This window comes from Phoenix dactylifera, chromosome 16, assembly GCF_051530095.1.
Source record: "Phoenix dactylifera cultivar Ajwa chromosome 16, Ajwa_hap1_PhDact_Kaust_v1.1, whole genome shotgun sequence".
NCBI lineage: Eukaryota > Viridiplantae > Streptophyta > Magnoliopsida > Arecales > Arecaceae > Phoenix > Phoenix dactylifera.
In genome coordinates this window covers 14,471,702-14,543,790 of record NC_143205.1, presented here as the reverse complement: position 1 = coordinate 14,543,790, position 72,089 = coordinate 14,471,702, and the positions used below count along the sequence as shown (strand labels likewise).

General features: G+C 38.3%; 2 protein-coding genes, 1 long non-coding RNA gene and 2 pseudogenes across 5 annotated transcripts; 3 read left to right on the top strand and 2 right to left on the bottom strand.

The window, feature by feature from the left end:
* Window positions 1-682, top strand: part of LOC103720686 (14 kDa proline-rich protein DC2.15 pseudogene) — an 898-nt pseudogene extending 216 nt beyond the window's left edge.
* Window positions 683-9,021: 8,339 nt separating this feature from the next.
* Window positions 9,022-9,717, bottom strand: LOC103720687 (14 kDa proline-rich protein DC2.15 pseudogene; annotated as a pseudogene).
* Window positions 9,718-26,863: 17,146 nt separating this feature from the next.
* LOC103720689 (vesicle-associated protein 1-3-like) lies at window positions 26,864-57,068 on the bottom strand. 3 transcript variants are annotated; one of them, XR_015974085.2, is made up of 9 exons: window positions 56,693-57,068; window positions 56,182-56,252; window positions 55,943-56,024; window positions 55,714-55,829; window positions 55,451-55,612; window positions 55,269-55,313; window positions 43,136-43,213; window positions 39,714-39,881; window positions 26,864-26,999 (listed from the first exon to the last, which is right to left on the bottom strand). XR_015974085.2 is itself a non-coding variant. In XM_008810520.5 (8 exons), the coding sequence occupies exons 1-8, from the start codon at window positions 56,742-56,744 to the stop codon at window positions 39,771-39,773; spliced, it is 717 nt and encodes a 238-aa protein (XP_008808742.3). In that variant the 5' UTR covers window positions 56,745-57,068; the 3' UTR covers window positions 39,526-39,770. The 3 variants fall into 3 exon arrangements, 1 of the variants encoding a protein (XP_008808742.3); XR_015974084.2 differs by lacking the exon at window positions 26,864-26,999 and adding an exon at window positions 32,985-33,294; XM_008810520.5 differs by lacking the exon at window positions 26,864-26,999 and having other exon boundaries at window positions 39,526-39,881.
* Window positions 27,797-35,715, top strand: LOC103720688 (protein NRT1/ PTR FAMILY 6.3-like). Its single transcript, XM_008810519.5, has 4 exons — window positions 27,797-28,041; window positions 28,129-28,346; window positions 28,435-29,027; window positions 34,696-35,715. Exons 1-4 carry the CDS (start codon window positions 27,921-27,923, stop codon window positions 35,576-35,578), a joined length of 1,815 nt encoding a protein of 604 aa, XP_008808741.4. The 5' UTR covers window positions 27,797-27,920; the 3' UTR covers window positions 35,579-35,715.
* LOC148699764 (uncharacterized) lies at window positions 45,840-51,801 on the top strand. Its single transcript, XR_016398763.1, has 2 exons — window positions 45,840-49,067; window positions 50,469-51,801. It is a non-coding gene; the product is annotated as an uncharacterized LOC148699764 (long non-coding RNA).
* Window positions 57,069-72,089: the final 15,021 nt, after the last annotated feature.

Here is a 72,089-nt window from a genome sequence, read left to right as displayed (position 1 = left end):
CCATGAACGCACTCAAGCTCGGCGTGTGTGCCAACGTTCTTAACGGCCTGATCAACGTATCTCTCGGCAAGCCACCAAAGAAGCCTTGCTGCACCCTTCTTGAGGGCCTTGTTGACCTCGAGGCTGCCGTATGCCTTTGCACTGCCCTCAAGGCCAACATTTTGGGCATCAAGCTCAACCTCCCTGTCGACCTTAGCTTGCTTCTGAACTACTGTGGCAAGAAGGTCCCAGCAGGATGGAAATGCGCTTAATTAAGGCGGCTTGACATCCTTCTGAAATCCATCTTTACTTGTTTGTTCCTTGTGTTAATGGTCCTTCGTGGTTGAATGAGTTTTGGTTCTATGGGTGTATGTCGTGTCTTTGTTCAGTCTATTGGCTTGGAGTGGAAGATCATGAAGAGCCTTCCATTTCCGGTGCAAATAAGGATTTAAGGTCTGTTGTCAGTAATGCATGCATGGTTTGGGAGAAGAATTATGTCTGTGACTTTATAAGACTTTGCGCGTTTGTAATCTGCCACATCAATTGCAATTCCTCTAGGGACGGAAATTTCCCCTTGTATCTACTTCATGACCTTAATGAAGTAGGTGGGACATTATTCCTCCTTTTTTTTATCAGAAGAAAATGTAGCTTCTTCGGGAACTAATACTTCTTTTTATCGTAACTTTTGGAATTGTTTTCCACACTTCTTTCATGTGCTTTACTATTCTGCATCCTGCTTTCTTTTACTTTAAACTAGACTGGCATACGGTGTGCGCTATGTACAAGATATCCACGGTCTACTCAATTTGTTCCATATTTCAGTAATATAAAATCGTATCTTATGAAGGCTCCATCTGTATCATTTGAACGAAATGAAGGTGTCGTCTAATATTAGTCAAGTTGAAGCAGATCTGATCATCAAATCATATCATCTTCTAGTTTGGGTGTATCTCACTTGATCTATTGTATAATAAATGTGCTGATCCTGCATTGACTGGATACAATATTCTTCCACCGTTTTTGGGGGGTCACAATATTGTATTATTTGTATCATGAGCTTTCTCATATTACCAACCTATAATTCAGTGATGCTGAATCAAAAGATACAGGAAATATCAAACCAAATTCTTAAAAAAAGGATCAAAAACTCCTTGCGAAAAGCATACCCCACGCTACAACAAAATCAAATACAAAACCTCAAGCCACACTATGCAAAAAAAAAAACAACCAAAAACCATGAAAAAAGTATTTTTATATGTTTATCACTTGCATATATGCTTCTGTTTAAGCTTTTTGGTAATTTAATCTTTGGAATAGACGTAGGAATGTAGTAAGACAGCTTGATATTGTAGAATATTTTTAGAAGGATTTTATTATCGTGATGAAGAGTCTGGGTATATATTGGGCTGGCTATAAGCAAAATAAACTGCAAAATATCAAAAATGAGAAAAGACTGTTGCAAAGTAACAAGCTGATGAACCTTCTTAACTAGAAGTTACTCAAACATAATCGATCTACGGGCACCATCATATATGCGTCTTTCCATTCACCAACAGGAATGAGGTATACCAATTGGCGATCCTCTTCTTAATGCATGCACTTGGGAGAGGTTCCAGAGTTGGATCAAGGTGTCATTCCAATCATTCTTCTTAAGAAAAAAAAGATGTTTCTTTTTCATTTTTATATTCTTCTTACACATGCAGAGATTCAGCCATGGAGTCTCATCATGGACTGATGCTAGTTCACGTGTGTCGATCCATTAAATCATTCTCTGATTGTCCTGTATCTAGTTTATTAATAATTCATCATGTTAATGGTATGGACAGCAACAACTTATTTGCAAATCTTTACTGTTTAATAAATTGGTAGCAGAATGCTATAAAAGATTATAAAAATCACACAAACGAGGAGTAGGCCAAAATTGTTCACGGGAACTGAATTCTGAGTCAACCTATTCACACCGCAACATCTTAGCTGATGACTATGGCATGCCTGAGTTAGTTTTCTAATTATATTCTATGTTTATATTATTGGATTCATGAGTTGTCTGTAAGGTCGTGTTCGGAAAAAAGTATTTGTCTGGGCTTATTTAAGTTGGACTCTTCACCACGTAGAAGCAACTTATTCACCAAAATTATGGGGTTCACTTTTTAATTCTTTGGCACATAGTTAAGGTGGATGGGAGGAGATGGAATAGGTTGTTTTCCAATGTGAGGGTTTTTAACTTCTGTTTAAGATAAGATGTTTTTTTAATTATTTTTGTTTATTTATTTTTATTTTGTGCCTCACTGTTTATTTCGAACATTGCAACATATCATCATGGTTGTCTCTGAAAGTTCATTGCAGAGAGCCGTAAATTTCTAGCCAAAAGGAATCCACCCTCCCTTCTCCTGTTCACCAAGGACCTGTGGTATGGGAATACGCTGCAAATGGAGGTTTCAGGATGAGACCTCAAACTTATGGCGGAGGAAGTGATCCTGTATCCCATTTTGTGTCAGGCCCAGGTAACTTGTTCCTACAGATCGACTGATTAAAATTATTAAAACATTAAAATATAATGAGTACTAGATAATTATTTTTTTCAAAACAAATCCATATCTTTGTTGTTCTAATGAAAATAACATGGCCTTGATTTGATGATCTGTATCTATGCACTGCTCTTTTGGTAATCATGCATACTCTCTTCTTTTATAAAAATATATTTTAAATATATAATTTTACTTAATTTATTCCCTTCTAAAGAAATAACATGAGTGAACTGGATATATTTACCAAACAATATAAACAATATAAATTTGAAAGAACACACCTATTCTTATTTCCTCATATGTGCATCCCGCATGTTTAATACAATTTAACTGATAAGATACATTTTAGTTAGAATGGATCTTAGAGCCATCCATCAGTCCTTCTTCTCAGACGCATCGCTTGAGCGCAGTTTCTAGGATCATCAATAATCCTTAGAAGGATAAAAAGTTGATGGTTAGTGACAATGGACAAATCCATTAAGGCTGAACTGTTTTGTATCTTAAGAGTAATCAAGGTCTATGCTTATTGTCTCGTCAAAGACACATTATAATCATTTCTGTGAAGCAAAAGAATTTTGGAAGGAAATTCAGGGTTGCAGATTACTTGGATGAGCCAGGCAGGCTTGTCACCTTGTATCCTCTTGGTCAGAGATCAGCCACAGTCGTTTCGAGTCCAAGACAGGTGATAATATATCATGCTCCTTCACGACGGTAATTATGGAAGTTTAGTCGACCTGGATGACCAATCCACCTAAAAACTCCATTGAATTATAAAGTTGGACAGCCAAATTTTATGTTTGAATCGTTCAGATCAAGAATCCTATTAACTTGATTCATATTTAGCAACCACTGAGCTGGATCATCAAGTTTAGAACAACAAACCCGAAGCTTGATTAACAAATAAGTCAACCTGAAGAATAGCCAACTTGCAAAAAAACAACAAAGGAATAAAAGCTTAGCAAACCTTTTAACATATTTTTTTTCAAATTTTACACTATCTCAACAGAAATGCAAGATATTTGTAACAAACCTTTTTAGCTGGCTCAAGTGCAGACCCGAGGGAACCGGACCCACAGAGCCATGCCAAAATCAAGCACAAGATATAGTTATTGTCACGCCCCGAATTCGGATCATGACACGGCCATACTATTGCAAAATTAAACATACAATAACACGCTGCCACTTTAAAACTTCAGATTAATTATGAACAATTTCATTCTTGAATGTCATCAAATGTTTCATCAGTAAAAGATTGATTACAAATCATCTAAAAATAGCAACATTTAATATTTCATTTTCTTTTCCCATAACCCTGAAGCACGTCGTGCTCCTTGTTTCTAGCATCTTCTATTCATCTGTAAGAATATAAGTAAATTGGTGTGAGCTATAAAGCTCAGTAAGTAATCATGCATAATCTTATCAGATCAAGCATAATATTTTTCATACTAGTGCATTATTTTAAGAAACTAACAGTTGTAACAAAGTAAGCAGTTCATACAACATATAATCAAATCAGACGTAAAACTTTTGTTTTTATTTCATGCTTTGAAATCCGTACTCATCATTATTCTTGCTTTGAAATCCATACTTATTATTATTCATGCCTTGAAATCTGTGCTGTCATTATTCTTGCTTTGAAATCTGTGTTTGTAACAAAGTAAACATTTCATATAAACCAACCAGTCATAAAACTATGCAAGTCCATTCATGCAACTTCACAAATATGATTATGCATCATAAAACTTTTGTCATTATTCCATACTTTGAAATTCATACTCTCAGATGGTAGTGTAGCTATGACCGCTCTTATTCCCATGGCAAGGCCTTTACCACTGCAGGATCATCTTCCAGTTACTATTACCCACTGGCGGAGGTCGTAAAGCCACGTTACTTTTACCCACTGGCGGGGTGGTATGCCTAGTTACTATTACCCACTGGCGGGGGTCATACATAGCGATCTGAGAGTTCTTAAAACATATCATGCTTTTCATAAATCTTTTCTCATAGAAACTTTGGAAAGTGAATAATGGCATCATGATAGATAAAACTCATGATCATGCTGAAAACTTTGATTTTTCGTGCAACTTCTATATCATCATAAATTTATATACATATGATGATATTCATGATGAGTGTCATCTAATTAAAATCATGCAACTATTGATAACACATGCTTGATCGTAATTTTGTAAAAACATAAATAATCATATACAATTTCATAATCGAGTAGTCACAAGTATTTGATAAAATATAAGATTATATCAGGGTTACTTACTTTTTCCACAATTCATATACCCAATTCCAATTGCATAAATAATACTTTTTCATCTTATAAAAGATGATACATGATCCATAATAAGATTAAGACAGGTTACTTACCTTAATTTGCTCACCAAATGCCAATTCTCCAATACCTAGCGAGATCATTAAATTACATGTCACTTGCACATTTAATTTCTATTTATTTATAATCTTAAAGTCATTTACAGCCCATCTTTAGGACTCAATTTTATATTCGGGTTCAGAGCCTAATTCAATTTCTGGTTCAAGCCTAAGCTAATTTCTGGTTTGGATTTGATTCCATTTCTGATTCAGATCTGTGTCCATTGCATACTGGTTCAGGTTTGACCCAATTTCTGGTTTCCGAACCTTCTTTTCCTCCTTTCTTCTTCTCTTCCCGATCCACTCCTCCTTTTCTCCTCGTCTCCCATGAACTAAGAGGCGAGCTTGGAGGGGTGTCTGGGAGGAGACCAGCCCGAAGTCGGCGGTGCTGCGACCAACCGGCAGCACCTGCGACGGCCGTGGTTCCACCTGCAGCACCCACGGCCTGACTGGGAGCTCTCCTCCTCCACCTCAGGCGGAGGACATGGGGCACGGCCACCCGTCGAGGAGCGGCAGAACCGGCCGAAGCCGGTGGTGCACGCGTAATGCACGGCCGATACCCGCGGTCGGGCCGATGGCCTCCACGGTGGCCCGAGCCGGCGGCTCCTCCCTCGTTCCCATTAGGGTAGGGGAAATAACCCACGGCTGTGGCCATGGATGCGGGCACGGCTGCGACCGAGCTCGTTGCGACCAAAGGAGAAGAGGAAAGGCCTCCGGCCATCGACAACTGCGGCTAAGCATACCGGTAACCCCTTCCTTTCTTCTTCTTCTTCTTCTTCTTATTCTTTTTCTTATTCTTCCTATTCTTCTTCTTTTGTTTTCATTCTTTATTTTTCTTTTGTTTTGATCACTTATCCGGATAGATCGGAATATGAAATGGAAGGGATGGAAGACTCACCTAGCTCCGGGACAACTATGTGATGTTCCCTCCGGCGGCTCGGATCCCTACTCCGATGATATTGCTCATGCTTCAGTTCCTTGTAGCAGAAAAAGAGGGGAATGAGAAGAAATGAGAGGGTGATGGAGTTCCTTTGTGAGGGAGCCATGAGCCTTAATAGCCCTCAGCTGGAAGAGGAGAGTGGTGGTGATCGTGGCTGTCAGGCGGTTATAACCATCTCAGCTGGCGATCACCGCCTCTAGGTCTCCAGATGGGCCAGCCATGTTGGGCTTGGCCCATTAGCTCACTGTATGTGGGCTGGTCCTCACAGTTATTCTTTTGATGAATAATATTTTTGAAACATAAGAGCAGTGGTGTCATGTCTAAATGATGATTTCTTTTCCTTCTTTCTCTACATTCCCATTCTACGAACGTCCAAGAGGAACCAGACATCTCATGATCATGATAGACCAACTCCCACGTTATAGAAGAGGAAAATTATTTACTGAAAACCAAGTTGTTCTCTAAGGACAAAACCATGAAAAGAACGACTAACCAATTGATCTCTGATTGGACCTATCTGGAAGTGATCTGCCCAGCAACAGCTGTTTAGGATCAATTCAACTTAGACCAAGCTTTAGTGCTATGAAGAAAAAAGAAAAATGAAATTGAGGTATATCTAGTTTTTATAACAATTTTAGTCTTAAATACAGTATGAATTGCGCCTTCAAAACTATTGTCTGGGCTCCACCTTTATTTCTATATCTCCAAGGATGCCAACAACCTAACTTCTTTGATATAAAGTCAGGCTATTTGGTACTAGTCCAAAGATGCTTAAAATTGCATTAAAAAAAAATAATATGACTTCTTTGATGTATTGATCTAGCTGTGATAGAAAACTATTTACTGAACAGCAAAGTGTTCTCTAAGGACAAAACCATGAAAAGAACGACTAACTAATTGATTTCTGATTGGACCTATGGGGAATGGGCCAAGGATCATTGCAACATCGACCCAGCAGTTCCAGTGCTATGAAGGAAAAATAAAAATGAAATCGAGGTATATATGTGGTTTTCTAACAATTTTAGCCTCAGATACATGATGAATGGCACCTTCTAAACTATTGTCTGGTCTCCACCTGCACTTCTGTATCTCCGAGCTTGGCTGCTAGCAACCTAATTTCTGCGACACAAGTCTAGTTTCAGCTAAAGTCAGGGTGTTTGGCACCAGGCTAAAGATGTTTAAAACTTGCATTAAAAAAAATTGACTTCTTTGATGTATTGATTTAGCTGCGTTGGTGAACAGTAGTCATTGATTCTCACCTAACTAATTTTGAGGGGATTATCGATATTCACTTGAGAATGGGTGAGAACAAACTGAAGGAAAAAATTAAAGAGTTCATTTAGAACTCATGTGTCTCTCTGGTACGTGTGCATAGGTTATGCTATAACAAATACTAGAAATTAGGATTTTGAGGGGATTTTTTTTTATAAAAAAAACACTAAATAAGCATCAGGCAAAAAGCAGAAAGAGATTAAATGATTGAACTTATAGCTTGCATCCATAAATAAATATGATCATAAAAGCTGCTCTAAAGAGTACAACATATATGTGCTGAATCTGTTGATATAGTCACTAGTCTTACAACCTCAGGAAGCGCATCCCAATAAGCTCAAACTTTTTAAAAATCATAGCAGAGGCCTATCCTTGTTTAGACAAAATCACTTCAACTAATATGCATCAATCTAACTCAACAATATCATGACATGGAAGCATGGGCTCTCCAGGTAGATGTTCTCTTTCCTGATCCAAATAATGCGATATTATTATAATAAATGTTCTGGAGATCGTCAGACAACAATATTGTTCCATCCAACTACATGTAGGCATGGAGAGAACTTTTCCTTGTACCACTCTGATTTTCTTATTAAATTTCACATCTACCATAGGATGTTTACTGTTGCCATTTACGTTAACAAATAACGGCGTGTCATACCGACATAAGAACATTTGGATATATCAAGAATTCTAAAGCAAATGTCAAGACTGACAAATAAAATGTGTCCCCATGATATAGTTTGAGGCTTAATCACTCCAAAAGACCGTTAGGTAAGAAGCTCCACCCCATCAAAATCCCATGATGTGCCATCATTACGGGAAGGCTGCACCTCTGCAATCTGAAAACTAATCCCATCATAAGTATAGACATCATTATTCACGAAAGTATATGAAATTTGAATGGATGATCATGGATGCTGCAAATTTATCTCCAACCTATGTTTGTTTTGAAGTATAGAAATCAGTTGAATTCTTATGTATGGGCTCAAACGACAAAAATTATCAACAATGAGAAGGCTTTAATTTTTGTATATTTTTGTTGATATTTAAATCATGATGAATGATGTGAATCATCAACATGAATGACCTATTATATATATATATATATATATATATATATATATATATATATATATATATATATATATATATATATATATATATATATATATATATATATATATAGGTTTTTTGCATGAATATCCTCCTAAATATCGAATTTTGTATGGATACCCTTCCAAAATTGATATTTGCATGTATACCTTCGTAAAATATTTATTTTGCTATTCTACCCCTTTTCTATCCTTGTTTTTGTATATGTACCCACGTCATCTAGTACCGTTAAAAAATTAACGGTTTCAAATTAAAATGGCTAAAATATTCTTAATAGGTAGATGTGTAAAAAGAAACATCTATAAGCCGATCGCAATGAAGGACAAAAAAATAATTTTAAAATTTTATTTTATTTTTAATTAAAATAAATATAATTTTTATTAATGATGTTAGAAGAACCGTTATATTAAAAATATTTGTGCAAAAATAATGTTTTACGAGGATATATACAGAAATAAATATAAATTTGAAGAGGGTATTAATATAAATTTGAATTTTTAGAAGTTATTCATGCCCCCAAAAAAACCTTTTATATATATATATATATATATATATATATATATATATATATATATATATATATATATATATATATATATATATATAATTACAATGACAACGCATATCTAACGACATGCATCCTGCCAAACCTCATATCCATCACTAAAAATCAAGGACTTCCGATTTGCCGGTCACGCCTGTATGTCTTCACATCAATCAAGTCACACCATGTCATATCCACAGTAGGTTCTCTTTTATAACAATAAGCACTGAATGGCAATCCACGTACTATTCAAACCTACGTTACATGCATGAAAGATACAACCCGAGTTTATTACATAAAAGTTTACAGCCTTGAGCACATAGCTTATGATCCCAAACCACCCACCAGTTCCTATATAACAAAAGCCACCATCAATCTTGCTACAGTACCCAGGTTATTGCAGAGATCTGGAATAACAACAAACCATATATACAGAGACGTGACAATAAGAGAAAGCAACGAAAACATGGAAAGAAAATAAGAGGCCTAAGCGCATTGGAAGCCAGATGGCACCTTCTTGCCACAATAGTTAACAAGCAGGCTAAGGTCGACTGGAATGTTGAGGTTTATGCCGAGGATGCTAGCCTTGATGGCGATGCAGAGGCACACGGCGACCTCGAGGTCGACGAGTCCTGATAACAAAGAGCAGCATGGCTCCTTTGGTGGTGTGCCAATCGTGATGTTGAGGAGGCCACCGAGGACATCGGCGCACACACCGAGCTTAAGGGCGTCGATCGGGCACTTGCCAGAGCTTGGGCTTGGGGTCGTGCCTGGTTTCGGAGGGCAGGAGCCGCAGGCACTAGCAAAGGTGAAGAGGAGGGAGTTAAAGATGAGGAAGAGAGCAAAAGCTGGGGTCTTGGAGGCCATATGTGGTGTAATTGAAACCAAGAAACCTGAGTGGGTACAATGCTTGTTTGGCAGGCGTTTGTGATGGGCTGTGTTGTTGGAGGGTGCATGTATTTATAGAGCGAGAAGAGTGAAGCGTACCTCTCCTTTTCTACTAGTTTAAGCTTTATTAATTAGAAAAAAAATAATAGTTTAGAATTCTAACTATAGTTACTTTCTTAAACTCGTGCGCGCGGTGGCATTTGTCGTGTATGCTGACAAGAGGAGTTTTTGTTTTTCCTTATCTCGATCAAGATTCAAATTAAGCACGCACACCCCCCCCCCCCCCCCCCCCCCCCCCCCCCCCCTTTTTTTTGTTGACATAAAGTACAATCTAGATGGCACGGCCCACCCCTAACAAGCAACCTTGTAATGGCCTGTGGGCCCGGTCTGGCCTGAGCTGGCTCTTTGGGTCTTTCAACATGTGCCTAGCACGTGCAACGGGAGAGGAAGACTCCTGATGGGAGTCATCTTTCTCTCCGAGTTCGTCAAGGAGGAGCCTAGGGCTCATCGGACTCCAATAAAAGCCTTACGACACGACCTATAAAAGGCTCTTTAGCTATCTCGACTCTCATCCCCGACCCACCGCCGATAAAAATCCTTGAAACTCTTTGATTTTCGTTAAGTGTGCAGGCGAGCCACCATCTAAACCTTGCTGAAGCCAAGGTAATACTCCCATCTTGTGTTTTTAATTCTTTTTCCCCACTTTCCGCAGCCTTAAGGTCGTCAACTCCAGTCGAATAAGTGTCAGATTGTTGTCGGAATCTGTAGAACCGAGAATCCCCTATTTTTGTATTTGTCGCTCCTTTATTTTGCTTTCATCCACGCTAGCCACCATCTTCTTAATTGCCCTCATGGCATTCCCCGAAGATCGAGCTCTCTTCGTGGTTCCTTGTGACCACACAGAAGGATCCAATCGCTGGTCAGAGAACCGAGCTACCGATCCTCTATTTTACTTTTTGTTTTCTTTCACGCCACCGCCACCATTGCCTTGTCGCCGTGGGTCGCCACCCACCGGCCACTACAAGCCCTCTCTACTGGCCTTCTCTTGCTACATTTTGAGAAAGAGAGAACTTTCCTTTGATTAGAGGAAGGAGGAAGTTCACTTTCTCTCTCCTTCCTCTTTTCTCTCTCCTCTCCTCTCCTCTATTTCTCTCTCTTCTCCACTCTTTCTCTCTAGAAACCCTAGGAACCTGTGGAGATCCAGATGTCTTGATGGCTTGGATGACCCTTGACCCTTGACCCTTGGAGGGGTCTTGGGTCCCCTGGATCTACATTAGGTGGCCCTAGAAGGATTGCAGGTCAATGTTATACGACTCTAGGAGAGTTCTAAGTTGGCATTTTATGGTTCTATGAGGAGGTTCGAGTTGACCTTGCTATGATCATCTAACATAATCCATAAATATGTATAATCATTTGATTATGAGATATGGCCCTGTAGGTAAGCAATCGGTTAGGCAGAAAGGTGTTGAGCAGGACACTTTGTCCCTCAGTTCATAGATCGAGGACTAGATCAATGTTTGCTATACTTAAGTCTAAGATCGATAGAGGTAAAAATTTTCAGACTTCAATCACATATAATTTAAGCTATTTTGTGCACCGGTGATTTTGCATTGCATGGTATATGATGACTTCTTATTATATACTTATTTGTTAAGTATATATATATTTTTATGAATTTATGTATTATATAATATTACTGATCTTGATTTATGTGGACATTGATATATACTTGCGTGTATCAAATTTTGTTGAAGTGTTTGATCCTAAATTATATTAACATAATGAGCATGTAATTGAATTATGAGTTATGATGCTCTGGACTAGCTACGTTGTTGATGCTCCATCACAGGCCAAAAATATGATACTATTGTTGCCCTGCCCTAAACAATATACTAGGTCTGAGATGAACAAAATTCACACAATATCAACAATTATAATTAAATCAATCCACTAACATTAGATCATTAACTAGTTCAATTACAAAATTTTTGATGTCTATCAGTATCAGCAAAATGAAAGAAATAGGTAACTAACTAATGACTAGCTGCACGAACTCTACATCCCTTCCATTCGAAATTATGCCTCCTATGACTTTGGAAAAAAGTAAGAAGAATATGAGCTTTTTCAGCCCAATAAGAATTCCAAATCTTTACACTATAAGTAATAAAAAAATAATCAATTAGCAATACCAGATAAAATGAATATCATATTAATACTCGAAAAGCTCGTACAAATAACATGCACATAAGTTCTAATAATCATCTTTTCATAGAAGCATATTTATACTTATATATATCTCAAATGTAATCAATTGTTCAACAACAGTTTCTTATGTCATGTTATCCATTTTTCATTAACTTGTTTTTTATATTTTTTGTCAATTAACTTTCGACTTTGAACTAACCAAGAACAGACTCAGTCAAGACTGATAAAATTTCTTTTCACGCATAACCCATGGAGGCTATCCTATGCATAAGCTTGTAGAGGTACGCATAAGCCCATGGAAGCTATTCTACACATAAGCTCGTAGAGACTATCTCACGTATAAACTTGTGGAGGTTATCCTACGCGTAAGCTCATAGAGGCTATACCACGTGTAAGCTCGTGGATGCTGTCCCATGCATAAGCTCGTAGAGGCTATCCCACACATAAGCTCGCAGAAGCTATCCCACGGATAAGCTTGTAGAGGCTATCCTATACATAGCTCGTAGAGGCTATCCTACATGTAAGCCCGTAGAGGCTATCCTATGCATAAGCTCATAGATGTTATCCCATGACGAGATTAGTCCAAACCATATCTTATCTTTTTGATTTATATGTTACAATAAAATTTTCTCAAATTCAAGATATTTTTGTTTACATGTGTCTCCCTCTCAGAGTGCCTACTCACAAAATTTTGATATAAAGAATTATGACACAGAAAATCATGACATCTTGAAACTTGATCCTTTCCATCTATAATTCATAGCAGGTTCTCTTGATCTCCTTTAAAATACATAATTCTCCAAAATTAATTGCTTCTGATGAATTCCATACAGAAATCATAATCGGCTTAACAGAAATAGGAGAAAACTTTAGCATCAAATGCTCTTCATAATCTACGATCCTCTTTCTTCTCTAAACTTCACCCGTGATTTAATAATTAGACTTTTATTCTATAAAATCCTCAAGCCTTTTCAGATAGATAGATTAACAATGTTAGAGCTACAAATATGAGATCTATGCCAAAACATTCCTTCTCCAAGCTTAACCACATAACCATCAATCCATTAATGCTAATTTTGAAATGCCCAAAAATTCTCTTAAGAGTTGTCAACAATGGAAGAACCCATTGGTAAAAATTGAATAGCTACCTTTGGTAGCCAAAGAATCATGATATACTCCTTTCCTAACTCAGATTTTTTATAATAATACCTTTCGGGTAACAGTATTATTATGTCTAACCAGTTTCAAAATAACTCAAACCACCATACTTTTGTTGCACACTCTGATCTAACCTGTCAAATACTCTAAGGCCGCTAATAATTTCTGACTAAAATATCACTTTACACTAAGATTAAAAAAATTCAAAATTCAAATTTTCAAGTAAAACTAGAGCATAACAGAATCTCTAGGTCTCTTTGTTCTCAATTTGTGTAGAGTATACTTTCCATAACTAACTCTCAAGCCATTAGTCAAGTTTAAGGTCACTACATGATCTCCACAATTTTTTTAGAACGTAAAATATCTATATTTAATTTGAAGTGGATCAACTTTGGATTCTCTTAATAATTTGATTAGACAATCTAGATCGATCTTCCTTCCAAAAGAATTTGCTTCAAATTCAATAAGTTAGAAGCCTTTGAGCCAGTATCACTATGAGTAGAAATAACTCTATTAACCTCCAAATCTTTTTTCATCAAGATTTTTAATATCTATCAGCAATGCTATATGTGATAACTCATGAAAGCATCTAAACTCAATGGGACATTTTACTAGTAGCTTCATCAATAATGATAAAAGATCCCTACTCAAATTATAAACCTAAACTTGAGTTTGAATTAATACATCCAATAGTCTTCAACAATTATGAGAAAGATCTAGCTAGCAGTCCCATCCAAACATACAAAATTCAAGTTACTAGAATTTCCCACCAATATGCATATTCTATGGCCTTAAAAATTAAATTAAATCCACCAATAGAAATAAGGAATTCTAAGAGCCGAGTCACGAACCTTAGTAATGAAATAGTCTTGCATCCAAGTACATCATGACCAGGGCATTTGTTATCTAGAAAAAGCTAAGCAGTCCAAACCAGTCACCAAATTGGTTCCAGTTTGATAGGCCGATCCTCACCAATGGCTGATATACACCTAAATCACAATGACTTCCAATGTATCGCCCCTTCCCACTTGTCAAAGTACTACATAGTAGTATCTCTGTAGTTTTGCGACGTGTATCTTGGAGAATGTCATATTCTTCTAGTTCAATCACTTGGTCAGTGTGATGCAACAAATTAAGTACCAATATGAAAAAATATTAGAATGTAGCACTGGTTAGTACTTTGTAGTCTATCACTCTACCCTCCTTTGAACAGGTCGGTCATTTCAAGCTAGGAACGCACTGCAGCGTGAAGATGGTGAAGATAGTGGACAATGTCACCAACTGTCTTCAATAATTGTACTTGGATTATATATATGGAAACTATAACATCCATTCTACATGCCAAAAAATCCAGGTTCAGTTTATACAAAGTCCTTATGAGGCCCACCTTGACCCTGTACAATAGAATAGATAGTGGGGGAAAACTTAACAACCATAATTCCCTTCATATGTCTTGACTATAAAAAGGGAATTCTATATGGACGAAGGAGCATGCACCACCTAATTATTAATTTGGTGCTTGAAAGCGAATGTGTGTCACGGGAGTCCACACTGCATACCTCATATCATTGAATGCTGATCAAGGAGGACTATATCCTACTGGACTCCAGTGTCATCTGTTGTCTTAATCCGTTATTTTCTTTTGAGATATCGAGCGTCCTGATATACGTCATAGCTATTCTTGCTTTCCCGCACTGTCACCTTGTTTATACTTTAGTTAAAGTCTGGTTAAGCCATGGTTAAATTAACCTCTGAGACGTCACTCTCTATGGATGCTTTGGTTGTTGCTTTGAAATGAATCAGAAGCATACCATGGATTCCTTGTCTTGATCATTTGACTTATTCCTCGTGGCCATGGCAATGCTTTCTCTCAGGGAGGAAAAGGCCATCAACAAGCCATGCCCATGGATGGAATGAGCAATTCAACTTATGGGGAGGAGAACAAATCAACGAATGAATTTAGTAATTAGGATTCCTTTTGAAGAAAAAGTTAGGATAATATCAATATGACAAGTATGTTATCCTTTGATACGAAGTATTTTGGTGATATAGCTGATAGTTTTTAGCTAAGCTAGTTGGCATTTCTCTCATTGAGTAGTTCACTTAAAATCATGGTGGTGGCAATCCCACCATATTTCTTCAGAAAGAAAAGAAAAGTATATTTTGGAGACATCTTTAATTGGGTCCAAGTTGTTGGAATTGGAAGGCTTTCAAAAATGATGATATCCTTCTCCATGAAAAGGACATTTTGAGAAGTTAAGCATAAAATTTTGAATTGTAGTTTTAACCTTTTTTTTTTTTGTATCTCAGCATATCAATCGGCTAGGAGTTTTTCACATCTCTTTGCAATCTTTGCTAGCTAATTATCTTGATCATTTTTATCTTCCTATGGTAGAAATTGGACAAGAAAACATTTTATTGTTCTCGATCAAGATACCTATATAGAGCAAAGTCAGCCACATAATCCCAAAACTCGATCAAGGATCTAGAATCAATGTTACCAACAAGCCAAAATATTGCTATGTGACTAACATTAACTAGAAAATATTACACCTCTTGCCCCATTTTCTTAATTCGGATCCTCTGTAGTACATATTTTGCACCACTAAGAGTTGTACAGCCCTCAATAGCCACCATGTCCTCCAATTATAGAGATGAAAACCTAATTATTAGTTGGATCAAATCCACCGTGGATCAATCCAACCAAAAAGCAACACATGTAACAAAAATCCCTTTTTCCTTCTCTTTTTTATTTTTATATGTAATAACAACACACGTTAAGATGAATTTAATCCCTCTTCCCTTCTTTTTCTTCTTTTTTATGAGTATAAAGCAACATGCACTAGAACGAATTATTGGTGGTCCATGGTGGATCCAGTCAAACTAATAATTCCTCCTCAAAACATAGCATATTGTTTTGGGTGCCAAATATGACAGGTTGTAATGGGATGTCTAACATCCGTCTCTGTGATCAGATAACCCCCATTTCCTATGCCAATATGGTGCATGTTGTATAGTTAAAGCTGATGTTTACCCTTCAATTGCAACCCATCCATGGTGTATTTCACCAATCCCTGATTGCCATGCAAGACCAAGAAAGAGCGAAGAATGGAGCAAGGATTGGTAGAAGTACTCATATTAATTAGTAGACTTTCGTTGTATGTTACTCTTGTAGGCAGGGATGCATACTAGCTGGGTTTCAGCTGACGATGTCCAAATATTGTTTTATAGAATTTACCCAATGATCCAATGTAGGCTGTGAAACTAACACTTTGTTCATTTATATCCTAACTTGTAAAGATGAGCGAATTAGATTTGAGTAAATTCTGCAAGAATATCCAATAAGCCTGCTATAATAGTAGCTTGATGCACCCTCTTTTAATTCCTAGAAGGAAGCTATTATTCCAGAAGCCTCGGTTATTCGTCATTCTCCTTTGGTTAGAAGGAACAAATCCAGGAGTTAATTTTCTTGTAATACTTTTGGAAGTGAGGGTATATCTTTCATACTACCGCTTCCAAAATTCTATAGTCCTCTTCATATCTAACTATTTGGTAACATGTGATTTGTCATGTCTAAAGGTTCATTGGATGAATCTATATGTGCCCCAATTCTTTGGCCTATTTGAGGATAGCTCAAAAGGTATATATTAACTACATAATTAATTATCTTAAAATATGTAACAAATTCACTAATACTTTTTTTAACTGAATTATTATAATAATTATAACAAACACATAATAACTATATGCCATCAAACGAACATAAATAATTATAATAATATCATAAACACATAACAAATAACGATAAGTTATCATAAGTACATAATAAACATACAACAACTACATAATAAATTATAATAAACATATAACAAACTAATGATTTCCTTTCCTAAAAGAAGAATTCATTAATAATTTCCAAAATATCCTAAGTACATAATTAGAAGCTTTAGTATAAATGGCGTTCTGGTTGTAAATATCTGGTAGCAGTTTAGAGTTTATGGCTAGAGTGAGTATCATGTGCATGGGTCTTGCCTTCCTTGCTCTTGGACGTTTGTTTGCTCTTGAATTACATAAGTTCACTTCTCTTAGTCTTTGGTTATTGTATGCTCTTGGTCTATGTAAGTTCAGTTCTTTTAGCTTTTGGTAACATTATAGCAGCTACAGTCTATTGCTGTTGAGCAACCCTTAGCACCCATTTTTTTCTTGGTGGTGGCCAAATAAGCAAAATATAATATCATTTTGGATGTCAAGATGGATAACATTGTAAAATTTCCTAGAGACTTACATATTATTAGCTTAGCTGTACATTAGCTGTAAAGGTGGCTGTACATGAGCTGTATGTTACTATATCAAATAATGTGATTTTAAAATATTATCCTCTTTTTTACTATTTGGTTGTTGTATGATCTGTTTCAATAGGAATTATCATTATTCATCTTCTTTTTTTTTTTGAATATCCATGAGTTTTAAAACAATAAATTTTGCTATCAAGAATGATGCTAAGAAATATCAATGTTACTTTGTGACATTATCCATTATTTCCGGTTAATAGTGATTAATATTTTTTGAGCTTAGAAAACCAAGCCAAAGGCTGAAAGAGGCAAATAAAGGATGTTGTGTGCCTATATATACATAGGCACGGTATTATTAAACATGAGAGCGATATGCTTTTTTAGATTATATTTATCAAATTTTCTGACTAAAATTAATTTCTCTCTTCACAAATATCTCCAAAAAAAAAAGATAAAACTGAAAAATTAAATATGTAATCCATGTGCAATTCTATTTATATCTTGGCTAGCTCTATCTGATTTTGATAAACATTTCAACCTAGATAAACTTTAAGAAAATCTTTTCCAAATACTTTTTCAATTTAAAATAGACAAAAACATGATTACTGCTCCTCTAATCCACACTTGTTATCTCGTTTATACTTGAACCCCCTAAAACCTTTTAATTAATTTATTTTTCTAAATGCGCACATGGTCCAGTTAGCTAGTATCATAATGAAAACCATTTTTTCGCCCTGATTCTTTCTATCTTTTGTTGTCTTTCTATTTTTTTTTCTCTTGATAGATCATGGGGTCAGGGTGACTGGAGAAAGAATGTTAGGATCGAACTCAATGGCCTACAAATGGTGTAAAATTAAAAGATAGAACTCTTGATAGAAGAACTAATTTTATTTGCAGATATCGTACAGGGAGGAAAGGACTTTGTAGATCCAATTCCTAACTTCATCATTCCAAAAAGAAATACTCGAAGAAAAGATATCTAAAGAAAACTTAAGGCTTTGTTCTACCAAATAAAATAAACTAAAATAAAAAAAATAAAAGGCTTTTGTAGAAATGGTAGAAGGCACGAAGGCCAATATCAATGGATAGACCCAGCTAAAAGTTTGGCAATTGGCAGATATCTAACATTTGCTATACTCTTTTATAGTCCATACAAAACAAGCCCATGCACATTAGGTCTCCCAACCCCACATGCAGTGATTAGGGCCATGACATTGTTATGATTGAGTCCAACAGACTCTGATTGGACCCAAAACTTGAATCAAACGCTTGTTCTTTTCTCTTTTTTCTTTCAGGTAGAAGGGGGGAACTCCGGTATCAATCTCTCAAACTCAAATTCCCATGGCATCGGCAAACACGCGAGCAGGAACATAAAATAGAAACTTACGTGTCCAAGCCTCCCGCTCAGAAAGTAAATGCAATATTTGCAATCGAATAATGTTTAACATTAGCTGTGATTTGCAACCCTGAGGAGGCCCATCGTCTAATATCCATGAGGTAGGGGTGTTAGGAAGTGGAGAATCCATTGAGCATCCATTGAACCAATCCATGGCGGTCGCCGAATCCCCTTCTATTCAGAACCCAGGTATCATGCATGGAACTTTGCAATGACATACCGACGAGGAGAGGAAAGGAGGAAATGAATGATGGTGGTTAGGGTTTTAGCCCAACTGCTTGTCTGTAATCTACAAATTATGGTACATATCATTGATAGAAAGTAGAGTACTGGCTCTAAAAAAAAAAAAAAGTAAAAGCAAAGAGCATGGACTCTATTTTTCACCATAATATTTACAATATTTAATAAATCACAAAAAGAAATGAAAGTAAAAGGCTTAGAATCCTATTTTGTAAATTTTTTGTTGTCTATTATTTTATTCAAGAGATTGAGTTGAGTTGGTTAAAAAAAATCCTTCCTTCTCTTTAATTGGATCAAATTGGTACCAGAGTTTGAGATCCTTCTTTTGTGAAGCTCTAGTACATGGTACAAATCTGCAGGAAGTACATTTAGATAGAAGAAAAACTTTTAGTATTCAAAATGTATTGAAGGACAAAAGCGAGAACGGCTACTACCTCGACAAATGATGATGTGCAGTTTTGCCTCGGTTAGTTAGGGAAGAAGATCATATAATTCACAAAACTTATGATTCAGCTACTGCATTCAGCTCCAAAATCTTCAACTGTTGTTATAAAAATTTATCTCCCATCTAGGGACAATGAGAAATTTGTCCTACTGATGCTAAGAAAAGATGGATATTTCGTAGAAGAATATCAATTCAATTAACAAGCTATGAGGTTCAGCCATGCGATGAGCAAATAGGTATTCTTCTAACTCTAGTTTTAATATAATAGGAGCTAGATTCAATAGACAAGATGAGCTTTGATCTAGAAAAATAATTTGATCCACTATAGACCAATCTACTGCGTTAGATAGGTTTGGACAAGCATTGAGAGCAAAATCATCAACATTTAAGGCTTGGTGGAGTACTGAGATTCTAGAAAGCCATGACTTCTAGTTAAGAAAAAAATTATCGATGTGGCCAAAGACAAAATTGGTGTTCGAGTCAAGATCTAATTCTCGTTCCAAATTTATTTTTTTGAAATATTTTTACTATTTTGTAATTTGTTTCCTCCTTTGATTAGAAAAGAAATCCAATTTGATTTGGGCTGGACTTCACTAGCACAGAAAGAGCGAAGTTTTTATCTTCTTTTAAGTAGAAGAAGGATCCAACACAGTTAAAGAGAGTGGATCTTTTTCAGAATAGTAGAGAACTTAAAATTCTTCTCCTATTTTAGCTAGAATAAGAATATAACTCAAATAAGGAGGTCCTTATTAGTATAAATAGAGAGTATATACCATGATTTTAGAGAACGCGAATAAAAGGAATGAAAGCAAAGATTATAGACTCTACTTTGCATCTATGATATGTACCACAAGTTATGGATCATGAAAAAATTATTAAAAGTAAACAGCTTAAAGCTCCACTTTTTAAATTTTTAATTTTTATTACTTTATTCGAAATATTAAATTGAGCAGGTTAAAGAAAATCCTTCTTTTTTCTGATCATATCAAATTGTCCTATAAATTATAATCTCACTTATAAATTTATTCCTATGCATTGCGTGCCAACAATGTATCTTAAAAACACATATTAATATATTGAAACTTGTTTAGCTTGCTTCCTAATGTAATTATCATGATGTGGACAGAGTGCCACAAAGGCGATGGCACAAGATATCGTGGCACCTACCATCCCTACGTTTGTAACTCAAGTGTCATAGATTGGACCAACTCCATTAATGAGGCTAATGCGACCATTAACCTACCACATTGAGGAGACAAGCTGGTTTTTTGATATATTTGCTGCCCAATTATTAGTTTTAGTCTCATATTGCACACAATATGTACTGCTTGCAACTACGACCATAATGCATGCACATGCAGGAGAGCTAAGCAATTATTCTCCCTTGCACCACAATTTCAATTGCAAGCATCTCGAAAGGCAGGCAAATAAATGCCTCCATGATGTAAAAGCCTTCATAACTACCTTATATTGTTGGATTTGAAGCACAATATTATATGGTTGTTAACCTAAAAAGTTCAATCTTATTGACCACCAACCTCATACATAAAATAGACACAACCTGTCATGATAATATTATAGTTTAACCTTGATTGCATGCACCCTCTCAGCACCACAACCATGCATACAAATACATTAACCGAAAGCAGTGGCAACGATCGCAGCCCTCGCCTCCAAGGAACCAGTCAATTTCGAAATCAATGATCTCGTTCATGCTGCCTCATATATAATCGTCACCACAAATGCTTCTATGTTAGTCAATTGAATTCATTTAATTTTCCTTAGGAAAAAAAGGACATCATCTATTTATTTATCATCGAAACAAATCTTAGCCTCTTATTTATCAAGGTGACCACAGAGCTAGATCTAGGGTTCCCATCCTAGAAGTGGCGGATAAGCCCAGCCGGGTCAACCCCAGGGAATGGGTTAGTATTGATAGGTCCCTTAAAATTCCATAATGACATCCTAAGGATTCCAATGAGACAAGGCTTGAGTTGAATTGATGATGGATGTAGGTGTATGAGAAAACCTTCTTGCGTGTCATCAGGGCATAAAACAGCCTAGCTAGCATCCCTTTCTATGTCTATATCCTCTCTCTCATCCATTATAGAGTAATAAATAGTGGTTAGCACGAGCGTCTCTTTCATTGGCTATTGTCAATTGATATGGCACATTAGTCCTCTTATGATCACTTTGTCTTCCCTTGTCTCCTTCATTGTATCTTGGGACGGTCATGAGAGCTGCCATCTGCAATGTTGGACTTTACAATAATTGTACCAAAATTTGTAACAGCCTAGCTAGGTGGCACTTTTCTCTTTTCACAAAAATAATGATATAACAACAAAGAAGAGAGACAAACCCTAGTTATCACTCCAAGTTAGGGCATAAGTAATTTGGATTATGGGTGATGGAACCCCCCAAATGTGGAGTTTTGAATGGGTTGGTGGGGTTTCACTAGGGTTGCCTTGCGAACATGATTGTGTTGACATGAGAGGCTTGGGGAAGTGGAACATGTCATTTTTTTTTTTTTTTATTTCAAGCGCATGGAGTGTAGTGGTGCCCATTGCAAACGTTACTTGACGCTTGGGTCTCTCATGTGACAGAAATTTTCCAACTATAGAGTAGTTCTAGGGATCTAGCTAGGTTTCCTTCATTGTTGCATGATCTGGCATGGTTGAGGAAAGTCGAGCTAGAATAGTTCCTTCGTGGTGCATCACTATGGTGGATTCATCTAGGTGGATCAAGCAAAGGTTTTTTACTCTCTTCGTCAGCTTCTTTTTCTGACTTTGGTGGTTGTACTCACATGCATGTTGTGTGAGGCACCGTTGTACTCGGGAAAAAGAAAAAAACTAGGATAGTCGACAAAAGCATGAATAGAAAAGTAAAAGTAAGTTGTTTTAATGTAGATAGCAGCAAGTTGGGCCAATATGAAAAGCAAAATATGGAGGTGGGTTCGCAAGAAGAGTCTTTTGTTGTCCATGGCATTTCAAGTCAGGAGAGGCTGAAGATTGGGCAACGGTCTAGTGATAAGGGTAACTAGGCTCAAAATTTATAAAGTGAATTTTCAAATATTTTTTTTTTTCTCATCGATATATATATACATACACAGCACGAGCACACATGCGCGCGCGCGCACACATATATATAGAGAGGGGGGGGGGGGGGGGGTTCCTACAAAGTCAGCAACGTAAATGTGAGAGGTTTCAAAACCACTTATGCGTGCAAGTCATCAGTGAACAACTTGTTGATGCTGTCAATGATGAAGTAGTTTAAACACTTGCCATGTTGTAAGGATTCTCAAAAACTCAAAGAAAATTCTTTTTGAGAATAAAAATTTAAAGAACTTAAACATGCAAACCCAGAAGATTAATTAGGAACCTGCTAGAATGACGGGATGTCATTTGTAGAGAGAGGCTACTTCATTTTAATGCAAACATAGACAGATGCACCATTTTTGGGCTTGATTGGAGCTAGATCACAAATCTTACTCTTAGATGCCTCACAATATTGTGCACCACCACGTATACAACTTGACCTAGATTTGATCTTAGTCATCTATTCACTACACTAAAGCTTTGTGTGTATCATGAGCCGAGCACTAATCTACAAGTCAAACCTCATTTAAACAAAGGTGAGAACCTTTTTTTTCCCCCACGATATGGGTGCAGAGAGAATTTTTCTTTTTGAGTTAACACAAATGCAACACTAGACAAACAAAAAGGAAAAAGGTTGCATGTGTTATCCATGCATTGAATGTCCGGGCCTCCCACAGTCCCTCTTTTGCTTAGGACCAAAGAAATAGAGATTATTAATCGACAGATGCAACCATCAAAATTTAGCACCTATTCCTCAATTCTCAAAGAAAAAGTAGAGAGCATTTCTTAAGGACGAGTCTACTTTTCTTATTAGGTTTCTATTGGACAGGACTTGGATTTCTTTTCCAAAAGGCAAGGCTGAAGAGAGAGATGAACGATTCATGAGAAGATCTTTCATGCGGAAGGCAGGCTTTTTCTAATTGGGCAGTGCTATTTGATGCTCGCTGCCACCTATCAATGTCTTAAAGCCAAAAATTCCTCAGATGCAAGGCAAGTGATGAGAAGGGCATCTTTGGGCTCGATCGTTCCAAACTCATTAGCAATCCATGAGGTGCTCGTTGCTTCGGGAAGCATCCCATGCCTTAATGAGAAAAATGGAAACAGAAAATGTCATATCTTGTCCTACATTGTGATCTTTCTATTATAATGTTTTTCTGCCTGATGGGGAATAAAGAGGGTGGGTTTTGCAAGCTTTAGAAGAAGCCTAAACCACCTACTGAAAGGCTACTTGAAGGAGCTGTACTCACTTGAGAGTTGAGATGTATCAAATCCTGTTTATAATTCCAGTACGGGTTGCCACATACCCAATACTCTTAGAAAGAAATACAGAATATTTTGAGGGAAAGAAAGAAATAAAGAATGGGAGAAAAAGGATTGGAATCAATGCAACAAAAAGGGCAACATGATAATGCGCAACAAAAAAAAATGCGACAAAGTTATAAAGAACTTGTTCAACCTACCATATTACATGATATAAATCTTTTTGATGGTTCTTCGGTATGAAATGATGTTATAAATTCATGATTGATTAGGTTATCCAACAGTTTGAAAGAGTTGGCAATACAAATTATGGAATAATAGACCCTTTGCCTGCCTAGCATGTGAGAACTCAAGAGGGCATGCTTTTAGTCCCGCATCGATTATGCATTGAGAAGATCTTGGGTATTTATCTGTAACCAAGAAGCACAAATAATATCTTCTAGCTAGTTTTTTTTTTTTTAAATGAGGTCCTGAATAGTTACGAATAGTATCGGAACAGGCTAGGCACATGGCCCATATAAACTAGAAAACATTGTAGCATGAGTCCATTAGGGTTGGTTACAAGCTGATTGTAGTGTTGGAGATTGAATTTGATTTTTAAACTTTAGCCTAGCAAGGACGTCAATATTTCAATAGAAGGAGATCTTGAGTGACTAGCACAAGCCTACATATCAAAATGCCACTTTATTTCAATAAAAACCATGTAGCACTATGTACATTGGCACATCTAGGAACCTAAATTGCCCCTATTATTGTATGCCTTCTGCACTATAATAGAATTAGAATAGGAACACAAAGGAGAAATATATGACATTAGGAATTAGTCCTCTCAAAGAAAAAAAAAAAGAAGTATAGAAATAAATTAGAATGTAACATTAGATTAAAGAAATCATCCTCTCAAGGAAAATACATAGAAGAATATAGGATGTTGGGAATATTTATTTTAGACCAACGATGGAAAAAGAGTGGAGAAAGGAAGAAGAGGGTAGGAACATGCTGTATATTGTTCCTTGCCTAACTTCTAATCTATTAAAAGAGGCCAGGGGTCCACTTAGATTGATGCCCCTAACTGGTATTTGGCTGGTTTTCAAGCTCTTTTATATTGATTTATCAAAGTAGGTCCAATTGGTAGGTTAGGAACCATTTTAAAATAGTTACCTGACCCCTAAAAGACAAAACACATTTGATTTTAACAAGCATAATTTAAGAATTTAAGCTTCTTTTCTGAAAAGCTTAGGTTAGCATTCAATTAGTAATCTTGACCTCAATAGTTGTGTTAAAATATCAATTAACTAAAATTTTGACTGATTTATGAAATTATAACAATTTATAGAGTAAATACAACTTTGCATATTTAATTCTTTTACTGAATATTGGATTATATATTACATTACCCATTAGACTATTCTCAAAATATGGTTGCAATAAAAAGTTCTCTTAGATACTTTAACTTGCTTGGAAGAAAATTATTCACATAATCTCGCATGCTAATAAGGCACTGACGCTTCCGTTTTCAAGTTATTGATTTGCTTCTCTTTCTTACTCTTCTAAATTATAATGTTTTCTGTAACATAAATTAAAATTTACGGTCGTGCATCTATTGACGAAAAATATCATTTTAACATTAAAGAAAAACAGCAAGTCAAAATACACTTGTAGAAAACATTTCTCACATGTAATAATAATACTTATATATTTTTAATTTATGGTCGAAAATGGCATATACTTCCTTCTAAATTTCACTCCAAAAGACTTCTTTATGCACTCCTCAACAATCTCCGCGCTCTCATATTTGAGACAAATCCACCTACTTATCTTCGAGCAAGCCACCTTAGCAAGACACATAAATGAATGACACATATTGTCAAGCAGAATAAATTTGACATTCTTTATTATGCTTATAACTGATAAAAAGAGTTGCAAGGTTGAGTCTTAGTACCATGGACTAAACCATCCTTTTCTTCACTAATTAAAAGAAAACTACCATAAGGCATAGAAGTGAGGGCAGCATAAAGTCTTCATTGGGATTGGAGCAAGTCCCTTTGCCACCACGATGCCGCAAAGTTAGGTTGTAGCTGGCTGTTGAGAGTTATTGCTTTGCTGAAATCACTGATACCCTCCTCCCTGGGGAATGGGGATGAGGGTGAAAAATACCTCCAATCATTGGTGTGGAACTTGGCGAGGAGGCAGTCTACCAATGTGTGAATCCTTTTGATTCGGGAGTTCTTATCGGCTGCAACCCACCTCTCAATTGATGATCCCACGGGGACCAAATGGCCGGTCGAGCAGGCCCACCCTATCCCAGTCGCCAATTCACACCTGCTTTCTCGATTTCATACGGCAGATTGGGTCGGCACGAATCTCATCGATAACTCTAGTTGATATCTACCCGATAATGACTCCATCCAAACCAATTAGATCGGATCGAATCAATACAGATCAAGCTCAAAATTCATCAATTCAAGTTCGATCTATTTACTAAATAGGTCGATCTGTTTATTAATTAGGAACTCGATCCAAAATGCATAAACTGTTTATTAAATAGGTCAAAATCAGGTTAAACCGATAAAATAGGTTAAATAGATTTTAAACAGATTAAATAAATTTAAATAGATTAGATTAGGTTAAACAGAATGGAAGTGGATTTTGCAATTTTTATTAGACTAAATAGATTTTACACAGATCAAAATGGATCCAAAGTCTAAATTTTGATTCGATCTATTTAATAAATAGGTGATAAATTGTCCCTTCTAATCCAAACCTAATTCAAGGGGCGAATTGCGGTGAGAGAACGAAGCAGGGTTAGCCCATTCAAAGGGGATGATTTGATGGTCATTAAAAAGGAAGAGGTGATTTGAGGAGCTGAGCGAGTGTGATTGGACAGTGGATGCGTCCAAGATTACCGCGCACGGCTGAAGCACGTCACGTCTATGTAATTCTTGACCCGAAGCCAAGAAGGCTGTCTACATCAAATAACTCAATAATGATAATCTCACGAACTGCAAGGCCGATGAGTTGAGTTGGAAGCAGGAAACAATCTGTGTGTATGCTGTTCCATTGCACTCGGGTTTAAAACGACGAGTTCTTTTACAAATTACAAATAGGCTTTGTCGTCGTGCTGTCCTGTAATTGGAGCTTGCCTATTTCTGCTGTAGTTGATGCCAGTTACTTAAATGAGTCCAAAAGTACACACAGATTTGGTTCTCACTCGGTGCTCCAAAAGTAGACAGGCACGCGTCTCAAGCAAAATGTTCAATTCCTGACGTTTGCACCAAAACCAAATTAGTATATGAATATATTTTGGAAATTAAACAAAAAATATTTTTATTCATACAATTATTTTTCTAAAAAAAAAAAAGTAACAACTATTGGTAGTAGATCATTCGTTTCCATAAGAGAAGAAACTATTTTTTTTTTTTATCAACATTAGTAAAATTTCACCAAATTTACCGACGACTAGCGCTATTCTTTATACAATTTATGTCAACCTTAGTCATATAAGTTAAATCCAATTGATATAATTTTGTTTAGCTATCTTAGCTCAGCTTGTTGGCATCCCTCTTTATATGAAAGAGATCTAAATATCCATCATATGGTAGCAATCCTGCAGTCTATTATGTGAAGTCACAAATACGACCGCCACGGGCCACTTTACTTGATTGCCTCTCGATGAAGTTACGCCGCACTATGCCTTTGCTATATCTTAAGTGGGAACTCATCAAGAATCGAACTAATTTAAGTTCAGTGTATTGGCATCCTTCTCCACCTGAAAGAGATCTAAGATCCAATATTTTGGCTGCAGTGGCCGGTTCTACTACATGAACCCATGCATGTATGGCCCACGGATGCCCTCCTTATTGCCACTGAATGAGCTAAATGCAGTACTAGTTATGCATCCATATCAAAATGGGGAACTTATCCAAAACTGAATTTGACGGATGACACAAAAAAAAAAAAATTAACTTCCATTAATTATGGATGCCCCACCACACTGATTGGCTACCTCCTAAGACCATACTAACCCTGGCCTCTCCCTCTATAAAAGCCCTGCCGCCTCCCTGTGCACGGCCAAAGGAAAGCAAGCCCCCCTCTTCCAGCCAGAAGCCTTCCCACCTCCCCCTCACCCTATAAAAAAAACAAATCCAATTACCTCTTTTACCAAAGCTAATAGAGGCTAGATATGGTCGGCCTGCCTGAAACCGGCGAACCCGGCAACATCCTATCCGATGCCTGGGATTACAAAGGCCGCCCGGCCGTCCGAGCCCAATCCGGCGGCTGGACCAGCGCCGCCATGATCTTAGGTACATGTACTTCTTCCTGTATCTCTACATCCTAATCCTAACTTGTACACACAAAATGAAATCCAAGGTTCGTTCGACTATTCTCAGTGGTGGAGCTGAATGAGAGGCTGACGACCCTGGGAATAGCAGTGAACCTGGTCACCTACTTGACCGGCACCATGCACCTAGGCAACGCCGCCGCCGCCAACACCGTCACCAACTTCATGGGCACCTCCTTCATGCTCTGCCTCCTCGGCGGCTTCGTCGCCGACACCTTCCTCGGCCGCTACCTCACCATCGCCATTTTCGCCGCCGTCCAAGCCTCCGTAAGCCACCAGCAACCCTCCCTCCATCCCTCCATCCATCCGTCCCATTCCTTGCTAACATCGAATATTGGATCGCTGAACAATAAAGGGTGTGACCATCCTGACGATCTCGACTGCGGTGCCGGGGCTGCGACCGCCGGCGTGCACCGATGTAGGATCAGGCAATTGCGTGAAGGCTTCCGCGGCGCAGCTCGGGGTGCTGTACCTGGCTCTGTACCTGACGGCGCTGGGAACCGGCGGGCTGAAATCGAGCGTGTCGGGCTTCGGCTCGGACCAGTTCGACGAGACGGACCGGGGGGAGAAGCACCAGATGATGAAGTTCTTCAACTGGTTCTTCTTCTTCATCAGCCTCGGGTCGCTGCTGGCGGTGACGGTGCTGGTGTACATCCAGGACAACCTGGGCCGGCGGTGGGGGTACGGGCTGTGCGCGGCGGCCATCGTGGCGGGGCTGCTGGTGTTCCTATCGGGGACGAGGCGGTATCGGTTCAAGAAGCTGGTGGGGAGTCCCCTGACGCAGATAGCGGCGGTGGTGGCGGCGGCGTGGAAGAAGAGGGCCCTCGAATTGCCGTTGGATCCTTCGATGCTGCATGATATCGATGGCAGCTCCGGCCAACGGGAGAAGAATCTGTCCAAGAAGAGCCATGGAGAAAAGCAGAGGCTGCCGCACTCCAAACAGTTCCGGTAAATTCCCACTCTTATTTCATCTCTCTCCCTCCCTCCCTAACGTTTAGTAACCAAACAGAAGGAATTGACATGACAATTGGTCACTTGACACGTTACTAGTTGAAGCGTGTGAACCTAGGTACCATATAAAACATCAAGTTGTCCAAGGGATAGGGAGCAGCCCGTGAACATATTAATGTCTTGCCCAAGTTTTCTTGTGCCAATTATATATTACCTTTGTCATAGCTGAAACTTAATTAATGACATTAAGAAAAAAAGATAATATGAATCTGCATTTAGATATATTGGATGCACTGGTTGTTTCCATAGCCTCATCTTCTCAAGGGGAATTGTATATATTATCGAAGATTATATATACGATTCCCCTATAGTTCCAAAAGTTTGTCAAAGTAGGCTCGTAGTATTATTTGTAAGCAAATATGCTATGGAAAATTTATATATGGACATCCAATTTTCCATCAGCTATACCATTCTTATACATAAGAGTAGCGTCTTGTGATAGTCGTGCACAAAATGTAGTCAATGATAGCTCTGGCTCAATATAAAAATTCTATGGACAATATTTGCCCTTCGTTCACTTCCTCATCTATAGCGTAGGGTGCATATTTGAGAACGTCTAAATTGTTGATGATTGTCACATACTTCAAGTGAAAGCCATCGGCATACCAGTGAATTACAAGTTCTTCTTGCATTGGAGAGAAACAATTTTGGCGTCAGCTAAATTTAAATTTATTAGTGAAATCGATGCCCTCTTAGCTTAAAAGATTAAAAGGTTGACAATTTTGTTTAACACTGTCATGACCACACAAAAGTTTAGAAATATCCGATCACCATATATAATTTCCATCTAACCAACAATATAGGAAATCTTTCATTCATGACCTGGATATCAAAGGTACGAAACCTATTTGAACATCTATATTTTTTTGAATTCTGGGTAGATTTGAGCTGTATTTGGACTGAGGCAGGACAATGATTGGAAGGCTTTTATGACACCTCCTATTTGGCTGCACAGGCTACAAGCTGGTGTGCTTGTCTGGTGGCTAGCTCGGGACACAACCCATGTGGTATAATAGGGTTATGTAGCTCGCTCCATCTCATCTTTTGTACTTCTTGTGGCATTAAAAGACCTAAGAGACTTTGCATGGGCTTGGCCAAAGATAATAGTGACAAAAGTGTTGCACCGAATTTAGGCTAAGTCTAAGGAGGAAAATCTTCCAACGCACACTGCCTGTATCAAGCACCTGAACTAGACGTACTCCAAGAATCCAGCCTTGAGGATTCTAAACTTCTTCCCAGTGCATACACACTAAATCGTGTTGAAATTTTGACTAATTATATTAAAGATATGGCTTAGTAATAGGAAGCCTAACTCAAAGAGGTATAAAAAATCTAGAGCGAGAGCTACATCGGTTATGAGAGCTACTGATAGGGTGCGATGCCATGAAAATCTAAGTTTCGAGTTGAAGAGGTTGGCTGGCGAGAGTGATCAGCGCTCGGATGAAACTAAGTAACCATATATATATATATATATATATATATATATATATATATATATATATATATGAACCATGGCAACAAGTAACAACTCTAATGAGGCATTACACATAAAAGCTGGTGTTTTATTTTTTTATTAAATTATTATTAGTTGTATAACCATTGCTATTACTTCTTTCAGTGGCACAAAATAACTTGGAAATTTGACATTTGAAATTTTTATAATGAAAAGACTTTTATGTGCAAAGCAGACCTGTTCATAACATGATAGGAGATGAGAACCCTTACTAACATATATAGGAGAAGGACGTATAAAATGGAGTCCAAGAGAAAGACATATAGAATGAAGCATTCTATCTCTTGCCCGTTATAACTAAAATCACCCTGTCATAAGATTCCAAATACGGCCTTCTTTACTTTGTTCCCCCCATGAATAGGACAAATAGATGCATCACGAGGCCATTAAAAACGCCTGTGAGACTTCTTTCTGAGGTCTCTCTGCCCAACGGTGGATTCGTTGAAGCGAGTCATTAGGATAGAAAGTTATGCCGGCAAAATTGAATTGCGTGAGGACAAGATAGAATAAAAGCTTGGGCAGAGAGCTATCTTGCTGCGCGCCCACCAGCCTCTTTCTCGCTCTCTCTACATTACTCTCTTTCAACTCACGCACCTAACCAAATTATACTCTCTTAGATAAATTTCTTAATGCATAGCCAATAATAAAAAAATAAAAAGTGGTCAATCATCAAATCTGGAAGCTAAAACTCCCAAAGGTAGCATGTTCTGTGATTCTTTTTTTTATAATTTCCCACTTCTCCTTGGTTTCCTGGTTTTGTCTCTTTGTCGTAGTCATTTACCAAAATAGACAATTTTAATTAGTTAAAATTCTAAATCGTTTCGGCAAAATCCATTATAAGATTCACACAGCATCTATTTCATGGTTTATGACATATCTTTCTTATAGATTCTCTTTTTAGGATTTTCTTTAAGATTAATTCTCATATCTCCTGCCTCTCAAATTATGTTTTTATATTATTATTTAAGTCCTTTCTCATATTGCAGCTGTGGGCATCAGTAGGGCAATACTGTATACAATTGCATCGTACTTTTCTTTCATTATGTGGCATAATATATATATATATATATATATATATATATATATATACAAATTTTATCTAATAATGTGTTGAAGTCGGTAATATATTGTTGATTCTTCCCTAAGAGGTTAAGATTTTAGACTGGAATACTAAAATGGTATCAGAGAAAGCCATCCTTAGCTATCCATTACGCCTAGTTCTCTCTCCTTGCTTTCTGTGGGTTTACCTTCTTCAAGTTCCCCCCGGAGGGGGGGGAAGGAACTTTAGGTGATCTTAATTACATATGGGAACCTTGGATGATCTTAATTACATATGGGCCCATCCTCCTACTATCTTAATCTTTTAGAGTCTAGTGGTTAGTTAACATAGTACCAACTTTACTCGTTAATTATCTCGAGTCTTTTTGCTCATTTTTCAGGTGAGTTGTTTTTAACTCATTCTGAGTCATTCTTGACTCGTTCATGCCTTTAGTGCATGGCCTGCTCCAAGTCACACACAACAGTTCAGATCCCTATTCAAACCAATTCTACTCTCTCTTTTTTTGAGTATTTTCTTTGCTTGATTTGTTTCCGGTTGAGTTATTTTTGACTTGTTCTTATCTTGAAGATGCTTGACTCATTTTTACTTTTAGTGCATGCTCCAATAAATCTAACTGGGTGTTGGGTTGTGAAGGCCTAGCATTCATTTTGACTTGCCGGTTCAGCTTTTGAGATGGATTGTTAACATTTATAACCTATTCTGAAACCTATAATTTTTTGTGTCTTTTCTTCCCCAGATTCATCTCCAATTGAGTTGTTCTTGTTCTTATCTTGAGTCATTCCCGACTCGTTCATACCTTCACAAGCGTCATCCAGGCAAGGTTGTACTTGAAGAAAGGTGTCAAGGACTGATATACGTTATTGACCCTTTTCTAATAGCTTGAGCTTTTGGGCTAGATTGCTAACATTTGCAACCTATTTTAAAACCTATAATCCTATGTTTAGTTCTCAGGAAAGAAAAAGAATCGGAATATGAATAAAGGTGGGGAGTTAGACTCATTCTTGTCACAACCTATAACCTCATCTAAAAAGATTAGCTAGAAAGTATTGTTTGAATTTTTTGGCCCTATATAAATATTTAAGATCTTCCCAGTGTATAGCCGATGTGCGACTACACACACACCGGCATGGATCCTCATATACTTCTCCTGTTTAAGCCCTAGCATTTTTGCCAAGCTAAGGATCCCATTCAAATTTAATTACAAGCAGTAAATCGGTCTATGGTCAGTCCCAATGGGCCTATGCTACAATGTCCTCTAGTCCACATAGGCTATGGGTCAGATCCGCTTTAATACTATTTATTACAATCAAAGATCTCACCCAAGAAAACTATCCGAACGATATTATTTAAATTTTTTAGCATGTGTATAAGTGTCTAAGATCTACTCAGTGTATAGCGAATGTGAAATTAAATATATGTCCACATAGATTCTCACAATTATTATCTCAAGTCATTCTTGAATTGTTCATGCCATCACGTGTGAATTGTCCGATCCAGGTCGTATGCGAGGGGGCTGTTAAGGCTTAATATTTATTCTGACCCGTTCTCTAAAATCTTCGGCTTTGGGCTAGATTGCGAACAACCGCAACCCTTTTGACCCCCTTTGAAACCTATAATGCTCCCATTGGTTCCTAGGAAAGAAAAGTATTAGAATGGAATGAAAACAAAAGGTAGAAAATCAGATTCATGATTCTGATTCCATTGTTTGGATTTGAAACGAAAGAATACATTAAAAAGGAATAGCAGTTGAATTGCAATATCTAGTTTAACCAGTTATGTATAAATATAATAAATGTTATGTTAATTTAGTATTTATTTTTTAAAATTTAATATCAATCATAATTATTTATATTGTATCCTGGTTTTTATGCATATTTTTAAATTTTATTTAATATTTTAATTTTATTATTATTATTTTATATTTTAGTTAATTTTTAATATTTATCTGATATATTTTATCTATTTAATTAATAGTATCTAGCAATTTATATTTATGTTTTATTTTTCTTTAGTAAGCATCGAACAATGCCCATATGCTAGCATATAACATATAATAAACCTTTGAGTAAGAGTTGATAATGCATGCTACTCGGTATTTTTACTATTTTTTAATAAAATCTTTTTTCAATTATATATTTATTAAATTATTTTTATTTTATAACATAGTCATTGTTAATTAATTCCTATCAAAATATATTATGTAATTATCTTATATCATAAATATTGTTAATTAGCTTATTGTCAAAAGAATATCATTCATTCATATTTTCATAAAAATGATGGTTCCTTCCCTGTATTTGTAAAATTGTCATTCCTTCACATGAAATAATACTGATTTCAAAAGAAATATGATTCCATCCTTAATTATGATATCAAATATTGAAATGGGTCAAAGTTGAAATCCCCGTTCCCTTCCAGCACTCATTCCCATGAATCCCATATAGTGCAACTCAAGACCTTTCCATAGGACAGGCTTGTAACATAACTAATGTGGTATTATTTTTTTATTAGCATGGCACGAGTTGCATAACATTTTTAACATGAGACTAGCTAATATCGTGCCGGTGAAAATGAAATTTCAACATCTTTTGCCACATTCAATCTTTCTCATAAAGTAGCCTATCAGATTAACAGGTGTATATTTTAGTCCTACATTGATTATTCGCTGGATAAAACTTAAGTACTTGTACAAAACCAAAGAATCCAAATAATAATTTTCAGCTAGTCTTTTTGGGTTTGATCTTAGATTGTTACACTGATCCCACAATTTATGATGTCAAAATGCCAACATATATCCAGGGATATTCACTAATACTTTAGAGATTTGTTGCTAGCTCTACCACAATCAAGGATTAGATATACCAATGTAAAAAGGGAAAAAGTGGTGTTTATTCTTTTCCTCCAAAGCAATTGGCATATTGACATTAGCTAAAAAGGCTACGCCTGCTCCAATTTGATGGCATGCATGTAAGCTTATCGATCAAAATTGCAACGAATTGGCTTTTCATGTGATACTATTCGCTTTGTTGCAGTTTCCTGGATCATGCTGCGATCGTCGTCAACCCGTCCACCGAACAGAGCAAATGGCGTTTATCAACCCTAACAGACGTGGAGGAGGTGAAAATTGTGATCCGAATGCTCCCCATCTGGGCCACCACCATCATGTTCTGGACCGTCTACGCCCAAATGACCACCTTCTCGGTGTCCCAGGCCACCACGATGGACCGCCGCATTGGACCATCCTTCCAAATTCCGCCGGGCTCCCTCACCGTCTTCTTCGTCGGCTCCATCCTCCTCACCGTCCCCGTCTACGACCGCATCATCGTCCCCATCTCCCGCCGCTTCAACGGCAATCCCCATGGCCTCACTCCGCTCCAACGCATCGGCGTGGGCCTCGTCCTCTCCATTCTAGCCATGGCGGCCGCCGCCCTCGTCGAGATCAAGCGCCTCAACGTGGCCCGGTCGAACCCGGTCACCATGCAGAAGGGAGCTACTGTTCCATTGAGCGTCTTCTGGCTGGTCCCTCAGTTCTTCTTGGTTGGGTCGGGGGAGGCTTTCACCTACATTGGCCAGTTGGACTTCTTCCTAAGGGAGTGTCCTAAGGGAATGAAGACCATGAGCACAGGGCTGTTCCTGAGCACCCTGTCATTAGGGTTTTTCGTCAGCTCGGCATTGGTGACCATCGTGCATAAGGTGACCGGGGAGAGCGGCCATGGAGCATGGCTCGCAGACAACCTGAACCGCGGGAAGCTCTACAACTTCTACTGGCTCTTGGCAGTGCTGTGCCTGGTGAACTTGGGGGTCTACTTGGTGGCGGCGAGGTGGTACGTTTACAAGGACGGCCGGGCAGCGGCGGAGGATGAAAGCATGGCCGGTGTGGAGTTGACAGAGGCAGAAGCATGCTGCCAAGCATAAACCTACTGCACTTAGCAGCATATAGTTTGGTCGTCTTGTGTTTCTGACCGCCGTTCAATAACCTCTTGTTGGGAAAAAAAGAAAAAGAAAACACTTCTCCATCTTGCTAATTAATGTATAATCAAATATTGTGCAAATGGTTGGTTTTATGCACGGTCACAGGGTCAGCACTTCAAGGATAATTTTTAAGCTTAGAAGTTTTAACATTTGAACCTTGGCATCAATTAAAAACATGAACAAAAAAATCAGTAGTAATAACAAAATTTAAGAGGGGCAACAATGACAAGTAATGGCGAATGATATCTTTCCCTACATACAAATGTCGGGTAGTTCTAAATACACCCCCCCTATTGCTCAGGACACCCCCCAAAAATTAAAAAAAAAATACCCAAACTAACCTTTAGTGTAATTACCATATTGCCCTTGAAATTTTCTCAGTACACCCCCCTTCCTCCTCCTCCGTTTCGTGCTCCGTTCGGCACTGGATCGCCGAACAAAATGCTTCTGTTCGGCTGAACGGTGCCGAACAGAAGGCTTCTGTTCGGCGATCCAGTGCCGAACAGAAGGCTTCTGTTCGGCAACCCTCAACCGAACAGAATCCTTCTATTCGGCGGAGGGGAGGGGAGGAGGGGTAGGAGGGTGGGGAGGAGGCGGCGGAGGGGGGAGGGGTAGTTGGAGGAGGGGGAGGTGGAGGAGGAGGAGGAGGAGGGGGAGGTGGAGGAGAAGGGGGTGGAGGAGGAGGCAAAGAAGGGGGAGAAGGCGGAGGGGGATGCAGAGTAAGAGGGGATGGGGATGGGGGGCGGAGGTAGAGGGGTGGAGGAGTAGGAGGAGGGAGGAGGGAGGAGGGAGGAGGAGGAGGAGGCAGAGGCGGGGCGGAGGAGGAGGGGAGAGGGATGAGGGGGAGGCAGAGGTGGGCGGGAAGAGGGGGAGGGGGAGGAGGAGGATGAGGGGGGGGAGGAGGAGGAGGCAGAGGCGGGGCGGAGGAGGAGGGGAGAGGGATGAGGGGGAGGCAGAGGTGGGCGGGAAGAGGGGGAGGGGGAGGAGGAGGATGAGGAGGGGGGAGGAGGAGGAGGCAGAGGCGGGGGTGGGGAGGTGGGGGGTGGGGAGGGTGGGGGTAATTTAGGAATTTTTAATTTTTTAGGGGTGTCCTTAGCAAATGGGGGGGTGTAGAGAGTATTTAATTTTTTTTTAATTTTTGGGGGGTGTCCTGAGCAATAGGGGGGGTGTATTTAGAACTACCCACAAATGTCCCTACATACAAATGTAGAATACGCTCCAGGTAAATCACTAACAAAAACAAAGAATAACTAGCAGAGATTTTTATGACTGCTGTGACGTTCATCCTTATTTGCATCTTTTACTTTTCCGCAATTTAGCAGGTTGTACTCACGTTAGAGTTATATGAAATGAGTAGCTGCTTTTACCAAAAAATAAAAAAAAAAAAAAGAGAGAGATTTTTACCTTAGAAAGATGTAATGCACGTGAGAAACTAGCATGCACGTGACCTCGGCACAGAAGTGGAAAGGTTGCCGGGATCTAGCCTAAACGTTATTAAAACCAAATTCAAATTCCTAGGAGACGTCTTTCCGAGAGGAAAAGGTTGCATCTCTTGGAACGGTTATAAGACTTATATCCTAAGAAGGAAGACCTTGGCTATACGATTTGGACGTTACACTTTATAAAGTTTGTGAACTCGTGTAGTTTCATTTTTCAGGACCGAAAAATTAGACTGAACCCGATGCCTCCTAGAAAGTCCGTCCCTAAAAAACAAGAGTGCTGATCTGAGTAAACACAATCCACTTCACATCATTACTTCGAAAGAGGTAGTGAAAGATGTCGAGCGTCGAGTATCCATGTTTACCCTTGTGGCTCAAGTTAATGGTGTGGAGTCCAGCTTTAGGCACCCTGCCACCATAGACCTGATCCCTATGTTTCGTCAGCATAGAGTGTCTGAGTCTGTACAATCATTTGCATCGCATCTACAGATCAGCAAACGCATTCACTCTAATAACTTAAAATCTAAATCTCTCGCTGATTTGCACAGACGTTACCACGAGCTAAGTGTAGGAGATTATGTCATTGTAAGAATTAGGCCTGAACGACTTTCTTCGAAAACGTTCAAGAAATTATAAGCTCGTAGTGCGAGACTCTTCAAAGTTCTAAAAAAAATTAGTTCGAATATATATATATTGTGGATCTTCTTGATGACTATGGGATTAGTGCGACATTTAACATTAAAGATTTAGTCCCTTAGAAAAAGACAACAATTATTTCTTCTGACCCCTTTGTTGATCACCCTGACCCGTTACCTGCTGTTGAACCGCCACTTCCAAAATTTCATGCACGCAGAGAACAAATAGAATATATATTAGATGAGCAGGTTATATCAACCAGAAACGGTGAACACCAACGTTACCTTATTCGATGGAAAGGTCAACCAAAGCCTAACGTGACATATATTTCGCGAGCCAAGTTGCAGCGCTTGACCCTTACCTTCTGGAGCAATACGACAACCGGCTAGACATGCACTCGACGTGGTCGAGTTTTTTTCCACCTGAGAGGAGTTGATGGGGATATCAAAGTCGTTCTTTCATATAATGGAGCCATCACAGCCATTTACTCACGCCGCACCAGAGTTCAACATCAGGACCTCCAGATTGGGTCCATTTGAGTCTGAGTCACTTTTATTTTATTGCAATATTTGCTTTTGTTTTAGTCAAGTCAATTTGGTCGGTTGTTTTGTTATTAATCAAGATAATTGAGTCATGTAATTGAGTCAAGTGATTGGACCGATTTTCGTATGTAATCAATTAATTGACTTAGTCAATTAATTGAAGGGTCCAAGTTTGGTTAGTTGTTATTTAATTGACTTGGTCTAAGGCCTATATAAGAGCCACCCCACTTATGAATTAGAGAAGTTGAATGATTGAATAAAAAATTCTAGTCTTTTTTCTGCTTCTACTTCTTCCTCCTTTTTACTTCTACCTGCGTCTCTCTAACCTCTTCTTCCTGCGTCTCTATAACCTCTTCTTTCTCATCCTTCCCTTCTTCCTTCTCTTTCTTTCTTCTCCCTGCAGTGGTCCGCCATCAAAAGACAGTTGAGAAGGTCGAAGTAGAGGCAACAGAAGAAAAAGGAAGATGGAAACAAGAGGGAGAGATGGCAGGAGAAAGGAAGTTCAAGGCGGAAGAAGATTAGGGAGGTGAGAGGAAAGGAGGGGCAGAGCTGGTAGGGGAGAAAAGGGCGAAGGAAATAGAGGAAGCGATGGCAGAGGAGAAATCGGCAGAGGTAAAAGATGAGAAGGAAATAGAGAGAAATCAAGAAAGACAAATGGTAGAGGAGAGTTTAGTAGAGGTAATTCTTGATAAGCAAGAAGAGAGGAAAGAGGAAGGAGAGATGATGGGGCCAGAATGAGAGGAAGAGAGAGGAAACAAGAGGCAGAGATGGTAGAGACGCAGAAAATAGAGGTAAAAGAGGATGAGAAAGGAAGAGAGAGGAAACAAGAGTCCTCCTGTAGGGTCAAGAACTGCATGGCTATGGGCTTTGCAGCAGCAGCAGGATTCGCAATTGCATTGATCGGGGTAGCGGTGGCAAACATCTGCTGGGCGGAGGAGATGGCTTACCTTGTCCCAACCTGAGATGAATGCCCTTCTCTTTATTTTCTAATCACAATAAATCTCTCTTTTTTTTTGGTTTAGTTTCATTAAGTACTAGTTTGGTGATATACATAGACTGAATAGTCTGAAAACAAACTTGAATAGTTCTACTATGAGAATCTGCTCTTCCCTTTTTGTCCTCCATGAACTATGTGGATTATTTTTGTGGTTCATTTCTTTTCCCTTTGTCTCCACATCATATTTCTCTTCCAGAGTAATTTGCACTTCACAATGGAATTCTATTCTAGCCTACTATGATTTGCAGCATTTCAAGAATTCCTAGAATTCAATCATAAGGGGGAAAACCAAAACATATATATTTCCAATTTCTGTGTTGAGTCTTTACTTTTTAATTATCACACCAATTTCATCCAAACGAAATGAATCAAAGTAGCTGTAACTGTAAAACTATTCTTTTACAAAGTAACAAGTCCACAAATTTGAATAAAACACAGCCGCATAGGAGGGAACAGATGCATACCATGGAAAACACTTCAGTGCTTCTATTGTATTGTAGTCTTGTAAGTACGAGCCTCTGCTATTTCTTCTTCATGATATACCCAACAAGGGCACCAAGGAGACCCAGCAGCACCACAAACGTGACCGAGAAACCACTGTTATGCTTGCTCTTTTCTTTCCTTAGAAATTCCTGGAAGGAAGATTCGGTAGAAAGGTCACAGTATGAAAGAATGGATACAATTAAACTAACTTTTATGTGGTATATTTGCTTTCATCGGGCAATAGAAGTGGTACTTTATATGCTTGTATCAATTCTCTCCCTTAAACATGTGTGGATTCAAGGATCGATATGGTGTGATTTAAAAAGTTGTTGAATTGCATGTTGCTAAACCTATAGTGGAAGAATGCACATTTTGTTTTACATGTATTTTGGTTAACCGCTTGTTCAATCCAAGGACAAGCAAGACTTCTAAGGGTGTGTCAGTGACATGAAGAAAATCTTTGGTAAATCACAACTCAGAAAGCTATATATAGATTAGGTCACTTAAAAGTTGGCATGGTGTTTTTAATACATTTAACTTACTTTTATAGACATTTCTGATGATTTTTCTGTTAAAAGTTGCTCTGAATCATCTTCCCCCTCCTTGTCTATGCTACCTCTGGCTTACCCATACATAAATCAAACTTCCTGCTTTCACCATATATCTACCTTTATGTTCTCAACACTGCTACGTTCTTCAGTGCTTGCATCATATTTACTTCCTAACAATACAGGCCAGGCAAAATTAATTTTCTCATTTTTTTTTCTGGAATCTTTCCCTAAGGTCTTACTCTCACCGCTATTTATACCAGACTACTTCCTGATCTCCACTTCATTGTATTTGCACAAGCCAATCCAACAATCAAGATCTTTTCTGCTCATTGGGGAATTTTGCACAAAAAAGGGGAAAGATTGACAAACTTTTAAAGTATAATTAACATCTTTTGATTTATTTTGCTCCTCAAAATTCCCTTTTAGAAGAAGTATCATATTTACTTCCTAACAATACAAACCAGGCAAAATTAATTTTCTTATTTTTTTTCTGGAATCTTTCCCTAAGGTCTTACCGTCACCGCTATTTATACCAGACTACTTCCTGATCTCCACTCCATTGTATTTGCACAAGCCAATCCAACCATCATGATCTTTTCTGCTCACTGGGAAATTTTCCACAAAAAAGGGAAAGATTGACAAACTTTTAAAGTATAATAGCATCTTTTGATTTATTTTGCTCCTCAAAATTCCCCTTTTAGAAGAAGTTCATGCCAATAGTTCTACCAACCAGTGATAGAAATTTTATCTCCACAACCTTCCAGCAAATTTTCATGAATATATATAACTTATTTAAATTTTCTTGAGATGTATTTATAATCTTTTTGTTTCATGTCTATAAAATACCATATGGGGATATTGGCACTTTGACTGCACCCACTTGTATGATATGTTGTTCATCTTTGATTAACAATGCCAAACTTCTTGCTTTCAGCATTTTTTTTATTATTTGTCAGCCCAAATTTCAAAATTCAAGCCAAAACTATGCAAACAGTCAAAGCTGAGCTTTGGGAGCCTTCCTCCTCGGTCTATTTGACGAAGTGTTATTAGTCGATTTGAATGTTCACCTTTGATGAACGAAAGATTTGGCATTTAGTTGTTAATAGTCTTCAAATACTTTATTTTCTTCTCGTCTCTCTTACTCTGGACATCTGAGCCAAAAAAGTATATAACTACGCCTACCGCTTCAAGCTTGGATCACCCAAGTTTTGATGGATTTGGCCCTAGTCAAGCTTTGGTGCAAGCAAGTTTTGATATGGTGTTCATCTTTGTTGAAAACGATCTATTTGGCTGAAATGGATCAGTTTTAGCTGAGACTGAACCTAAATTAGCCGGTCTTGGTCCAATTTTTGGTGGTTGAGCCAGTTTCAGCAGAAACTACCAAACCTAGCTATAGATGCTCTTTTAAAGTTTTGATTTGCTCCTTGCTATCAAACTGTAGAGAGCTCTTTATTTTTGTAGCATGTAGGATATATATTACCAATTTTCAACAATTTTTCTTTCTTTTCGTCAAGTTAAATGAGGGAGATACATAATAAATAGTCCTTAATAGGCTAAGGCCTCTAAAATGGCCCTTACTATAGTACTTTACAAAAGTACTTGTAAACAACAACACTACATTTCACGAAAATAATCTTTTTTACATAAACTAAATGCAACATTCCAAAACTACATGGATTAGTAGTGAGCTATCTCATTATTATTCATTCCCGTCAGCATTCCTACCCATATCGTGATGATGGTAATGATGATGACTGCTGTTATTTGCATGACTGACCTTGGTACTAAATAGGTAAACGTAATTTATTTTGTACTCTTCATTACTTGTCTTGTTACCTTGTGCTTGAGTGATATTTGGTATTTATTAAGAAGAGGACATTCATGATTTTAGACAACTTAAAGAACCATCAAATGATCGAAAACAATGCGCCTTGAATTTTTTACACTTTTATTGAAACTCTGAAAGTCATAGCAAAATTGTTGAAAGGAAACTCTACCTAAGGGATCAAAACTGAAGCTAAATTTAAAGCCTTGGTGGAACTATCTCGAACCCAGGTTGAGCTTGGGTTTACCAAACCCGGGCCTGACATAACATGTTGACATCTCCAGACATGGTTCTAGGTTACAAGGGTTTAGATAAAACCAATCTACTACACAAGCATGCATAAGAATTACATTTATTTTTACTTTTGTACCATAGACTATTTACACATCCATCGACCCATGATCTATGTAAGTTTTGGTTCCAATTTTAATTTGTTTCTTAGAGATTCAAAAATTGGGAAACAATCAAAAACCACTGGGTTCTCAGTTAGCTACCAACCAAAACTAACCAGAATAATGTGCACCTCTAGTATCAATTGCACAAGTTAAGCAATATTTGTACAGTAAAAGGTCTAACATCTCTAAAGCAAACTCAATGGTTCTTTTTGTAGCTTGGGAGTGTTTCTGAAGACCCACTCAATTATTCCACTTTTTTTTCACTAAACTAGATTATTAATTAGAGGAACAACAATGTTACCCACTAACAAAATATAGTTTTGAATAGACAAAGTAGGGAATATATATGCACCTCAAAGCAATCCGTTGGCAGTAAAGACTAAAGAGAACCAACACGATATTCAGTCAGAAAGTGGAGAAGCTTATAAAAGCACCATAAGCACAAAACAAATTCAAGCACAAACATTATAATTAAGCACTATGGTCTCACATGTTTAACTTTTATGTCTATAGTCTCACATGTTTAACTTTTATGTCTACCCATTGACATGATTGAATTTACCACTCTACAAATGCTAAAGCATGTCTTTCATATATCATAAATTAAATATGCACCAAAAATGAGTCCATACCAGCTCTTGTCGGAGCTTCTGATTTTGTTGAATAACAGAAATTTTCTCCTCAGTTAACTTGGAAATCAGGGCCAGTGCCTACATATCATAAATTACAACAGGGTTATGGCCACAATGAAGCCAGCAGTAGATATAATAAATGAAAACACTAATGTAGTAGATATAATAAATGAAAACACTAATGTAGTCGATATAATAAATGAAAACACTAATGTAGTAGATATAATAAATGAAAACACTAATGTATTAATTGCTGAAGCATCATTATAAGAATAGTATGTCAAGCATGGTTGTCATCTTTCCAATGGAAGGAATAGAGTTCCACTGTCTATGAGTCCAGAAACTAAGTGCTGGCATAAAAAGCAACAGAAGATTCAAATAAAGACATAGATAACTAACAAAGGAATAAATTACCTTGATTTCTTTATTAACATGCATGTAATGCTCCAGCACTCTTTAAATAGATAATCAAGCGGCAAAGTAGCCCGCCAGGCTTTGTCAACCAAGATTCATGTTAGAACTATTTCCTAACAAAATAAACATGTGAGGAAATGTTTAAGATACTAGAAGGTAGATTCCATGTTTGGTCTGTAGTTTTCTCTGCAATCAAGAATGCTACATCTTTTGTAGCACTCTTTAAATAGATAATCAAGCGGCAAAGTAGCCCGCCAGGCTTTGTCAACCAAGATTCATGTTAGAACTATTTCCTAATAAAATAAACATGTGAGGAAATGTTTAAGATACTAGAAGGTAGATTCCATGTTTGGCCTGTAGTTTTCTCTGCAATCAGGAATGCTACATCCTTCGTACCTTATGTAATACCTGGGCCCAAAAATCAACTGGGCCCAATTACTTCTTTTTGGGCCCATATTTGAACATTGGGCCATGACATCTAATAAGCTAACTGGGCCCATAGTTGGCAGCCCGTTTGATGGCTGCCACCTCATGCTTTATGCATGGATTTGACTAGAGCCAGGTGAGGATCAGGGGAAGACCCAGCTGTTAAGCCCTTCATGAAGAGGAAGCTGGGCGTGACACCTCGCACCCCCCCCCCCTAAACCACTTAAGAACCTACTGGTTTTTCCTTCAAAAATCTCAAGAACCTGTGAACCGGCAGAAGAGGTGTTGGAGTGGAGGCACCGAAGCTCGGGATAACTGCAATCTCCTTCTCTTCCTACAGAACGGAGTCTCAGAATCGTTAGCCTAGGCATGGAAGCAGGGATCGTCGCTGGTACTCCCTAGAAGCTAGGTAAGCCCCATGCCTTCTCTCCTCCTGATTTATTTAGGATAACAAAGAAAGAATGAAAGCAAAGAAGATGAAGGGGGAGGGGGTTACCCGTGCGCGGCCCGGGACGTCGCCAACAGCGTGAACGCTGCCGGCCTCGGCTCGGCCGCAAGTACAGGCCGCGGACCGGCTGCGAGCACAGCCACAAACACGGCCACAGGAGTCAGCTACGGGCGCCGCCGACCGTGGCGTGACCCCAAGCTCGGCCTCTCCCGAGCCGCCTCCTCTTCTTCCTTGAGATGGGAAGGGGAGGAGATCAAAGTGGAAAGAGGAAAGGGAGGAGAAGGGAGAAGAAGAAAGAATGAGAGGAGGAGAGGAAGCCTCGGGATAACAAAGAAAAGAAGAAGAAAAGAAAGAAGAAAGAAGGAAAGAAGAAAAGAGGAAGAGGGGACTCACCGGCTCGTCGTCGTGTGCGGCGGCCGCCGGCTTCGGCCGCGAGCACCGTCGACCGCAGGCGCGGCCGAGAGTGCCGCAGGCTCGGCCGGGGACGCCGCGGGGCTTGGCCGCGGACGCCGTCGGTCGTGGCCCGGCCCCCTTCCGCTCGCCGTCCCCCCTTCCACTCGCCGTCCTCCCTTCGTCGGAGAAGAGAGGAGGAGATCGTCGTCCTCTCTTCGCCGGAGAGTAGAGGAGAAGAGGAAGGGGAGATCGGGATGAAAGAAGAAGGGAGGAGAGGAAGCTTCGGGAAGGAGAAGAAAAGAAGAAAAAGAAAAGAAAAAGGAGAAGGGAAGAAAAGGAAAGAAAAAAAAAGGAAAGAAAAAAAAAAGAAAAAGAAAAGAAAAGAAGGAAAAGAGAAGAAAAGGAAAAAAAAAAGAAATGAAATGGGTTTAGCCAAATTTGACTACCCAAGCCTAATTAAACTGGGCTAAGTTTAAATCCGAGCTCAATCAGATTGGGCTAAGTCTGGACAAGCCCAAATTATAAATTGGGTTAAATACGAGCCAATTTAAGTTAAATTGAAATGGGTCCGAACCCAATTAAGCTGAGTTGGTCTCAGCAGACCTAATTGATTTTGAATCAGGCCCAATTCAACTGATAGAAGGTCGAATTGACCTTGGGCTAACCTTGACTAAGGCCCAAATGAGCCACATTGACCAAATCAGAGGACCCAATTGGCTAGAAAAGGTTGGACCCAATTATAAACGAGGCCCAATCCTTTAATTAAAAACCCAATCAACCCATGTGGACCCAATCTGGTTTTAAATCGAACCCCAAAGGCTTCAAATTGGACTTGGGCTAAATCCTTGGATAGGATCCAAGCAAGTAAGTTCATAGTATGATGAACTAAAAAATTTTATAATAAATAAATGAGAAATAATGTAATCCCTATGATGTTGTTTTAGGTGATTAAGGATTTGTCACCTGGACTTGAGCAATTTGGAAAGCGAATTGATGTAAGTAATCTGTCTTAATCTTATCGTAGATCTTGTATTACGTTTTATAAGATGAACCAGTGTTTTTCATACAATTTGAATTGTATACATGATTTGTGAAGAAAGTAAGTAATCTATTTTAATCCTATTGTGGATCATGTTATGTTATTAATGTTTCCTAAGCATTTTTTTTAGTATATATGTTTCATGCATGATATGTTACGACGTATAAGTAACTTGCCTGACCTCATAAGCTATGGCCATGTATGCAACATGATTATGCTGATATTTTAACCATGCATGTAAGTTTGTATAGTCTTAGCTAGCCAAGAGGCACTATAAAGGGCTCAAAAATGCTACTGATCGAATGCAACTGAGCTGGCCTTGCTAGTGGCCGAGAATAACTTCGTTGGCCTTGCTAGTGGCCGAGAATGACTAGCTGGCCCCGCCAGTGGCCGAGACTGACTTCGCAGTAGCATCCGAGAGAATGGACCACGGCATGCCGGGGGCACGGTTTCATATGCATACTTTATGAAAATGATATTTGAAGCATGATCATGAGGCTTGTTTCAGAGCCTGGGTATATGAGGCGGGTGTTTCCAAATCCTGCAGATGCGTTTTTGGGGAGAAGCAAAATCGGTGAGGGGTGAAGGACGCTTGCGTGAAGCCCCGGAACCGGCCAACATCTGGCAGGGGAGCCCCGTGTTTCCCTCTCATGTGGGCCCGATAGTCACGTGCCCTGCGCAGGCGGACCGTGACATTTATGAACGTGCCTGGCCAAAGCATACATTGTTTTACAACGGATTTTTGAATATATCCTTATGAAATGTTGTATTTTGCTATAACCGCTATCTCCTTTAAATGATGCTAATCGCATGAATTCTTTTTTTTATGAAAATTCTGTTTGACTGAAAATACTGCTTTGTTTTCGAAGCATACATATTTTGCCATGATAAATTGTGAGATAATACGCATGTCAGCTTCTCAAACCCTGCATAAACATGGTTACCATTATATTCGATCCGGTAAGATTATGTATGATTACTTACTGAGCCGTGTAGCTCATATCCGTTCATTTACTTTTTCTTTCAGATCCTCACCACTGATAGCTGCCAGAGACACGTTAATTTGGTATCAGGGCTTCTTTCTTTTGGGGTAAAGCAAGTATACTTTTGTGTACATAAACTACATAGAAGCTCTGTATTTGGGTACTGACCAGCATGTTGTACTAAGAATGCTTTCATATGAAAAGATTTGGTTGGTTTGACTACCCTGTTACCCAGGTATGAGGCTGCGTGCTATTGTGGGCGGTAGTCGGCAATAGCACGGCCGTGTCACGGATCCGGGTCCGGGGCATGACATTCTAGTGGTATCAGAGGTATAGGTTAATCATGAGTAAAAAAAAAAGAAAAGAAAAGAAGTTCTAGCTAAGTAAAATTCGATCTAGATGGAGGAAAGATTTGCAGTGCAAATACATATGAGGTATTAAATAGTTCTGTTTGTAGACAAATAGTATGTTATTAGTGAATTCAAAGGATTTTGATCAGAGTACGCAGCGAAAACATAGTGATCTGAATTATTTATCTAAGTTGGCCAAAGTATTATTCTTTTGATTCAGAAAGTTTTAATAATAAAAGATTTGATCTGTTTTCTTGTGTAGTAGGATTTTTCTTGATAAATAAAAAGAAAATGTTCGGATTTTTGGATATCACTGTGCTATCTTAGATTCTCCAGTTCTATGTCTTGCTGAGAAATTCTTAGCATCTTGAGACTAGAATTAACGGATCATCAATTTTAATCTCAGACCTGGAATATGCTGATATAAACCTTCGTCCTCCTAAATTTGAAGCTTGAATTTCTTTAATTAATATCAACATTTTATTTGATTGAAAGAAATTGAGGTGGTCAATCGACTTTGATGAATATCTACCAAGGATGGATTAGAATTGTTTATGATCTAATCTGGTGATAGATCGGTTAATCAAGAGAAGTTGATATTTTTACAAAGAAACTTGATCTTCTTATTCGGAATTAAGATGTTGATTTTCGTGTATAAGAAAAAAAAAGGGGGTTTGAATTAGATCACTTATTAAAAGAACTAAATCTTGAAGTAATGGACCTTACTCTTTTGATAAGATCTACTGATGAAGTTGTATTGATAAGGAGAATTATTAGAAGATTTGAGTTAGATTTCTAGTGGAGAAAAGTGTTGTTGATTCTATGAATAATCTGGAGAGAGCTGTATAATTTTCACCAGTGAGTTTTTCTATTATTGGCAACCCCTAGGAGAATCTTGGCATCTTAAATTTAGTATTAACGGATTGATGGTGCCTTGGTTGGGCTTAGACCTGGAATGTTCCCTACTCCTAGCTATGACATTTCAATCTATCTATCTGAAAGGGGTTTGAAGTTTTGCTAGGATAAAAGTTGATCATTAAATTATAGGCAAGGTTAAGAGAAGAAAGAAGATTATAGATTATGAAAAGTATTTGATGCTAATGCTCTCACCTATTTCTGTTAAGCTGATTACGATCTTTGTGTGGACTTAATCGAAAGCAATTAATTTCTTGGGCCAAGGATTATAGTATTTAAAATCTAAGGTAGGAAGACCAGTCTTGTTTTGGAAGAGACCAAAAGAACTCCTATGTATCATAGATGAAAAGGGGTCAAGTTTTGAGATGCTCTGATTTTTTCCAAAATCTTATGAGCAAGCTCTTTAAGAGGGGGACTGTTTAGGAGCTCAAGAATGATGTGATGGTGGCATACATTCGAAGTTTAAAGCTCTAAGCATGATTAAATTTCGAGGATGAAATTAATTTAAGGGGGGAAGAATGTAATACCTGGGCCCAAAAATCAACTGGGCCCAATTACTTCTTTTTGGGCCCATATTTGAACATTGGGCCATGACATCTAATAGGCTCACTGGGCCCATAGTTGGCAGCCCGTTTGATGGCTGCCACATCATGCTTTATGCATGGATTTGACTAGAGCCAGGTGGGGATCAGGGGAAGACCCAACTGTTAAGCCCTTCATGAAGAGGAAGCTGGGCCTGGGCGTGACACCTCGCACCCCCCCCCCCTTAAACCACTTAAGAACCTACTGGTTTTTCCTTCAAAAATCTCAAGAACCTGTGAACCGGCAGAAGAGGTGTTGGAGTGGAGGCACCGAAGCTCGGGATAACTGCAATCTCCTTCTCCTCTTCCTACAGAACGGAGTCTCAGAATCGTTAGCCTAGGCATGGAAGCAGGGATCGTCGCTGGTACTCCCTAGAAGCTAGGTAAGCCCCATGCCTTCTCTCCTGATTTATTTAGGATAACAAAGAAAGAATGAAAGCAAAGAAGATGAAGGGGGAGGGGGTTACCCGTGCGCGGCCAGGGACGTCGCCAACAGCGTGAACGCTGCCGGCCTCGGCTCGGCCGCAGGTACAGGCCGCGGACCGGCTGCGAGCACGGCCACAGACACGGCCACAGGAGTCAGCCGCGGGCGCCGCCGGCCGTGGCGTGACCCCAAGCTCGGCCTCTCCCGAGCCGCCACCTCTTCTTCCTTGAGATGGGAAGGGGAGGAGATCAGAGTGGAAAGAGGAAAGGGAGGAGAAGGGAGAAGAAGAAAGAATGAGAGGAGGAGAGGAAGCCTCAGGATAACAAAGAAAAGAAGAAGAAAGAAGGAAAGAAGAAAAGAGGAAGAAGGGACTCACCGGCTCGTCGTCGTGTGCGGCGGCCGCCGGCTTCGGCCGCGAGCACCGTCGACACGAGCGTCGACCGCAGGCGCGGCCGAGAGCGCCGCAGGCTCGGCCGGGGACGCCGCGGGGCTTGGCCGCGGACGCCGCCGGTCGTGGCCCGGCCCCCTTCCGCTTGCCGTCCCCCCTTCCACTCGCCGTCCTCCCTTCATCGGAGAAGAGAGGAGGAGACCGTCGTCCTCTCTTCGCCGGAGAGTAGAGGAGAAGAGGAAGGGGAGATCGGGATGAAAGAAGAAGGGAGGAGAGGAAGCTTCGGGAAGGAGAAGAAAAGAAGAAAAAGAAAAGAAAAAGGAGAAGGGAAGAAAAGGAAAGAAAAAAAAAAGGAAAGAAAAAAAAAAGGAAAGAAAAAAAAAGAAAAAGAAAAGAAAAGAAGGAAAAGAGAAGAAAAGGAAAAAAAAAAAGAAATGAAATGGGTTTAGCCAAATTTGACTACCCAAGCCTAATTAGACTGGGCTAAGTTTAAATCCGAGCTCAATCAGATTGGGCTAAGTCTGGACAAGCCCAAATTATAAATTGGGTTAAATACGAGCCAATTTAAGTTAAATTGAAATGGGTCCGAACCCAATTAAGCTGAGTTGGTCTCAGCAGACCTAATTGATTTTGAATCAGGCCCAATTCAAGCCCAATTCAACTGATAGAAGGTCGAATTGACCTTGGGCTAACCTTGACTAAGGCCCAAATGAGCCACATTGACCAAATCAGAGGACCCAATTGGCTAGAAAAGGTTGGACCCAATTATAAACGAGGCCCAATCCTTTAATTAAAAACCCAATCAACCCATGTGGACCCAATCTGGTTTTAAATCGAACCCCAAAGGCTTCAAATTGGACTTGGGCTAAATCCTTGGATAGGATCCAAGCAAGTAAGTTCATAGTATGATGAACTAAGAAATTTTATAATAAATAAATGGGGAATAATGTAATCCCTATGATGTTGTTTTAGGTGATTCAGGATTTGTCACCTGGACTTGAGCAATTTGGAAAGCGAATTGATGTAAGTAATCTGTCTTAATCTTATCGTAGATCTTGTATTACGTTTTATAAGATGAACCAGTATTTTTCATACAATTTGAATTGTATACATGATTTGTGAAGAAAGTAAGTAATCTATTCTAATCCTATTGTGGATCATGTTATGTTATTAATGTTTCCTAAGCATTTTTTTTAGTATATATGTTTCATGCATGATATGTTACAACGTATAAGTAACTTGCCTGACCTCATAAGCTATGGCCATGTATGCAACATGATTATGCTGATATTTTAACCATGCATGTAAGTTTGTATAGTCTTAGCTAGCCAAGAGACACTATAAAGGGCTCAAAAATGCTACTGATCGAATGCAACTGAGCTGGCCTTGCTAGTGGCCGAGAATAACTTCACTGGCCTTGCTAGTGGCCGAGAATGACTAGCTGGCCCCGCCAGTGGCCGATACTGACTTCGCAGTAGCATCCGAGAGAATGGACCACGGCATGTTGGGGGCACGGTTTCATATGCATACTTTATGAAAATGATATTTGAAGCATGATCATGAGGCTTGTTTCAGAGCCTGGGTATATGAGGCGGGTGTTTCCAAATCCTGCAGATGCGCTTTTGGGGAGAAGCAAAATCGGTGAGGGGTGAAGGACGCTTGCGTGAAGCCCCGGAACCGGCCAACATCTGGCAGGGGAGCCCCGTGTTTTCCTCTCATGTGGGCCCGATAGTCACGTGACATTTATGAACGTGCCTGGCCAAAGCATATATTGTTTTACAACGGGTTTTTGAATATATCCTTATGAAATGTTGTATTTTGCTATAACCGCTATCTCCTTTAAATGATGCTAATCGCATGAATTCTTATGTTTTATGAAAATTCTGTTTGACTGAAAATACTGTTTTGTTTTCGAAGCATCTTATGTTTTATGAAAATTCTGTTTGACTGAAAATACTGCTTTGTTTTCGAAGCATACATATTTTGCCATGATAAATTGTGAGATAATACGCATGTCAGCTTCTCAAACCCTGCATAAACATGGTTACCATTATGTTCGATCCGGTAAGATTATGTATGATTACTTACTGAGCCGTGTAGCTCATATCCGTTCATTTACTTTTTCTTTCAGATCCTCACCACTGATAGCTGCCAGAGACACGTTAATTTGGTATCAGGGCTTCTTTCTTTTGGGGTAAAGCAAGTATACTTTTGTGTACATAAACTACATAGAAGCTCTGTATTTGGTACTGACCAGCATGTTGTACTAAGAATGCTTTCATATGAAAAGATTTGGTTGGTTTGACTATCCTGTTATCCAGGTATGAGGCTGCGTGCTATTGTGGACGGTAGTCGGCAATAGCACGGCCGTGTCACGGATCCGGGTCCGGGGCGTGACACCTTATAAATTCAGATGCCTCTTGCTTACCTTTAATTATCCATCATTAACATGACAATAACAAATTACAGTTAATTGGTTTCTTAATAATTCCAAAAATGGAATATAAGTAAAAATGAAGAAATTTCAATTTTCCAGTTCAAAGCCTTTTCTTAGGGTTGGAGGGTTATCAATGTTCATACGGACAATCCATCATCTTTCCGATAATGACATCATATCTAAAGATCAACCATATACAACACAAAAGCCTCAAAATCCAGCACACAACGCTGGCCTCTATGGATTTGTGCATGTACTGTGGGGTGCATGCCCGAAAAAAAAAGTGGCTTTGATTCTGCATATTATCACAAACCATCAGAAACAGATATTTCAGATGCTTCTCTCTCAGGTTGCTGTGCTTAACCAAAACCAGCAGTTTTGGTAAACATACCCTCCATGTATTTTTCTTCTTGGTAGAACATATACCTTCCATGTTTACTCTCTAATAAGTGACCAGGAAAGAGAAAAAGTACACAGACTAAAAATAGAATAACTTGCCAAAGTATCATAAAAAATCATGAAAAGATAAAATCCAGCCATCCATGAAATGCTCCTTAGAAGGAGCAGATTGGTCAAAGTCCTATCACTTTACTATATTTGTATATTTGTAAATTACTCATAATTTAAAGATTTAATTAAAATAACCGAAAATAGAAAACCATAATTGTTTGCTCCTGAAACACTGATTAAAAATTAGAAACAGCTCTCATAAAAGTTGTGCAATATTAATGATAATTAGGAAAAAAAGACCACCTTTCGTTGTCAAGTTATGAGAATGAACAATTTAAGAAGACAAGGTATGAGATTTTGTCTTCATCTAAAGGATACAACATAATGTATTGTCAATGGTAGTAACATGATGTACTTGAAAGTTGCAAGGATAAAATATAGAAAAAAGTACAAAAACCTCATGAACTTGGAATGAAGCATATGGAAAGGAAAAATATTTAAGTGAAAATTAAGAGAATAATATTATGCAAGGAATGGGATCACAATCATGGTTGGACTTGCAAGTTCCAAGCTTCCCTCGAGACTTGTCAGCTCGCATCAATCATTGTAGTCTATAAAGATAGGGAAGGCGTAGCTGTGGCGGCAAGCAGGCGTGCAAGGATTGTTGGCTAGAAAAGGAACAAACTCAAAGGATAATCACAATCTTGTGCACTCGAGTTTTGCTGGCTTCCAAGAGGAGTTGAAGGGCTAAGAAAGGGAATGAGGTTAATCTAGTAAAATCATGGATAATGGGTTGATCTCGAGTCTTGCCAGCACATACACACACGCACAGAGAGAGAGAGAGAGAGCTTGCCATTCTATGCCTAGGGAATGAGGTTAATCTAGCACCCACTATCTCACCTACAAAGACAGGGAAGGCTTATGGGTTTTTCTATGATCATGTTCAGAAGATAAAAAGATATTCTTTTTTGAAAGAACTACTCAAAGATCTTTAAATTTACCAAATTTGACTTTGGAAAACAATATGATGGAGATAAAATCATAGTTTTCTCTAGCAAGTAACTGGAAGGGATTATAGTGGGTTCCACAAGTTCTGGGCGAAATTAATAAGAGACCAATTGAAGAGGGATCATGTGTTGTGATGAGGGGTGACCATGGCTCTGCATAGCACATGCTGAGATCTTGTAGTCTATAATTTCTTTTAATGCTTTCACCATTAAAAGATATCTTTGGTGATTCATGACTAACATGGCAATAAGAACTCAAATTATTAGGTTCTTTGGTAACTCCAACAAAGGCATATAGATAGTAAGGAAGAAACTCCAATATCTCCTAGTTCAAGCCCCCCCCCTTTTTTCTTTCCTAGTGTCATATCAATCTTTATGCACATAAATCCGTGAAACTATTTCATGTAATTACACTATATATAGCCATGAGCCAGAAATAGGTTCTAATTACTCGACGTAATTCTTAGTAGGTAAAATCTTTTACCTAGGGTAACGCATCTTCTTTGGAATCTTCTTAGAAGCTCGAACCCAAATCTGCATCCGCTTTCTAAGCACTTCTCTACTAAAAGTGTCAACAAAATATCCACTCCACAACTGAACCTACATTTGCTACCGCACCCGCTCCCAGTTCTAGCAACCAAGATGTAATTTTCACAAGCATTTACACAACTTTATATCTTTATCACTACCAATAAGCTACAACAGAAATAAAGTTCCCAATAGCATAAATAACTTAGCAGGTAAGACAGATTAGAAGCTTCAAGTATCCCACTCAAAACCATCACAAATCATTTTTCTTCTTTCCAAAGTCCATTTACACACATCAAATCATCTTACTCACAAATAAGAAATTAGTTAGTCATTAGCTTGAGGTGGCATGAAGTAGGGGCAGGTATAGGTGCAGTATGTAAGCAAGGAATCCGGGCTCATGAGAATTGTAAATAAGAACACTTAGAAGCTGCAAGCAAGAGTGATAAGTCCACTTGTTTGCAGGTTTTATCATTCATTTGGCAAGTAAAATTTGTTGTTATAGATATCAAAGTACGTAGAGTAAAAGGACTCTAAATAACTAAAGTTAAAAATCTTTACATATTAACAAAACTAGTTAGTCATTTGACAGTGGCCTAGCTCATTGCAACAAATTTAGACAATGTCCCAAAATGTTGTAATGACCATTACAACAGTTCTGAGGCACAATTATATTGTCATGAACATAAATAAAAGGATCCATACAATAATTAACAGGATTCAAATAATAATGATTTTATATTCGTTATGGTTTTCACAATGACATCATAGATGAAGATGCTTGTAGACAAGGTGTTATTAATGTAACAATTTAACAGTTAGAAAGTATTATAGCTGTTATAACGTAAGTGTTTATTCTCAAAGATCATGCTCATTTATTTAGCTCCATATTAGTCTAAAATAATTGCTCTGACTATTCATAATTAGCCTAACATCATGTATTAAAATATTGCTTAATAATTTGTGTCGTTTTGTGCATCATGAAGATTTAACAGAAAAGGTGCAGGCAAATGGAAAGGCAGAATCTCTAAAAATAACACAATGTACAAAACAGGGGAAAATCAAGCTCTGCTCTGTTTGCTAGCCAGCATATGATTTGCATGTTCCCACATACCACATTTGTTTACTTGGAGTATGTCTCAAGTCAACAGTTGTTCTTGAGTACTTGCCCTTTTGGGGGTTATACATCCAAGTTCCGTGAGGGGAATTTTCGGATGCCCAAAGTAAATCTAGAAGAAACAGTAAATCCTCATACCATGTGCAAAAATTCTTGAATTCCTTTTCATCAAAAAAAGAAAAACTTGAATTCCTAGATGAAGTGCAACTACAAAAGAAGATACAAAAAGTCACCTCTGAGGACTTCTTCTTGGATGGTTCTTCATGAGATTCTGATACCTGAAATATTTGCACATGCATGCAGCTTAGATGAGCTAAAAACTGTAAGATATACAATATGAACTCTTATTATAGAAAATGAAAGGAAAAGAAATCAGTGACATATTAAGGAGAGTAAGTGAAAAACAACTACTTACAGAATCAAACAACGATAAGTTTTGAGCCTCATTTTCTAATGTAGAAGATTTTTGGGAAGATCCTTCTTCTGATTCTTCAGGGACAGGTGAGGGAGGATTGGCAGGAATGTAAACAACCCGCAGCTTGAACTCCTCAACAACGTTACCAGGTTCTTTATTAAACTGACAATTCAGTATGATATTGAATATAAGTCAGCGCGCTCCCAAAACAAAGTGACAAAAGAAACTTGACCATAAAGAGCAAGCTGCCCAGAACTAGCCACCATTTCAGGGGTCATATCCTTGGCCGTGGCACCATGTTCCACAATGACACTCTGGATGAGGAATTTGTCTTTGCATTGCATGTCAGGTGGAACCTCATTCTGAGCTTGCATTGTTACTAACAATCCCAAAATCAAAGCAATAGTGAATATCATATTCTACTACAGAACAAGTAAGCATTGATAAGTACGTCAAAATCTTGCTGTAGTATGACCAGTAATGATAGTTTACCAGTGACAACACATGTTGATCCAGGTAGAACAATTCCCACATTGGGGCGAACACAATATTTCTTTGGGTTGGTTGTTTTAACCTACAATATGAGAATGAACGTAATGTATTTGAAATCGCCCTCCCAACATCAACGATATACTCAATGAAGCATGCAGAGATAAAGCAAGAAAATATTGCATCAAAAAGGGAAGCAAACAAATAAAACTTAAGATACCAAACTAGAGCACTAAAGTCACCTTGAAGGCAACATACTGATCGGTCTTGTTGGCCAGTTGCATGGAACATGAGCTCTGCTTCTTCAATTCAACTTTTCAATAAAAAACATGGATAAAGAAAAACATATTCTGTCAGCGAAAAGAAAAAAGAAGACAATTTTATCAACCCTACAATGGAAAAGAGCTCATTTTTTGAGCTCAGGATGAAAGAAAAGAATATAAGAACAAGAAACCCAAACCAAAATCCAACTAAACTACAAACCCAGAAGAGAAACCACGGCCACAGTACCACTTCCCCCTTTCAAAATCTCACCTTTGCTGAGATCAACCGAACAAAATAAACCCATCAAGCATCAGCAATGGATCACAAACAGAAAAACGACATACTCAATGGTTAACCAAGATCTCACCCGAAAAACCCCACAAAAACGCATGAAATCTACGAATAATAAGGAAATGGAGGAACTCATACGAAGAGAGCAATCATGCATTACAAAAAGAACGCGGAAAACAGCTAAGAAATGGGATTTACAAGGAAATTTTAGCTCTGCCGGCTGGATATCGAGAAAATCTCCGATACTCATTCTTATGGCCTGAGATCTCGCTCGAAGAAGAAAGCAAGAAGGTACTTCTCCCCCTTAATCCTCTCAGAAAAGAAGAAACCAAAGATTGATGTGATCGAGGAAGGAAAAGGAACGATTTGTAAAAGGGAAAACGATTTCTTTTCCTCTTCTTTGCGCTGGCACTCGAATTCGATCTAAACTCTCGTTCTCTTCTTCCCTCTTCTTCGATTCAATGGAGCTCAAATGGAGGGCTCGAAGAGACCTCGGCAAGGAGGAAGAGTGAGGAGAGACAGGTCTGGGCGTTGGGACTGGTGGTCTCTCTTCTTAGTTTGCTTGATGGAACAATGGTTTGAGTTCTCGATTGACCAAAATACCTCGAAGTCACGCCGTCACGTTCGAGGTTTCCTTAACGGCATTGTTAACGGATCCTAAAACTGTTTTTTTTTTTTGACAATTATGACCGTTACAACGGTGTTATTATGACCAAGGCTAGCAATTTATAACCCAACCCTCAACCTGTGTCACATACGACCTACTTTAAGCAAATCCGAGTTCGACACAAATTAGTTTGAGTCCGATCAACCTATCTAAGCCTATTTATTAAACAAGTTAAATACATACTTGGATCTTTGATATATTTAACCCGTCTTAATCTTTTTAATAAGTGAACCGGGTCACAAAATAATCTATTTAATATATTTAAAACCTACTTAATCTGTTTAATCCATTAACAATCCATTTGATCTATGTAATCCATTTTAACTTGATTTGATCCATTTGGTAAAAAAAAAAAAAAAGTTAAGTTGGGTTGCATATTTAATATATAGGTCATATTTATATTTAAATTTTTCATCTATTTAAGAATATATCAGATTGCAAATTTTGACCTGATCCGTATCCGACCTGATTGCCACTTCTATTGTTGGCACTAAAATAAATTAAATACTAAGTGATACAACAATCAAGCAACCAAAAAAAAGAAAAAAATGTAACAGCTAAAGTGCTACAATAAGAAAACTTTATATACATTTGTAGGTAAAAATAGGAACTTTGGATTTGAATTTATTTCCCTGATTTTTTCTATCATTTATGAAACTGACTGATTTTTATTTAAATAAACTTAATTATTATTAGATGTGTAATAATCAAAATTCTAGTTTTATAAAAGAATGAAAATAATGAATTAAAACATTACCCCTCTTTCAAGAGCAGGAAACAAAAAAATGAAAATAATATAATAAAATTTCAAATTTACTTTTCTTTTAGATACATAGCATGTATTAGATTGCTAGTAATGATTGATAACAAATTATAATTTGTTTAATATATTTTAGAAAATATAAATATTGCATATCATGCTAAACAATCTGCATGTAAATTAATTGGGGCCAAAGTCGTTATCGCTCATAAGGAACGTTATTTTCAAAGAAAAAAATAACTCTTTATATTTTGCATGAATTTGCAAATACTCTTTTGCATCTTCGATTGTTGTAATGTTCACTCTATATTTTTCAAATTATTGCAATGTTATCAAGCAGCCTCTAAATTAGGGCCAGAGCTTGTCTTCGGTGCTATATGGCAAGTTATCTTTGGTTAGTTGTATGATATGGATTTGTTGGGTTTTTTTATAAAAGGGATAAAATCTGACACCGAGTTTCTTGAGCCCAAGCACCAAAATACCCATGTGGCACTAAAGTTTCCGCCAAAATCAATAAAGAGCTAATTTTTGTCTCTCTCTCTCTCTATACATATATACATATACATATATATATATATATATATATATATATATATATATATATATATATATATATATATATATATATATATATATATATATATATATATATAGGTACATACATATATATATATATAGGTACATACATATATATATGTATATGTACATACATACATCTATGTATATACATACATATACATATATATACATATATATATATATGTGTGTGTGTGTGTGTGTTTGTGTGTGTGTGAGATGGTCTCTCTTTGGCTTTCTCTATCTCTCTTTCATATCGTAGACAATTCTTCAAGCTCGAAAATTTGGCACGGGGATGCATCAAGCCTTAGTAGTAGAGGACCAAAGACATATCATTGCCATCTTGGAGCAAAACTTCTGTTCCTACTCGGAAGCAAATTTTGTGCCAAATCTAGTATCGTAGAGACGAATTTGATCGAAAAAAAGTGAAAACAACATAGTGAAGTTGCGAATGAAAGATCCTTCGACTAAAAGGGACCTGCATATGCAACTCACATGATGGGGGGCATTTACCGCCCATAATCTATCCATATCATCTTCCATCTTCATTAAACAAATACAAGCAAAAAATCACACATAGGCACCGGGAGCAAGCTCTGATCCCAATTAAGAGGTTGCTAGATAATATTGCAACATTCTAGAAAATAGAAGGTGAACATTACATCAATCAAAGATGCAGAAAGGTATTTACAAATTTATGCAAAATGAAGAGGAGTATTTGCAATTTTATGCAAAATGCCGAAGGTTATTTTTTCTTACCCTTATTTTTAACCCGCTCCCGTTTTGGGCAAACGGAGGGTGTAATGGGAAGAGACGAGGGGGTTCGGGTTCACAGACTGTACGCTCGTTCTGGGCCTTCGGTCTTGGAGCAACACTGCATGCGCTTTGGAAATCGTGCCATCATGTCTTATGCTCGAGTTGGACGGCATTGATCTAAACAAAAAATCCAATCAAATTATTTATTACCATCTATTAATATTCCTACCTAAGTCGTTGGAAGGATTCGTAATCTTTCAACTGTGGCTGACCTACCCCAACTGTATTTGGATGCAGCTAGAAAGAGGTTGTGGTTCATGGCATCCATTAATAAATATTACATGAGCAAATGATTTCTGAAAAAAAAAAATGTACTCAATGTGCAAACGTGCACAAAGTCTGCATAGCTTTACTAGAATATGGCAAGCCCTATCCACATAATTGATATCAGTTCAAAATTTCGTAGCATTTATTTTTTTTTAAGTAATCGATAAAAATATAATATTATATTGAATATTATATTTGACGCTATTCCTTCGTGATCGAACTCTTAGTCCATCATCAAGCCCTCTTCATATCTAGATGCTGACTATGGTGGCGTTTGGATAGCTGCAACTTTCGCATTCATGTAGCTGGTTAAATAAGATAGAACTACATATATATATATATATATATATATATATATATATATATATACACACACACACCATATGCTGGCTTTTTATATACTTAAATGCACTTGCTCTTCTTTATTATTAAGAAAGATTAGACGAAGCCTGATTAGTTTTGTTAAGCCTAATAACCTTCACTAGTCATACTTTCTCATCTAATACATTCTCTGCATAGTTCAAGGATTAAGAATAAGGAGCATCCCAACGAGAGATCTGAAAATAAGCTTTTATCCCAATCAATCTAGACAAAAGTAGAAAGGGATTTTTTCTAGGAAAATAAAGAGTTCAGTACGCTAGGACCCATTTCAAATATATGGCCGGTTTGTGCCTAGGGTACTGGTCACTTACTCCAACATGCAAACTTGATTTCTGACACAGCCTTGACCCAACCTTGATATGAACGCAACATTGACCACTCGTAAGTGGGTTGGTATGGATTTGAAGCCGAATTCATTGAAAATTAGGGAGAGATCTAGTTTTGAGATTTTTAGACCTAACCTAATCTGGTTCCAGCTAATTACTGGATTAATTTATATATATAATTCTAGTTTTATTTACATATCTTTCTATTTCTAAACTCTTAGCATATGAAACTTAATACTATAACTTAATAAAGTATAAATGATAAAACTAGTCACATTAAACATGTTATGGTGTTTGTACTTAACTTTGGATTAAGTGTATTTAAAATTTTTTTGCCAATGTCCGTCATATAATCAACTACCAAGTGCTTCTTAGGATTTAATTTTTGCAGCATATAATTGGGCGTTTTATGAATAAATTTTTATTAAAGTGTCACAATTCAGATCCTCTCCATTCGGTTGATTGACTAGAGAGGGCCTATTTACTAATCACAACCGTCCCTGTATGCCACAACAACCGTGATTGAGGAGGGCCCACCGTAGCAAAAAATGCGAGCGAGAATCCCAGCTCAAAGTGTGAATGCTGTCGAACTCGACTTGAAAACTCTGATGGGAAATGATGTTATTTTCTCCGGACCCGAACCCAACCTAATCCTTGTGCAGGGTATGGAAAAAAACCTGGGTCTAGGGTTAGGTCTAGATTTACCCAAACCTAGATCTCGCCCTACTTGTGACCGAGCGACTCATGTGGAATGGGTATAATAAGACTATAAGTTGTTCGATTCCTAAATCCTACAGCCTCCACCACTATGCCTGCAAATTGTCCGACCACACCGACTTCATTATAGAGGTGTTTAATAATAAAAATTGCATCCATCGCTACACCAGCATTATAGAGGTGTTTAATAATGTCTCGAATAATAAAAATTGGAGCATTAAAACTATGGTGCTTCCAAAGAAGAGAACCAAAATAAAATACCCCAATTTTCTCAACCTCTCTTGTATCATAAAACCTAACTAAAAGCCCACCAATTTTCTCAACCTCTCCTATTTCAAGGAGATTCTGAGGGTGGATAAGCAGGACGGTGTTTAAAGATATTTGGGTGTGCCTATCACTGGCCAGTGTATTCGCAGCAGAGATTGTTCCTCCATGAAACAGAGCATTAGGCACAGACTTGAGGGCCAGTAGATGGGTGCTCTTTCCATGATGGGCAGAGTCAGCCTAGTGCGGTCGGTGCTCAGTTCGATACCAGTGTATTTGCTATCCAACACCATCCTGCCTTTGACACCACTAAGATTGCATGAGCAGCTTTTCAGAGATTTCATTTGGGGCAAGCGGGGTGGTAGAGGGGGCATCCACCTAGTATCATAGGAGGTGATTTGTGAGCCAGTTAGATGTGGCAGATTAGGGGTGCATTCCTTGGTGGCGAGGCAAGAGGTACTTGTGGCGAGACATGCAGCCAGGTTCATTCTGGAGTGGAGTTCCCTCCCGAGAGCCAAGTATTGTAGCCTATCGGCGGTGGCAGATGTCAGGGCAGGGCATAGGTGTTCCTTTATATAGAGGAAGATTTGTGCTCGGGCCCCGTTGGTGCTCCCTACAACCAAATGGGCCATCGACGATGGACGATCCATTGATGTGCTTGAGGACAGATGGGTGACCGAGTTTCCGCTCTGTCATATGCCAATGCCGGTTGATTCGGCGAGGTTGGCGGGATGCAGGGTCTGTGACCTGTTTATTCCCGGAGAGGGCAAGTGGAGTGAGGTGGTGGTCTGGAAGGCTTTTAGGGAGTCGATGGCTAAGAGGATCATGACCCTACCTATCCCCTCCAGGCCGGGGCCAGACAAACTGGTCTGGGCTTCGACTGGAAGGTTCTATTTTCATCATCACTATTTTCATCAAATTGTTTTTTTTACGAATCATACGTTTTTCACGAAATGTAGGTTCTACTTTCATTTCAATTGCAGTTTCTTTAGATGAAACCAAAGCAGTCAATTTTAATGGAGACCCTAGACATGAAAAGCTACTGCCAATTTTTTAGAATAAGCATAAAGTTATACCCAAAGCAATAGACAATAAAATATGTGGAAAAGAGAAAAAGATGAATAATCAAAAAGTAATTTTCTTTTTTTTTTGTCGATAGATATTTTTTTTTTGGTCCTCATCCTTTTGTCCTTGTAGAGAAAACTGGACACTGAACATGCATTGTCTGGTACAGAAGTAACAGAACAAAGATATAGACAAGCAATCTCCACTATTAAAGATATAGACCACATACCCTCCTTTGCGCCGGCCTTCCGCAGGATTGTGCAGCTGCATTGTCCGGATATATGTGTGTTGTTTGAGACCCGGCTTTCCGGAAGGAGTCTTCAGAAGGCTAGGAGAGCGGTTCCTCGGTCGTGGGGATTTTATGCAGTTGAGTCCCAGGGGTTGTCGGGTGGTATTATAGTCACCTGGGCGCAGGGCTCTTGTAGGGTGGATGTGTTCCATGTATGTACACAGGAGGTGGTTATAGTGATTTCGGAGGGTGGTGGTGTTTCTTGGGTGCTTGCTACAGTGTATGCCAGTACTGACCTCAGGGAGAGGCGGACATTGTGGGAGGAGGCGTCTCAGCTGATTAGTCAGGGGTGCCCTATGATGGTGGCTGGTGATTTCAACTGCATCGTTGATCCTCAGGAGAAGATGGGGGGAAAACCTTTCTCATATGAGAGGAAGGTTAGGGAGTTCCAAGATTTTTTGACATCGAATGGTTTGATAGATCTGGGGTTTTCCGGCTCCAGATTTACATGGTGTAATAATCAGCAGGGCCAGGCTAGAGTATGGGAGCGACTTGACAGGGCCTGTGCGACTGCTGGGTGGGTTCAGTGCTTCCCGGATCACCGTGTGAGCCATTTGCCCAGGATTGCGTCGGATCACTGTCCATTACTGGTGAGTACAGACACTTTTATTTCAGTTCGGCCTCCATTTAGATTTGAGAAAATATGGCTTTGTTATCCGAGATCATGGGAGATGGTGAGGGAGGCTTGGAGTGCTCCGGTTAGAGGAGATGCTATGTATCGGGTGTCTCGTAGACTGGAGTTGACGAGGAGATGTTTGAGGAGGTGGAACCGTGAGGAGGTGGGAGACATTTTCAGGAGGATTGAGGAATCTGAGGAGGCAATTGCTAGGTTACAGGCTCAGGAGGACCAGAGGGGAGGTCTAGCAGATGGGGAGATGGGGGAGCTCAGATCACTACTGACACTGCATGATGGCCTTCTTAGACAGCAGGAGATATTTTGGAGACAGAAATCGAGGGTACAGTGGATTGTGGAGGGGGACAGAAACACTAGATTTTTCCACCAGGCGACAGTTATCAGAAGGCATCAGAACAGAATCAGAGTTATCAGGGATGAGAGGGGGCAGGTGTCAGAGGATCCGGAGAGGATTCAGAGGGTTACGGAGTGTTTTTTCAGGGCTAGGTGGACAGAGCAGCCTACAGGTGGGAGCATAGTGGATATCTACTCGCCTGAGGTTGGGATGTCAGAGGGGGAGACAGCTGCACTGACCAGACCAGTTTCGGAGGAGGAGATCAGAGAGGCAGTGAGGTCCCTCGCGGGGGACAAGGCCCCAGGGCCGGATGGTTTCCCACCCTTATTTTTTCAGAGATATTGGATGATAGTGGGTCGAGATGTGATGGCGGCTATACAGCAGTTTTTCAGTACAGCAGTGATGGCGGCAGATTAGCAGAGGACTTTTATCACCCTGATACCGAAGCGGCAGGATGCCACGGAGCCGAGTCATTTTCGGCCGATTAGCCTTTGTACGATCCTGTACAAGGTGACGGCGAAGATTCTCGCCGTCCGTTTGCGGTGTGTCCTTCCTAGGCTTATTAGCCCAGAGCAGGGAGCTTTCTTGGAGGGGCGGAGTATATCTGATAATGTACTTATTGCCTAGGAGTTTATGTTTGATCTCGGCAGGGCCCCGGTGAGGAGGAGCTTGATGGGGATCAAGCTAGATATGGAGAGGGCCTATGATAGGGTGAGATGGGACTTCTTGCAGCAGTCTTTGCAGGGGTTTGGATTTCCTGAGACTTGGATCAGATGGGTGATGGGCTGTGTACGTGCCCCTTCCTTTGCTATCTTGATGAACGGGACGCCATCCCGTTTCTTTGTGTCGACAGGGGGGTTGCGTCAGGGGTGCCCCCTTTCTCCCCTATTATTCATTATGTGCTCAGATGCATTGTCTAGAGCTCTACGACGAGCAGTGGCCTCTCAGGAGCTGGAGGTTTATAGACCGGTGGTGAGGGCTCCTCCGATTTCCCACTTGTTGTTTGCTGATGACTGTCTGCTCTTGGCCAGGTCGTCGGTGCAGTCGGCTCGGATCATCTGTGGGATTATTCGGGACTACTGTGCAGCATCAGGACAGCGGGTCAATTAGTCCAAGTCATCTATTATTTTCAGCCCAAAGACCAAAGTAGCTGTGAGGCGTTCGATAGTGGAGATCCTGGGGGTGGGAGAGCAGGAGGGCATGATGACATATCTAGGGGTCCCACTCTCCGGTCAGCGGTTGCAGCGGAGGGATTGTGCAGCTCTGGAGCTCAGTATCAGACGGAGACTCGAGGGGTGGCAGATGCATACACTTTCGATGATGGGTAGGATCACTTTGGTTCGCTCAGTTCTTACCTCGGTCCCTATCTATCTACTTTCCAATACTATCATTCCAGTTACAGTCCTGAGATCCCTTGAGCAGCTGTTTAGGGACTTTATTTGGGGGAGGTGCAGTGGCAGAGGGGGAGTCCACTTGGTGGCTTGGGATGTTGTGTGCCAGCCGGCTAGATATGGAGGATTGGGGGTGCAGTCTTTGGTGGCCACGCGGGAGGCACTAGTTGCTAGACATGCAGTTAGATTTTTGCTTGAGCCCGAGGGTATGTGGTCTTCACTGATGAGGGCCAAATATGGTGCCTTGGTTCCTGGGGTGCGAGCTGGCCGTCACCATTCTCCGATTTGGAGGGAGATTTGCACTAGAGCTGGGGTGGTGCTTCTAGAGATTAGATGGATCATAGGCGATGGACGGTCTATTGATGTGCTGGAGGACAGTTGGGTGACCGAGATACCGATCTGCCGTATGCCGACCACGGTTGATGTGACGAGATTAGCTGGCTGCAGGGTTAGTGAGCTGCTGACACTAGAGGGGGCTCGATGGAGGGAGGAGATGGTCCGGGAGGTCTTTGGAGAGCGATTGGCGGAGTCGGTTCTGTCTATTCCGATTCCCACTGGTGGGGGGGGCGACAGGCTAGTATGGGTTCCGACGGGACGGACGCGGGTACGTGAGGATGATAGTGTTATTTTGATGATTAACAAGCAATTCTCTAGAGTATGCTATAAGTTAAAATTGATACTTCATTTATAAGTTCATTGCTCTCAGTACATTTGCTTAATTGGAAATATATATATGGTCTTGTTCATTTGGATGAAACTAACCTTGAGAATGCAGCAAAGTGTGGATTGAGTCGACCCATAGGTTGATTGGGTCGACCCCGGCACATCGAGGAATCATCTGGCACACTCCTGCAAAAACAGCACAAATGAACAGTGAGTTGGGTCGACCCAAGGTAAGCAAGAGTCGACCCAACCTCCAAAGAACCTCAAAATGCAAAGGAAGAATGCTCTCTGGATTTACTGAGAGGGTCGACCCAAGAAGAAGTTGAGTCGACCCAAGTAAACCTTGAGTCGACCCAAGGAAAGGTTGAGTCGACCCAAGTGAAGAAAGGCTGAAATTCAAGGTTCTGAATTTTCTGAAGCTGACCTTGGGTCGACCCAAAGAAAGGTTGGGTCGACCCAAGGCAACAGAAGGCTGAATTTCAAGTTTCTGTGTTTTCTGAGAGGGTCGACCCAAGAAATGGTTGAGTCGACCCAAGTAAAGGTTGGGTCGACCCAAGGACAGGTTGAGCCGACCCAAACACGGGCTGAACATAACGGCTAGTTGTGCAGAAATGCTTTTTGGACTCCCAACGGCTATAAACAGCTAGTTTCTTCAATCCAACGGTCAGAAAGGACTATTTGGAGGTTGGAGAAGTATTTAAGAGGGAGTATTCATCAGAGGAAGCAAGCTTTGAGAAAAATACATCAAGTGCATTCAAGAGAGAACCCTAGCAAGACAAGCTTCATCAAGAGCTTCATTCAAGAATCAAAGAAAGGGATTGAGCAGATTCAAAGAGGCATTAAGAGCTCCTTCCCCCATTGAAGAGTGAAGCTTCCTTGACCAAGAAGAGCAAAGCGACTTCAAAGCGATAATTTCTTTCTAACTCTTTTTGTTGTTCAAATTGCTTTATATGCTCATCTAGGAGTTTAAATCTTTTCTTTTCATTTGTTTAAACACTTTGTAAAGGTTCGTTGGTAAGCCCGCAAAACCAACAAAGGTTCGTTGGTAAGCCCGCAAAACCAACAAAGGTTTTTGGTGAACCCGGAAAACCAAAGTTGTATAGGTTCGTTGGTGAGCCCGCAAAACCAACAAGGTTCTTGGTGAGCCCGGAAAACCAAGTGTATAGGTTCGTTGGTGAGCCCGTAAAACCAACAAGGTTTTTGGATTGTGAGCCCGGAAAACAATCCAACTGTAATCCGCAAGATTATAGTGAATTCCCAAGGGTACGCTTGGGGAGTGGACGTAGGTGCTAAGGAGAGCACCGAACCACTATATATTGGTGTGTTTGCATTGTGTTTGTGCTTTCATTTTCTCTTGCTTTATCTTCTCTTCTTGCATTAGATTAACTCACTTAAATAACCTAAGAGAGCATCCATCGCACTTAATTAAGAAAGTTTTAAAAGTACCAAAAATTTAGAAGAAACCAATTCACCCCCCCCCTCTTGGATTGTCACCTTGGGCAACAAGTGGTATCAGAGCAAGGTGCTCTAATAGTACTCATTGATCTCACAATCAAGAGTTAAAGATCATGACAACCCAAGTGGGATATTCTATGAGTGAGGGACAATTAATTGATAGACCTCCACTATTTGATGGTATAAACTACATATATTGGAAAGCACGCATACGCATTTTCATTCAAGCACATGACTACGATTTATGGAGTATCATAGTCAATGGGCTACACACAAACACTAATCATGATAAAGAAAGGGCTCAACAAAATGCAAAAGCCATGAATATTCTATATTGTGCATTGGATGATAGTGAACTTAATAACATATCTTTTTGCATAACTGCTAAGGAAATATGGAATATGCTTGAAGTTAAATATGAATGCACTAACGTTTCTAGTGAATTTGAAACTAGTTCCGAAGAAGAAGAGCATCAAACTGAAACTGAAAATCTATGCTTTGGAGCACATGAAGATGAGGTATGTACTCGAACACAAAGTGATTTCTCATTCAAAAATCAAGTACATACTGAAGCTCAATCTGATTTTACATTTGATGAACTTCATGATGCTTTTTCTGATTTATACTTAGAATATAAGAAGCTTAGTTTAAAGAATAAAAAGCTAAATCAGAAAAATCTATCTCTTGCTGAAAGCTATAATATAACTCAGAAAAATAATAAATTACTTTCAGAAGACAATGAAAGGCTAACTAAAGAAGTTAACAAATTTAAGCCTATAGTTGAAAAATTTACTATCAGCTCTGAAAAACTGAACTTAATGATAAATAATCAAAGAGCTGAATTTGAAAAGGCTGGATTAGGATATCAATCTTGGTACACACAAAAATCCCTTAATGATATATGTGTTAAATCCTCCACTATCTATCCTAAAACGGATTCTAATTTATCTAATGAACCTAATGAACAAAAACAGAAAATTAAAAATCCATCATCCACTTATATTAAATCAATGTTTGTTAAATTTAATAAGAGTATGCAGAAATACATTCCTTATAATCCTAAATTCTGCAAGCCTATGGACAAAATAGCCATTAAGAAAATATGGGTTCCAAAAGGAACAATAATAGCTAACCTACAAGGACCCAAAAGAGCTTGGGTTCCTAAGTTGAAAATCTGAATATTTTCTGTAGGTGTGTCTAGCACTCAAGGCTCCAACAAAAGATGCTAATTTAGAAATTGGGTGCTCTAGACATATATTAAAGAATGAAACTTAAAATATATTTTAGAAAAATAATTGAAATGAAAAGAATAATGAAATTAGTAATCCTTGCATCTCATCATTCTCTTTGCCTTAGTATCTAATTAAAACATAAATTGGAGGTATTAATCAATTTTGTGATATAGGTAATATTTTTAAAAATATAATCAAATCACTTCATTTTATAGTATGCCTTACTTACTGCTGGATAAGTTGCTAAATGATTAATCAATTTATTAAGAATAACTCTATGAATTCTCTATCTACTTGATTGAGAGTTTTTATCAATGGTATTATCTTATTGATCATAGACATGAGAATGTATACTTGGTATGCCTTTAAATATATGCACTATGAATACCAAGATTAAAGAAACCACTTTTGGCATATAAAATCAACTCATACTAGTATGGACTTAATCTCAAAAGACCTTGTCATTGGTTCACTTAGATTAATTTTTGCAAGGTCAAAGTTTGCTATGTATGTCATCTAGAAAAATAAACTAGAATTATTTCTAAATTTGAAAATATTGTTTCCACCTTTTAGCCGTTGGAAATTCTCCATAAGAACTTATTTGGATCTCTAGGATTGTGAACCTAGGAGATAAGCTCTCTAATTTTGTAATTATGGATGATTTCTCAAAGCTAATGTTGGTTTTATTCTTGGCACTTAAATTGAAATATTTTCTGCTTTGGCACAAACTTACAAAAGGTTTCAAATGAAAAAGGTTTGCAAACTATAAAAATAAAATTGTATCATGGCATAGTTTTGAAAACCAATTTCTTATTAAGTTGTGCACAGAAAATAATATTGAATACAATTGTTTCTACACCAAGAACACCATAAATAAAATAGGGTTGATAGAATCCTTGAAGAAATGAAAAAGACAATGTTGTATGATAGTCATCTACTTAAATGATTTCTGTTAAAGGCTATCATCATTGCTTGTCATACATATGGTTTCTATTAGAAAACTCCTTTTGATCTTCTGAAAAATAGAAAATGATATATTGTATATCTTTTATATTTTTCAGTCATACATGTCATGCTTGATATGTTCTTATGAAAATAATGTCAAATCTGATAAAACAAATATTTCTTTGGATATCACTCTTCAAGCAATGTATATTGAAAATTCAATGAAAAGATACTAGTTGTAGAAATATCAATTCATACTATTCTTATTAAAACTAGATCCTTTATTGAGAATATAGTTTATCATTTTGATTCTATGTAACAATCTGAATTTTGATAGAAACAACTGTTTAAGATAATTTGATTAAAACTTAGCTAGCACGTCTTATTGATAATTATCTTATGCAAATAGAATCTAAGTTAAATTGATTCTGAAAACAAAAATTTTTTTTTTAACTTTAATGAATCTTTCTATTGCCTCACATGCTTGTCCTTGAACCATTTTACTTAATGAAGTTATCTCTTTAGTTCAAGTGACTTGTGCTTGCTTATATTTAGACAATCTCTTGAGTAAAGTGACTTAATATTCAATTATTGTCATATCTTATGTTGAGTCATCTAGCTAAAGAAATATATTGTATGAATGTTTTGTATCTTGAAGAAACTAATGACTTTCCTTCAAGAAAGAAAAAGAGTTTATTAATGATACAGGATTTATGAGCAAGAAATTTCAACTTGAAGGACACCTTGATGAAAGATACAATAAACATTCCTTTGCAAACAAAAAAGGAGAGAGATTTTCTTCAGCCAAGGGTGTAAAGAATCTAAAAGGTATTTGGCTTGAAGAATGCTAAATACACTGGTAATCTAAACTCTTCTCTTGTGAGTTAGTTGAGCAAAATCAATAATCTGAAATTATATGGTAGCATGATTAAACCTTTAATTGCTGATCATCTTGATATCATGCTTCATTCTCATGCTAGTGATGATTGTTTCATGGTGTGATTAAATTGAAGTTTACTTTTTCCTATATAATGCATAACCATGAAATACACAAGTTTATGCCTCAAATCTCTAATTCAAGATAACTTGTGATAAGCTATGAATCATTGGGCATAATGAAAATGCTGTTTGCATGATATATATTTATATGCAGCATATTAGATTAATTCTTTATTCTACTCTTTCATGTAACTACTTGAAAATAACAAAAAGAGAGAGAGGTAAAGAAAAGAAAATGGATATTATTCAAGAGAAGTAAAATCTAAGTAAAGGCAAATACTTCAATCTTAAGGAAAAGCAAAACAAGCATAATACATTCGGCACATTTGTGAGACTAATATGAACATTCCTTTGGAAGAGATAAAATCCGTAATTAATTACAGAAAAAGGTTGAAGTGAACATTTTAAACCTTCTATATTGCTCATCATAGGGATGGTGCCAATGGGGAGGCTAGTGGTAGTACCCGGCACTATTTGACCCAACTATTCGGTGCAGGGCATATTAGGGACGGCACAAGAGGGAGGCTAGTGGTAGTACCTCGTGCCCCTTCCAACTCCACCGGATAGGGAGCAAATAGAATATAGAGCATAGAAAAGTAAAACCGAAAAATAAATGAAGATAATCAAAATGTTCATTGAATGGTTAAAGAAAGAAATTAAAAATTTGGGGAATGAATAATAAATAAATAAAAATATATAAGAAGGTTGTGAAAAATCAAATGAAGTTTGAATCACTTGAAAACACACCTTAAGGATAAAATCAGTGCTAAATTGTATTTAAATAAAGGAAATTTTATTTGAAAAGAATTGATTTTGATCCATGACATGCTTGTTATGTTTTGCATATTTTGAATTATGTGTTTTCAATATTCAAATAGCAAAGATCTTTCCTAGATATAACTTGTAATGCTTCATGCCTATAAATTTTGATTGAAACATGTTATTACCAACAACAACATCATTTTGTTTTAATGAATATATTTTGAAAAATAAAAAAAAATTTATTTGAATTTGCAAATTAGGCAAAATGGATTGATTCTGACATATCTTTTATCTTGCCTAACATTAGTACATAATATCCTCCAATTTGTACCAAAATTCAATATGAATTACAAAGATTCTGGATGTGCTCTAATGTTCTTGAAATATGTGTCTTCAATCTTAATAATTTAAGATGAGCTACAATGTAGAAGATGCATATCTCAAATTATAATCCTGAAAGGCTCCTTGAAAATTTTTATGAAATTCAGAATCTGATGTTGTATAAAAGCTTAAACTTAATTTAAAAATGCCTCTATCATTGTATTTTTGTAACCTTCATTATATGCTTCAATGATTGCATCATTTTGGGGAATAACTCAATATGAATTTCTAGATAAAATTACAGCTTAAGAAAAATAGAATAATTCTGATGCCTTGATTGCTTGCCCTGATACGCATCTGAAACATATCATTTCTTATCTTCAAAGTGTACTAATATTGGTCTGAATGATGTGTCTTTTGATGATCTTGATTGCAAACAAATATTTTTTAATATATGATTTTATTTTGATATTGAAAAGATTTATTGTGCTTCATATAAACATTGCTGAAAAACCTTGATTAAGAAATTGAGTTCTATAAATACATATACTTCAATGGTCATCTATATATTTTTTTCCTCTCCTACATTGTTAAAGACTTTCATCAAAATATATATGTATATATATTATTAAAAGAGTGAATGATCTCAAGTCTAGAAATATTTCAGCTCACTCAAATGATTCTTAAAAGAAAGAAAATGTAAATGCTTTTGAAAGAATTTGAGCTTCAAA

What these genes read in the sequence shown, in the direction of transcription:
- LOC103720688 (XM_008810519.5), top strand. Translation starts at nt 27,921, where the DNA reads ATGGTCGGCCTGCCTGAAACCGGCGAACCCGGCAACATCCTATCCGAT. An exon ending in CAGCGCCGCCATGATCTTAG is followed by an intron (nt 28,042 to 28,128) that starts GTACATGTACTT and finishes GACTATTCTCAG; the next exon opens with TGGTGGAGCTGAATGAGAGG. An exon ending in CCGCACTCCAAACAGTTCCG is followed by an intron (nt 29,028 to 34,695) that starts GTAAATTCCCAC and finishes GCTTTGTTGCAG; the next exon opens with TTTCCTGGATCATGCTGCGA.
- LOC103720689 (XM_008810520.5), bottom strand. Translation starts at nt 56,744, where the DNA reads ATGAGTATCGGAGATTTTCTCGATATCCAGCCGGCAGAGCTAAAATTT. An exon ending in ACTTATCGTTGTTTGATTCT is followed by an intron (nt 55,314 to 55,450) that starts GTAAGTAGTTGT and finishes CAAATATTTCAG; the next exon opens with GTATCAGAATCTCATGAAGA. An exon ending in AGAAGCTCCGACAAGAGCTG is followed by an intron (nt 39,882 to 43,135) that starts GTATGGACTCAT and finishes TCTTCCTTCCAG; the next exon opens with GAATTTCTAAGGAAAGAAAA.